The following is a 66,415-nucleotide window of genomic DNA, read 5'->3' as shown; positions in this document are numbered from 1 at the left end:
GAAGGTGTTGAAGGAGTCGTCCCCCCCGCCAATGGTCTTGTCGCTGGGCATCTGCCCGTCGGGCTGGATGCCGTGCTCCAGGCAGTACAGCTCCCAGCACGCATTGCCGATCTGCACACCCGCTTGGCCCACGTGGATGGAGATGCACTCGCGCTGCGGGGCGCAGGAGAGGTGTTTGGGGGGCTCATTCGGTTTGCCCCCTGCTGCAGCCCACCCGAGGGAGCTGGGTGCAGGGCTTTTACCCGTTTTTTAGCCCTGACTCATGGCAGCACCGCGGCGCCACCGGTGCCGGTTCCACGGCTCGGGGCAGGGCGAGAGAAAACTCCGAAGATTTTGGGAGCGCGGCCCCGATGCTAGCGGGAGCCTCCCTCGGGTCCCATCCGGCTTCCCCCCCGGCAGAGCAGGGCGAAACGTGGGGGCTGCCCCCACGCGTGACTCCCCGCCCCCCGTGGGGAGTGCTCCCAGCACCAGGGAGCCCGCACCCCACAGGGGGGCTCTCGGGGTGGGCTCCCCCCTACCTGGGGAGCCCCAGGGTGCGCAGTCTCGGGAGGGGGGAGCAGACCCAGAACCCACACGGGGCGCCCCAAAACCGAGGGGACGGGAGCCCCGGGACAGCCCACGGGGACCGAGCCCCTCCGGGGGTCCCTGCCCCAGCCTCCCCCTCCCCGCACCCGGCCCCGCGCCTCCCACGGCCCCCGTGCCCCTGCACCCACGCGGGACACGCGAGTCCCCGGCCCCCCCACGGGACCCGGCCCCATGCGCTACCGGGAGGCACGCGGGGGCCCGCAGCCCACGGAGCCCGACCCCACTCGGGGCACGGGGGGGGGGGGTCCCGGCCCCGGCCCCCCCTCCTCACCATGGTCGCTCACTAGCCGGTCGCCTGGGAGCCACGGTGAGAAGATCGCGGGGGGGGCCCCGCGGGGCCGCGCGTTATATGGAGGGGGCGGGGCCTCGGTGGGCAGGGCACGGGGAGGGCGGGGCCACGCCCACCACGCCCCTCCAGGCCCCGCCCCTCCAGGCCCCGCCCCGCCCCCGGTTCGAAAGTCGGGGGAGGCGCGGGTGGGGAATTTGGGGGGGATTTGAGGGGCTCTCTTTGCTGAGAGCACAGGTATATTCGCCTTTTTTCAGGAAAGATCCTGAAACGGGGTGAAAGCAGCAATACAGACAATTTTACCTGGGGGTCACTGATTTATTTGGGTGAATTCTATAAAAGATTTTGGATTAACTCCAACCTCTGGAGGAGGCGTTACTGTTCCCATACGGGGATGATCTTTTACTGTCAGGACAGGAGAAAACATTAACAAGCTATTAAACTTTCTGGGAAAACGGAGCTTGAAAGTATTGGATAATAAATTAAAATTCGTAGAAAGAGAAGTCAAGCATTTCGGGCATCTAGAAGAATAAATAAATCCAGAGAGGATTCAGGGAATTGTTGAGCTACCCATACCCAAAACTGAAAAGAACTAAAAAGTTTTAAGAGAAAGAGGTTTTTAAGGAATTAGGAGTCACAAAGTCCAAAAGAAAATAGATACTCCCTGATGGGAAAGAAACGTTGAATAAAGTGCTAATGAGGCAACTATTAACTGTTTTACATCAAGAGGGTCATTGGGGAATTCAGGCAATGTGTGATGCTGTGCTATGGCAATACCTATGTGTAGGACTATATACACTCTGGCTGAACAAATTTGCAGAGTTATGTAGTATGTCAAAAGGCAAATAGGAAAATTATCTGCAATCAGCCCAAAGGGGGTGAGAACCAGGAATTCAACGCTTCCAAAATGTACAGGTAGATTTTACAGAACTCCTTAGAGCAGGCAGATTTAAACACTTATTAGTCTTGGTGGATCATTTGTCAGGGTGGGTGGAAGCTTTCCCTTCAGTGTGAACACAGTAGCTAAAGTAATTCTAGAACAAATAACTCCCAGGTATGGAGCTGTTGAAAATATTGACTCTGATCAAGGAAATCACTTTATGTCAGAAATATTGCAAGGGCTAATGTGGACTCTAAGAATTAAGTGGAAATTTTATGCTCCTGGTCATCCTTCCTCTTCTAGAAGGGTGGAGAGGATCAGAAAGTAAAGAAGCAGTTGACTAAGTTCTGGAAACTCAGCTTCCCCAAACAAAGTGCTTACCTTTGGCACTTCTCCGAATTCAAACTGCACCAAGAAAAGATGTGGGAGTTTCACCACATGAAATATTTGGATTGCTGTACCTGGACAAAGGGAACGAAGTACCTCAATTTGAGACAAAAGATGCTTTTCTTAATAACTGTTTTCTTAAGGATTACTCGGGCTGTCATCCTCTTTGTCATCTCTCAGGACCTGTGGATCATTAGCTCAAACCCCACCTTCGGAAGCCTTGATCCATCCATTCCGAGCAGGAGATTGGGTTCTGATATGGACACGGAGAGAATCAATGCTGCAACCTGAGTGGGACGGACTGTTCCAAGTGCTCCTGATTAATGAGGTGGCAGAAAGAATGTCAGAGAAAGGGCGGACTCCTTATACCTGGGTAAAAGCATCAGATAACCCCGATACCTGAAAGACTGCCTTACCAAATACTTTTAAGGTTAAAATTGCTAAAACTAACCTTTAACTTCTCTCTAACAAACTCTGTTTGTCTTCCGAAGCCAGGTCCAAACTGATATATTTTCTCATTGCATTTCAAAGTTGATCCAAAAATTCCTTAGGGGTTTCTTTCGGACCTTGTTGGATACTATACAGGGTTGAATGACTTTTAGCTTTCAGAATCAGTTCTCAATTCCCAATTTAATCAGATTTTGGTATTTGTGTAACCGTTTATAATTTCTGGGGTGATTAGGGTCTCAGTGGGGGTCGATCAGGGTAATGCAATAGTCTACAGTTCTCTTAGTGGTCCCATTGGCAATCTGAGCTCATACATGAACTCAGGCTGTCTTAAGAATTAGCTGCTTTTCTGTTTCCATCATCTCCCCCAACATTAGATTAATGTCTCCCCAGTCTGGACCCTGATTTTTTTTGTCTCCATTATGTCCACCACTGGTTACAATACTTAATTAAGGTCTCATGATTAACATTTCCTCCAGGTGGCCCACCAATGTCCTTCCAATGGGCCAAGATATAACCCAGAGGGATCTTTTTATCGATAGCACTCAAAATTCTTCCCATTATGATGTCTTTTCTCAATCTCTTACACTTCATCCCTCTCTGGCCATATTCCTCGTGGCATAGTGGAGTCGCGGTGCTGCATCTCACTCACAGCACAGTCACACAATCACACAAAGAGGCCCCTTACACTTATTCATACTAGAATATATCACTTAGAACAATAATCAAATTTGTGTGTATCATGAATCATGAACCAATAACCATTTGCCTCAGATCTTTATCAACCCTTATAAGTCTAATGCTAACACACAGTACTGGACTTCTACAACAGATGACAATACTTAGGGCAATGCCACACACAGCTCCTGCTGTTGTAGCCAGGAGAACCCAAATTACTGTTCCACAGCCCTTATTCTGCTACTCCCTTATTTCACAGATTTCATATGAAATCTTATTTCATAGATATTTCATAAATTCCACAGAACATGCCATATACCACGTACCCTGCTACTACCTTATGGGAATTCCCTACCCAGGGGGAGCACCAGCATCCCCCTCTACCTGGCGTAGGACATCTCCTCACGACTTACAGGTATCCCCTCATTTTCCAACATACCCCATCCATCTGTGATGGTCCTTGTCTGTCCCTGGGGTGATCTGAATGAGCAGGGGAGTCCTCCCGAGAACTCCCGGGGGTGCCCAGAGGAGTCCCGTCCTCAGCAGGTCCCGCAGCCGGACAGAGAGGGTCCCACCTGGGGGGGTGCCAAATTAATTTGGGGGGATAACTCCCCCCAGCTTGCGCACCACGGGTTACGGGCAGCGTGCTTATGAGTGGGACAAATACAGATTCATCCCAGTAAGGCTTTTGCATATTCATGAGTTATCCGAAGACTCATTACCATAAGATCCCGCCCCCTATTCGCATGCGTACTGGTGTCCTTGGGTGGTGGTCCGGGGTGCTCTGGTGGTCTTTTGATGAAGGCCAGGAGTCTTCCTCGCTGCTGAACTTCTGATCCTTCCTTTTTCAGACTTGGGCAGCCACACCAGTTCTTGCTGGTCCTTTACCTGCGCGGACAGCCTTTTTTGGGGTCGTTATCATGCAACTGGGCTGCCTGAGACCTCGGAGGAGGTCTTCCATCCTTGACCTTGTTCCCTGGCCCACCCCCGCCCCCGTGGGAAGCCCCTCGGGGCCCCCCCCGCGCCGCCTCCCGGCAGCCGCCGCCTTTGTTCCGCCGCCAGCCCCCCGGGGCGCTCCCTCCGGGGCCGTTCCCGTGGGGCGGGGTGGGCGGGGGGGGCACACAACGCTTCCACCCCCCCCGCCCTGCCCTACAGCACCCCGGCGTCTGGCCCTGGGCTGGGGCGGGCGCGGTTCGGGGTCAAATTCCCAGGGACCGGGGACGCGGCAGCCCCTGTGCCCCCCCCCCGCCCACCGTGCTGGGGTTTACAGCGGGGTCACCGCCTCGTGCCCCCCCCCCCCTTCTACCCCAAGGGAGGGTCCTGAGAGCAGCGGGACCCTGCCAGACCCCCACATCCCCCCGGGACACCCTGTGCTGCCCCACCCCAAGGCTGTGCGCGGCCCCCTCTTCTCAGTGCCATGCACTGGGTGCCCCCTGTCCCCCCCGTTGCCCCCCCCCCCCCATTTTTGGTGCTGTCTCACGCATGGGGCCGGAGCACCCAGTGCCCCCCATGCTGCCCACCCCTCGAAACCAGCGCCACCGGAGCCCCCTGAGATGGGAACCCCCCCCCCCATGGGGATGTGCCAGCTGCGGCATCACCACCCTGGCTCCCCCCCCCGGTTCCCTCTGACCCCCCCCGGTTCCCCCCTCGGCTCCCCCCCCGCAGCCACCTCCCCGTGCCTTTATCCCAGGCTTTGCCGCAATGCGGTGCCGCGGCTGCAGCCCCCTCCCCACGCCCAGCAGACGCAGCCCCCGCCGCCACCGCTGCAGCCCTGCAGCCCCCCCCTCGTCTCCTGACCCCCCCCCGAGCTCTGCCCCCCCTGCCCCTTTCACCCCCCCCACCCCCCCAGTGTCCTTTCTGTTGTGGCTCCCTTGGGGGCTTTGTAGTGCCAGCACTGCTGGGGGGGGGGGGCACGGAGCACCTTGGTTGTGGGGACACACTGTGCCCCCCCCCATGGGGATGGGGTTCCCAGCAGCTCCGGGGGGGGGGCCCACACCCAGCTCTTTGAAGGGGGGGGGGCAGGCTGGGTGCTCCCACCCCCGCCATGCCCCCACCACCCCAGGGCCCCATCCTGCACCCAGGCGAGGAGCAGCCCCGTCCGTCCGTCTGAGCGAACCCGTCACATCGATGCTCAGGGGACAGACAGACGGACAGACAGAGCCGGGGGGGGGCGGCTGGCAGCACGGGGGGGGGGGGCACACAGAGCTGGAAACCTCAGCTGGCCCCGAGCCAGCGCCGGCTTCTCAGCTCCGGGCTGTACTGGGGGGGGGGAGCGGGGCTGGGTGCTGAGGGGGGGCTGGCTCATGGGGTCCCCATGGAGACACCCAGATGTGGAGGGGGGGTCCGGGGGGGTCTCATGGCCTCTGTGCTCGGTCATTCCTGGGCTGCAAACACGGCGGGGGCCCAGCAACCGTCACCAGGAGCTGCCACGTTGCTACCAACAGTCAACAGAGCACAGGCGGATGGGAAGCAGCCGGGGGGGGCGGCTGGGACCTGGGGGGGGGCCCTGAGAACTGGGGAGGGGGGCTGGGAGCTGGGGGACAGCAGTGAGAGGGGCCAGCCCCCCCCTTACCCCTCAATCAGTGCACATAGGGCTGGGCGTCGGGCCCAGGGCTGGTGGCCCCCCCATGCCATGGGGGGGGGGGGTAAAGGAATGGTATCACCCCCCCCTCACTGCAGCAAAGGGGGGGGCAGGCAGTGTGTGTGGGGGGGTCAGGGATGGGGTCACCCCCTCCCCTGCAGCAAAACACTGGGGGATTTGGGGTCCCGACCCCGCCAGGCACCCCCAGCCCTGCAAGGTGATGGATGTGGGGAGGGGGATGTGGGGGGGGGGGGGTCCCAAGCGGGGGGTCCCAGCCCGTGTCCTAGCACCCCCGCTCTCCTAGCAACCCCGCCACCAGGGCCAGTTGCCTGGCAGCAGTCGGCGCGGAGACGAGTGGCCTCCCATACCTAATGATGGGAAGGGTCTGGGAGGGGGACATCCCCCCCCCCCCCCCGGCACCCTTCGCCCTTCACCTTGCATCGCCTGGGGGGGGGTCGAGCCACCCAGCGCCCCGCTGAGCCCCCCCCTGCCCACGGCTTGGAGGCATTGAAGGGGAGCCACCCCCAAAAAAAAAAAAACCAGCCTGGAGCTGTTGGGGGGCTCAGGACCACGTTTCCCATGGGGGGGGGGACAGGACCACCCCCATGGAGCACCAAACACCCATGCACAGCCCGGGGGGAGCCCAATCTTTGGAAGGGGGGGGCACAGCCTGGCTGCCTTTGTTCCAGTGGGCGATGCCCAAATCGCGGCTCCTCTTTGTCTGCAGCCCCATATTATCGGGGAGGGGGCAGGGGGGGGAGCCCCAGCCCCTCCCTGCTCCCTGCCCTGGTTTAGCAGCACCCCAAAAAATTTGGGGGGGAGAGGGGGGGCAGAGCATGGGGCAGGAGGGTGGCGGGGACGTGGGAACATGGACCTGGAGCTGCCCAAAAATCCGCGTAATGCGGGAAATGCAGAGAAAAAATGTGATTTCTCAGCGCGGGGGGGGGCGATGCTGGCAGCTCCACCTGCAGCAGCTGGGGGCAGCCCTGGGGGACGACCCCCGGCACCCCCCCCGTACCCCACCCCATAGGGACCGCTGGGGTTGGGTGGGGGGGACAGTGGCACGGCGGGGGGGGCTCGGGGGGGCGAGCGGCCGATGTCCCAGCTGTGCCCCCCCCCCCACCAGCTGCCGCAGAGCAGCTGCCACTTGGTGCCGGGGCCATTCCCGGGGCAGAGTCTGGGAACGGTCCCAGGACCCCCCCCCCCTCGGTGGGCCCCCCCCGGGGGTGGCACACAAAGAGGCGGCTGGGAGGGAGCGGGGACGGGCACGGGGCCACGGCGGCACCGGGGGCCGGGACGTGGCTGGGAACCGGGGCACTGGGACACGGCCGGGAATGGGGACGGGGACAGGGACGGGATGGGGACAGGGACACCCCAGGGCTGGGGATAGGGACACGGCCAGGGTTGGGGACAGGGATGTGACTGGGGATGGGGACAGGGACACGGCCGGGGATGGGGACAGGGACATGGATGGGGACAGGGACACCCCAGGGCTGGGGACAAAGCCGTGGCTGGGGCCACCCCCATAGCTGGGCACCAGGGCCCGGGGACACCCGGCTGGTGGCACCGCACCGGGGACATGACCAGGACCAGGGCACGGCGGAAAATGCCCCCCCCCGGGGCAGGGCCGGGGCACGGCAGGACAGGACCAGGACCAGGAGGGGGGGGGGGGCAGCGTCGCGACGAGCCGTGCTGCCCCCTCCTTGTCCCCCCCCCTCCATCCCCGTACCCGCCGCAGCCCCCGGCCCCCCCCCCCCCCCCCCCCGCCCCGCCCGGCTTTGTCTGCGGCTCCGGGGGGGGGGCATTGCCTCATCCCCGCGCCTCCAATGGCCGCCATCGCCACCTCCCCCCCCCGCCCCGCCCCGGTCCCCCCCCCTCGTCCCGTCCCGGCCCTATAAAGCCCCGCTCCCAGCCACCGGCTCCGCCGCGCCTCTTACATCGACCGCCTCAGCGTCGTGCTGTGAGAAAGCCCCGGAGCCGAGCAGCCGCCATGGTGAGCGCGGGGGGGGGGGGGGGCACCGGACCGAGGTGGGGGGGGGGACACCGGAGCCAGGATCGGGATCGGCCCGGGCCGTGCGCGCCCCCGCCGGGGACCCCCGAGCCGCCGCCTTTGTTCCCGTTCCCCCCCTTCCGAAGCCGGCGGAGCTGCCGAGCCCGTAATGAGGCCCCCCCCCGGCAGGATGAGGCCCCCCCGGCAGGATGAGGCCCCCCCCGGCCGGTGCTGAGCCCGCTCGGGGCGCGGTCCCCGTTAAACGGGGCAGGATCGGGGCCCTTTGTCCGGTGCTGAGCCCGCTCTGGGTGCGGCTCCCGGTGAACGGGGCGGGATGGGACCCCCCCGGATCCCGTTAAATAGGACAGGATGAGCCCCCCCCCCCCCCCCGGTGCTGAGCTCGCACTGGGCGTGGCTGCGGTTAAATGAGGCAGGATGGGACCCCCGGGGCCCGTTAAAGGGAGCAGAAGGGGGCTCCCGGTGCTGAGCCCCCCCCCCGGGTGTGGCTCGTGGCGGATGGGTCTCAATAGGAGCCCCCCTGGCTGGGGCTGAGCCCCCCCCCGGTCCAACAGGGCAGGATCGGGCCCTCGGTGCTGAGCCCCCTCTGGGTGTGGCCCCTCTTAAATTAGGCAGGATCGGGCCCTTGGTGCGGAGCCCTCAGCCTGTGCTGGGTGTGGTCCTGGTTGCAGGGGTAGGATGAGCCCCGCCGGGTGCTGAGCACCATGTCCCACACTGGATGTGGCACTGGGGGCAGGATGGGGTCCCCAGTCCAGCCCTGGGCGTGTCCCTGGCTCAATGAGGACCCCCCGGGGCAGGATGAGCCCCTGGTGCTGAGCCCTCAGCCCACATGGGCTGTTGCAGTGTCCCCATGGGGTGGGGAGTGCAGGATGTGACCCTGGGGGCTCCCATCTCCCGCTGGGTGTGGTCACGGCCCCACAGGGCAGGACGGTGCTGAGTCCCCCCCCCCACACTGGGTGTGGCCCTGGTGCTGAGCCCCCTGCAGCCCCCAGAACAATAGGATGGGGCTGGGCAGGATCCGGCCCCATCCTGGCATGGGCAGCTCAGCACCAGCCCCTCCGGGGGGCAGCATCCCAGGGGGGCATGGAATGGGGCTGCAGCTGGAGGGGGGGAATGGGACATGGGTGGGGTGTAGGAGGGGGGCTCAGCCAGGCCATGGGGGGTGACGCAGCACCACGAATGTCCCCGCAGCGCGAGTGCATCTCCATCCACGTGGGCCAAGCGGGCGTGCAGATCGGCAATGCGTGCTGGGAGCTGTACTGCCTGGAGCACGGCATCCAGCCCGACGGGCAGATGCCCAGCGACAAGACCATCGGCGGGGGGGACGACTCCTTCAACACCTTCTTCAGCGAGACGGGGGCCGGCAAGCACGTGCCCCGGGCCGTCTTCGTGGACCTGGAGCCCACGGTGATCGGTGAGCAAAGGGAGCCGGGGTGGGGGGCGGTGGGTGCCGAGGGGGTGCCCGGTGCTAACGGGGTGCGTGGTGCTGTCCCGCAGACGAGGTGCGCACGGGGACGTACCGGCAGCTCTTCCACCCCGAGCAGCTGATCACGGGCAAGGAGGATGCGGCCAACAACTACGCGCGGGGGCACTACACCATCGGCAAGGAGATCATCGACCTGGTGCTCGACCGCATCCGCAAGCTGGTATGGCCGGGGGGGGCTGCACGGGGGGCGCCGGTGGGTGGTGAGATGAGGACAAAGGCTCCGGTTCTGGGTCTCACCCCTTCCTGCAGGACTAGCCAGGCTGTGTTTAGACTTAATATATTAATTAATGGTAATCCTGCTCTGCAGCGGCTGCCATTGGCTGGTGGCGGGATGCGGCGCAGCTGGGGCGTTGGAGCTGCTCCACAGCGCCGCGTCCCCAGGCGCCCGGCGGTGCTGAGCTCTGCAATTCCTTCTTTGTTCCTCCTCGGCTCTGGCTGCGGCCGCATCCAGCTGCACTCAGCGGCGTTGGGAGCCCCAGAGGCTGCGTGGGGGTGGCAGCAGAGCCATGGGCTGAGTGCCCCCCCACCCCCCAAAAACCCTCTGGGGGCAGAGGGGCTTCCCCAGGGGATTTTTGCTCCAAAGGTTTCCAACAGCAGGAGTCAGGCTCACCCTGGCCTGGTGGCTTGTGTTCTGCTTCTGGAAATCCCCCAAATGTCATTGTGAGAGAACATAAGAGAGGAAGGAGCAAGCTCTGCTGCTGCCCAACTTAATCATGCCCCCCCCCCCCCCCCCCCGTTTCTCCCTCCAGGCTGACCAGTGCACGGGGCTGCAGGGCTTCCTGGTCTTCCACAGCTTCGGGGGTGGCACCGGCTCCGGCTTCACCTCCCTGCTCATGGAGCGCCTCTCGGTCGACTACGGCAAGAAGTCCAAGCTGGAGTTCTCCATCTACCCGGCCCCGCAGGTCTCCACGGCCGTGGTGGAGCCCTACAACTCCATCCTCACCACCCACACCACGCTGGAGCACTCCGACTGCGCCTTCATGGTGGACAACGAGGCCATCTACGACATCTGCCGCAGGAACCTGGACATCGAGCGCCCCACCTACACCAACCTCAACCGGTTGATAGGCCAGATCGTGTCGTCCATCACGGCCTCCCTGCGCTTCGACGGGGCCCTGAATGTTGACCTGACCGAGTTCCAGACCAACCTGGTGCCGTACCCGCGTATCCACTTCCCCCTGGCCACCTACGCCCCCGTCATCTCGGCCGAGAAGGCTTACCACGAGCAGCTCTCGGTGGCCGAGATCACCAACGCCTGCTTTGAGCCGGCCAACCAGATGGTGAAGTGCGACCCGCGGCACGGCAAGTACATGGCGTGCTGCCTGCTGTACCGCGGGGACGTGGTGCCCAAGGACGTCAACGCCGCCATCGCCACCATCAAGACCAAGCGCACCATCCAGTTCGTGGACTGGTGCCCGACGGGTTTCAAGGTGGGCATCAACTACCAGCCTCCCACGGTGGTGCCCGGGGGGGACCTGGCCAAGGTGCAGCGTGCTGTCTGCATGCTGAGCAACACCACGGCCATCGCCGAGGCCTGGGCCCGCCTGGACCACAAGTTCGACCTGATGTATGCCAAGCGTGCCTTCGTGCACTGGTACGTGGGGGAGGGCATGGAGGAGGGGGAGTTCTCGGAGGCCAGGGAGGACATGGCCGCCCTGGAGAAGGATTACGAGGAGGTGGGGGTGGACTCGGTGGAAGGGGAGGGAGAGGAGGAAGGGGAGGAGTATTAAACCTTCACAACGGTGCTGCTCGTACAGGGAACAAACGTAATTGAAGACCCCCCCAGTGGGTCTGTAGCAGTGGGTGCACTGCTGTCTGTGCTGTTAAATGGTCTGTGAAATGGAAAAGTCTGTTATGGACCCACCCGTCCTCTCCCGTGGGTCTGAATAAAAAGCATTCCCTGTCCTTGGGTCTGTGTCTGGTGTCTTTCCTCCGTGCCGCGGTGCCCTGCTCTGCGCGGAGCCATTTCCCTCTGTGCTAGGGGCTACCCCAAGCCCCCTGCCCCTGGGGATGCTCCTGGAGGCAGGCTGAGCCCAGCACCCTGCAGCCAGCCCCAGCTCCCCCCTTTTGGGGCTCAGCCCCAGGAGGCAGCTCAGCGTCCCCTGCTGCTCACCGACCTCTCCCCACCATGAGATGGGGAAGGGAGAAGTGCCCGAGCTCCGGGCTGGAGACAAAGCCAGGTCACAGTGTAATCACGGTGTAAAGCAGGAGCTGTGGGGGTGAGCGGAGCAGAACAAGGAGCTCATTCAGTGCTTCCCAGCAGTGGGTGGCCACTTCCAGGCAGGCAGAGCTCAACGTGCCTGGCTTGGGAGGATGAACACAGCCCCACGCATCCCCTTCCTCCCCCTCCTTCCCCCTGCTTTTGTGGCTGAGCAGGAGGTAGCGTGGGATGGGATATCCCCCTGGGCTGTGGGGTCAGAACCCAGCTCTGTCCCCTTTTACTGGGTCTGACTGGGACAGAGCTCACCCCCCCCAATGGTGCTGTGCTCTTGGAGTGAGAACAGCATTGGTGCAGCCCCCACGGTCCCCCAAATCCCCCAAATTGGTGCAGTGGCAAGGCCCTGACCCAACCCCCCCCAAAGAGCTGCTCCCCACTGTGCGTCCCACAGCAATACAAGGTGGGCAAGGAGAAGGGGGACTACTCACAGAAATATGTGTACCCCCCCCAAGCACTGCTGCTGGGGCCCTGCTTCCCAAGCCATGGCTGAAAATCACTCCCTGAGGGGAAGCACAGAAGAATTTTCTCCTTTTGCTTCTGCGGGGCCTCTGCTTGCTTCTCCTTTCATTAAACTGCTCCTTGATCCAAGCTCTGAGTTTCTCTTTTTATTTTTTTTTTTACATTGTATTTTCCTCCCCTGCCCTTTGAGGAGGAGTGAGAAAAGCCTGGTGGAGCTCAGCTGCCCGGGGTGTCTGGAGCCATGTGAGCAGCAGCAGAGTCCTTGAGGCCGTGAGCACAGCGCCAGCCCTGCGTTATCGCTGCTGCTTCCAGCAAAAATCCCACGCACAGCATCCGAGCGGCCTCTGCGAAGCAAAGGGACGTGGCACCCCCTGTGGGAAATGCTCCGTATCCAATAACAGGCTCAGGCAAGGATCCCAGCAAAGCAGCACTTTTATTTGCGATTGCAATGCCAGGCATCCCACAGGCAGGAGCACACCCGCTAGTTCCATAGCACGGTTTATGTATTTTCTCTCTCAACAACTGGGACCCTTCCCTAGGTCCCCATTGACTGCGTAGTCCAGGTTCACAACCTATCCGGTGCGTCACAAATAATACATGGCTTTCAGTTGCTACCTATTATTTTTCAAGTTTTTCATGACTTTTTTTTTTTTTTTTTTTTTTTTTTTTTTTTTTTTTTTTTTTGCTTTGTATAGTGGCCATATTTCTTCCCTTATCTGACTTGACACCGTGATTTTTGCTTAATTGCACTAAGGAGCGTGGTTATTGTCTGCGTTTTACAAGGTTGTCTGGGAAGCTTTCTTACCACTGCAAGCATATCTCAACGCCACATTGCTTCCTCCTATACAATGTAATATCTCTTCGCAAAACCCACAAAACCACTCTTTCTTACATCTGGTCATATATATCCTAATCAATGCTTTTCCGTTGAATATCAATCTATAAATTGGCTCCTCTCACCCCCCTCCTCCCCCACATCATGCAAATCCAGGAAGCAGCTTGTCTTTACATTGTGCATTCCCACGAAGCAGCAGCAAACTCCTATAACTTTCCTAGCAGCAGGCTGAATTCTGAGAAGAGCTAAAGGTAAACATTTTGTCCAGGGAAGTTTAGTCTCTAAAACCAGTTTTGACAGCTGTTTCTTTAACGTCTGATTAATTCGTTCCACTTTCCCAGAGGAGGAAGGATGCCATGGATTATGAAACTCCCATTTTATGCCCACAGTTCTCATTAATCCTTGTAGAATAGATGAAGTAAAACGACTTCCTTGATTTGAATCTATATTCTCAACAATCCCATATCTAGGGATTATTTTTTCCGGACTATCTTTATCACCACACTAGCTGTTGCTGATACTGAAGGAAAAGCTTCCACCCATCCTGACAAACGGTCAATTAACGCTAGCAAGTACTTAAGTCTACCCACTTGAGGTAATTCAGTAAAATCTACTTGGATGCTCTGAAAAGGTCAAAGTCCTGGCTCCCGTCCACACAGAGGTTGTTTCCACAGAACCTTCTTATTCACTCGTTGGCATGTTATACAACTATTACAGACCTGCTTAGCTGCGTATACATTCCTACACATACATATTTTCTTAATACAGTCACACATCGCCTGGACTCCCCAGTGGCTTCCTTGATGTAGAACAGCTAAAATGTCCCTCGTTATTTGTTTATTTACCATTTCTCTGCCATCAGGGAGAGCTCACCGTCCTTCTGCTTCCTTTGTTCCTAGCTCCTTGAAGGCTTTGATTTCTTTTTCACTGAATATTTGGTTTTCAGGTGGAGGTTTTATTTCAGGTAAAAGAAGCAGCTTCATTTCTACTTCTAATTGCAAGGCTGATTCTTTAGCATTTTCATCTGCAATTCTGTTTCCCCATTCAACTAGGGAGTTTATTTTTTGATGTCTTCTCACATGCACCACAGCAATCTCTTCTGGTAGTACTAGATTTTCCAAAATTTTTCTAATTAATTCTTCATGGACCAATTCCTTTCCCTTGCTATTTATTAAACCCCTTCCTTCCCAAATTTTTCCAAATGTATGTACCACCCCATATGTATGTACCACCCTGTTTCTGGGCTTTCCCATTCAAATGCAAAAATATCCCAACTTTCAGGATCCAGTGGGCATGCCCAAAAGGCATCGTTTAAATCCATAACACTGAACCACTCGTGCTCATAAAGAACTTTACTCATCAGAGTGTAAGAGTTAGGAACCACAGGGTGGCGTTTTTGTGTTATCTCATTAACCTTTCTCGGGTCTTGCACTAGGTACAAACCATCCGGCTTTTGTACTGGTAGGACTGGAGGGTTATACGTGTATATGGAGAGCTCCATTCTCATCCCCCTCACCGGCTGAAGTCCCGGCTCCACCTGCAGCTCTGCTCCTGGCTCCAGTCCTGGCTCCCAGCTCCATCACCCTGCCCCGTTCCCATCCCCACTCCCACTGCTGTTCCCAGCCCTGTTCCTGTCCCCAGCCCCAACCCTGACCCCATCCCTCCCCATCCCCTCTCCCAGCATGGTCGTGAGGCTGTGGATGTGGTCTACCTTGACTTCAGTAAGGCTTTTGACACTTTCCTACAACATTCTCCTCAAGAAACTGGCTGCTCTTGGCTTGGACTGGCGCACGCTTCGTTGGGTTAAAAACTGGCTGGGTAGCCGGGCCCAAAGAGTTTGGTGAATGGAATCAAAGTTGTGGTAAATGGAGTCAAATCCAGCTGGAAGCCAGTCAATAGAGGAGTCCACCAGGACTCAGTCCTGGGACCGGTCCTCTTTAATATCTTTATCGATGATCTGGATGAGGGCATCGAGTGCACCCTCAGTAAGTTCGCAGATGACACCAAGTTAGGTGCGTGTGTCGATCTGCTCGAGGGTAGAAAGGCTCTGCAGGAGGATCTGGATAGGCTGCACCGATGGGCTGAGGTCAACTGCATGAAGTTTAACAAGGCCAAGTGCCGGGTCCTGCACCTGGGGCTCAATAACCCCAAGCAGAGCTACAGGCTGGGAGAGGAATGGTTGGAAAGCTGCCAGGCAGAGAAGGACCTGGGAGTGATGGTGGATAGTCGGCTGAATATGAGCCAGCAGTGTGCTCAGGTGGCCAAGAAGGCCAACGGCATCCTGGCTTGTATCAGGAACAGCGTGACCAGCAGGGCTAGGGAGGTGATCGTCCCCCTGTACTCGGCTCTGGTGAGGCTGCAGGGTGACAGGAGGATGCCCCAAGATGTCCCCCACACACCACAGCCCCCCCCCAGGACCCCCTCCCCAGCACAGGCACTGCGTGACCATCACAGGGGGGGACAACGCAGCCCTGCCTGCCAGGGGGGCAGCACCCAAGGGCCCCCACGGGGGCTGTCCTGGAGAGCAGGGACTCCCAGCACCCACAGAGACCCCACAGCAACGTGCAGCACAGAAGAGTTTATTAGCAGCGTGGCGGTGCCCATGGGGGCAGCCCCCAGCCCCAGGGGGGTGGACGTGGTCACAGCTGCCCCGGGTGCTTGCAGGGGCCCTGGTGGGGGGACAGGGGGACCAGGCCGTGCTGGGCCACACAGCCCCAAAGGCTCCTGAGCACCTCTGTCACGCCAGGAAGGTCCTGCAAGTCCTGCCACAGCAGCTGCAGCAGCAGGAGCACACGCTGCGGGGGGAAAGCCTGAGTGAACAGCTCTGCGTGGGACACCCCCGGCATGGGGGGGGCACCCCCCGAAACGAGGGGACGATCCCAGGATGCCCCCCACCTCCCTGCCCCACGCAGTCCCCTCCACCTCCCCAGGGAATGTCCCCCTGCCCCGCTCCCCCTCTGACCCCAGGTCTCCCTCACCTCCCTCCCCCCAAAAAGCCATCCCACCTGAGCCTTGGGCAGAGCCAGCACCGCATTCGCTATCACCTTGGGGTCCTGCTGGCCCTTTTCCCCCCCGAGGAGCTGCACCACAGCCTTGTCCTGGGAGGAGGATCCCCCCCAGTTAAGCTCCATCCTCCACACCTCCCCACACCTCCGCAGGGACCACCCCCCCCCGGGACTTCCCCACCTGAGCTGTGCTGGAGCCTGGCGAGGTGCTGGGCAGAGCCTGCACTGGCCCCTCGGGGTCCTGCTGGCCCTCGTCCTCCCTGAAGAGCTGCACCACGATGTTCTCCTGCAGGGGAGGATGCCAAAAATCAAGGCAGACGTTGGGGGGGTGGGGGTGGGGGCACTGCCACAAGTCCCAGCCTCAAAAGAGGGGGACCCCAAAGGGCTCAGCACTCACCCAGGGTGGGGCCTCCTCCTTGCTGTCAGCAGCATCGGTGCTGGGGCCACGCTGGGGAGTCAGGGCCAGTCTCCATTTCAGGGGGCGCTGCGGGGTGACGCTGCCATCAGCAGGGGAGGGAGGGAGGGGGGCAGGCTTAGACCCCCAACCCCCTGGCTTGTCGCCCACCTGGTGGGTGCCCGACACGCAGCTGCGGGGGGTGAGGCGCGGCGTGCGGAAGAAGCGCTCTTTGGACACCTCGAGGCGCTGCAGGGCGAGATGGTGGTGGGGGGATTTTGGGGCGTGGGGCTCAGCACCGGTGCCTGCCCCTTAACAACCCCCTCCCCCCCCCAATACAAACCATGGCCTTGGTGAGGGGCACACGGCGAGCCAAGCCAACATTGGATGGTCCAGATGCTCTGAGGGGCTCAGCATCTGCAGGCAGGGGGGTCCTGAGCCTCGGCACAGCCCCCCCAAGCAGCGTGGGGGCGGGGGGGGGAACAGGGGGCATACCTGGGGTGCTGCTTTCACTCGAGAGGAGGTCTGGGAATAGGGATGTGCTCTCCTGGGTAAGGAGGGAAGCTGGCGGTGCAGCCTGGGTCCCCCCCATAGTTTGTGTGGGCCCCTGTGCCCCCCGAGCAGCTCCTGCAGTGCCCCTGGCCAAGGGGACACGGGCAGGCACTCTGCGAGCCAGGCAGGGTTTGCCCCCAGCGGCTCCCCCCACCTCACTCAGCTGCTCGCTGGGCAGGACAGGGGCCAGCACAGCCGGGGGGGTCTCTGTGGGGAGGGAGAGGCAGAGTTATGGGGTGGGGGGGCAGCACCCAAACAGCTGGGGCCTGCAGGGGGTGGGGTGGGGGGCACCCACCTGCCTTTGCCGCTGCAGGGGGCTGCTGGTCTGTGTGTTTTTTGAGGCTGCAGAGGCGGGAGGGGATTTAGGGGTAGGGTTAGGAACCCCCCCCCCAAAAAAAAAACAACAAAAAAACAGCGGGGGAGGGGGTGGCTGGGGGGCATTGTCCTGTGCATGGCTCGATCGTGGCAGGAACCGAGCACCCCCGGGACAGCCCCAAAGCCGGACCCGGTCCCGGGAGGGGCGTCCCGGCACCGGCCTCTCCCCTTCCTCCTCCTCCTCCTCCCCACCCCGGGGGGCTCCCCCCTCCCTCCCCTCACCTGCGGGACCGGGCCCCGGCCGCCTCCTTCGGGGCTTCACCGCGGGGCCCGAGACCCGGGGCGGCGGCGGCGGCAGGGAGGGCGCGGGGGAGCGGGGGGGCCCCGGGAACCCGAAGGGAGAAACCGGAGGCGCGGTCGAGGAGGCGCTGGAGGGGCCGCGAGGCCTGCGGGGAGCGGGACGCGGAGCGGCGGCGGCTCCGGGCGGCGGCCCCGGGGGCGCTCCCTTGGGTGCGGAGGGAGCCGAGGCGCAGCGGGACGCGTCCGGCCAGAGAGGCCCTGCCGGCGCCGCCGGGCCCAGCCTTGGGCCGCGCTCCCGGTACCACTCCCGGTCCTCTGAGGATCGCGGCCAGCGCCGCCGGGTCCGCCTGGAACGGGGGAGTCCCGCGGGGCTCCGCGGCCGGGCTCCCTCCGCCGCCGGCGAGGCCGCGAGACGCCATGGGGGCTCCGCGCCCTGCGCCCGGCCCTGCCGGGACCCCCTCTGCGGGCCCCGCTCCGCGCGCCGCCGGTTTACAAACTAACGGCGGCGGGGATTGGTCCCCGCGCGGAGCGGGGCGGGCCAATAGGAGGCTTCGCGACGGAAGCGGCGCGGTCGGGATTGGTCAGCGCCGCTCAAGCACCGCCCCCTATCAGCTGTCCCGGCAGGGAGTGGCCGACCATAGAGAGGAGGCGGCGGCACAGCGCCCCCCTGCGGACGGGGGGAGAGCGGCGGGCGCGGGAGGGGTCGGGGGTCCCGGTCCCGGTCCCACAGAATCACAAAATCACAGAATTACAGAATTACAGAATTACAGAATTTCTAGGTTTGAAGAGACCTCAAGATCATAGAGTCCAACCTCTGACCTAACGCTAACAGTCCCCACTAAACCATTTCCCTAAGCTCTACATCTAAGCGTCTTTTGAACACTTCCAGGGATGGTGACTCCACCACTTCCCTGGGCAGCCTGTTCCAGTGCCTCACAACCCTTTCAGTGAAGAAGTTCTTCCTAACATCCAACCTAAAACTCCCCTGGCTCAACTTAAGCCCATTCCCCCTCGTCCTGTCACCAGGCACGTGGGAGAACAGGCCAACCCCCACCTCGCTACAGCCTCCCTTGCGGTACCCATAGAGAGCGATAAGGTCGCCCCTGAGCCTCCTCTTCTCCAGGCTGAACAAGCCCAGCTCCCTCAGCCGCTCCTCATAAGCCTTGTTCTCCAGACCCCTCACCAGCTTCGTTGCCCTTCTCTGCACCCGCTCGAGCACCTCCATGTCCTTCTTGTAGCGAGGGGCCCAAAACTGAACACAGTACTCGAGGTGCGGCCTCACCAGAGCCGAGTACAGGGGGACGATCACCTCCCTAGCCCTGCTGGTCACGCTGTTCCTGATACAAGCCAGGATGCCGCTGGCCTTCTTGGCCACCTGAGCACACTGCTGGCTCATATTCAGCCAACTATCCACCATCACTCCCAGGTCCTTCTCTGCCTGGCAGCTCTCCAACCATTCCTCTCCCAGCCTGTAGCTCTGCTTGGGGTTATTGTGCCCCAGGTGCAGGACCCGGCATTTGGCCTTGTTGAACTTCATGCAGTTGACCTCAGCCCATCGGTGCAGCCTATCCAGATCCTCCTGCAGAGCTTTCCTACCCTCAAGCAGATCGACACACGCACCTAACTTGGTGTCATCTGCGAACTTACTGAGGGTGCACTCGATGCCCTCGTCCAGATCATCGATGAAGATATTAAAGAGGACCGGCCCCAGCACCGAGCCCTGGGGGACGCCACTAGTGACTGGCCTCCAACTGGACTTGGCTCCATTCACCACGACTCTTTGGGCCCGGCTATCCAGCCAGTTTCTAACCCAATGAAGCGTGCGCCAGTCCAAGCCAAGAGCAGCCAGTTTCTTGAGGAGAATGCTGTGGGAGACGGTGTCAAAAGCCTTGCTGAAGTCCAGGTAGACCACATCCACAGCCTTTCCCTCATCCACCCAGCGCGTCACTCTGTCATAGAAGGAGATCAGGTTCGTCAGGCATGACCTGCCTTTCATAAAGCCATGCTGACTGGGCCTGATCGCCTGCTTCCCCTGCAAGTGTTGCGTGATGACTCTCAGGAGGATCTGCTCCATGAGCTTCCCTGGCACTGAGGTCAAACTGACAGGCCTGTAGTTTCCCGGGTCTGCCCTCCGGCCCTTCTTGTAGATGGGCGTCACGTTTGCTAGCCGCCAGTCGATTGGGACCTCCCCTGATAGCCAGGACTGCTGATAAATGATGGATAGTGGCTTGGCCAGCTCCTCTGCCAGTTCCCTCAGTACCCTTGGGTGGATCCCATCCGGCCCCATCGACTTGTGCACATCTAAGTGCCGTAGCAGGTCACCAACCAGTTCTTCATGGATAATGAGGGCCACATCCTGCTCCCCATCCCCTTCCACCAGCTCAGGGTACTGAGTATCCAGAGAACATCCGGTATTGCCGCTAAAGACTGAGGCAAAGAAGGCATTGAGCACCTCCGCCTTTTCCTCATCTCTTGTAACTAAGTTTCCCCCCGCATCCAGTAGAGGATGGAGATTCTCTTTAGTCCTCCTTTTTGTGTTGATGTATTTATAGAAACGTTTTTTGTTATCTTTAACGGCAGTAGCCAGATTGAGCTCCAGATGAGCTTTGGCCTTCCTAATTTTGTCCCTGCACAGCCTCGCTACTTCTTTAAAGTCCTCCTTAGTGGCCTGCCCACTTTTCCAAAGCTTATAAACCCTCTTTTTCCTCCTAAGATCAAGCCACAATTCTCTGTTGAGCCAGGCCGGTCTTCTTCCCCGCCAGCTCGTCTTTGGGCACGTGGGGACAGACCGTTCCTGCGCCATTAAGACTTCCCTCTTGAAGAGCGCCCAGCCTTCCTGGACCCCTCTGCCCTTCAGAACCACCTCCCAAGGGACTCCATCAACCAGTGTCCTGAGCAGCTCAAAGTCAGCCCTCCGAAAGTCCAATACAGAGGTTTTACTGGTCCCCTTCCTGGCCTCGCCAAGAATAGTGAACTCCACCATTGCGTGGTCACTCTGCCCAAGACAGCTCCCGACGATCACGTCCTCCACCAGTCCTTCTCTGTTTGTGAAGAGAAGGTCTAGCGGGGCACCACCCCTGGTAGGTTCACTAACCAGCTGCGTCAGGAAGCTATCTTCCACGCTCTCCAGAAACCTCCTAGACTGCTTTCTCAGGGCTGTGTTGTGCTTCCAGGATATGTCAGGGAAGTTGAAGTCCCCCACGAGTACAAGAGCTGATGATTTTGCAACCTCTGTCAGCTGCCTGTAGAATTCCTCATCCGTCTCCTCATCCTGGTTCGGCGGTCTATAGCAGACCCCGACCAGGACACTAGCCTTGTTGTCCCTGCCGATCCTAACCCAAAGGGACTCAACCTTGTCATTCCCAACCTCGAGTTCTACAACCTCGAAAGACTCTCTAATATAGAGAGCCACACCACCACCCCTTCTATGCTGCCTGTCCCTTCTATAGAGCTTATAGCCAGGCATTGCAGCACTCCAGTCATGAGACTGGTCCCACCACATCTCCGTGATGGCAACCAAGTTGTAGCCTGCCTGCCGCACGATGGCTTCCAGCTCCTCCTGTTTGTTACCCATGCTGCGTGCATTGGTGTAGATGCACTTCAGCTGGGCCATTGCCTTATCCTCCGGTCTTGCCATTGTTCCCCCTAGCACAGCCCCAACAATCCTAGCCTCAGCCCCATCCCCCTTCCTACCTAGTTTAAAGCCCTCTCAATGAGCCCTGCCAGTTCCTGGCCCAGGATCCTTTTTCCCCTAAAAGATAGGGACCCGTCTGCGGCCATCAGGCCAGGTGCTGAGTAAAGTGCCCCATGATCAAAAAACCCAAGATTTCTGCGTTGGCACCAGCCCCGGAGCCACGTGTTTAACAGGTGGGCTTTCCGTGTCCTCTCTGAACTCCTCCCTGCCACCATAGGGATGGACGAAAACACCACCTGCACTCCCGCTCCATCCACTAACCGACCCAGTCCCCTAAAGTCCCTTTTGATAGCCTTGAGGCTTCTCTCTTCGATGTTATCACTGCCCGCCTGGACTATCAAAAGGGGGTAATAGTCAGAGGGGCGTACCAGGTTAGGAAGCTTCCTGGCAACGTCCCTGACCCTGGCCCCAGGGAGGCAGCAGACTTCCCTACGGGTAGGGTCAGGCCGACAAATAGGGCCCTCTGTTCCCCTAAGAATCAAGTCACCAACAACAATAACCCTCCTGTCTTTCTTGGTGGAGGCAGTCCTGAGGCGCGGAGTTGATCTCCTCGCCCCAGGCATCCTCCTGGGAACATTTGCTACCTCTTCCTCACACACCGGCCTCTCAATCTCTAGGGCCTCAAACCTGTTGTGTAAGGGCACCTGGGAAGGTGGGGCCAGAAGGGGAGAGCATCGCCTGCGATGTCGAGCAGGGACCTGTTTCCATTCCTCCTCAGCTCCCAGATCCCCTCCCTCTGCCCGACAGGGACAGGGCGGGGGGTCCGCCCCCATTTGAGGAGTCTCACCTCGGTACCTCCCCTTGAGGCAATGCAGGGAGTTACTCCAGAAGTCTATCTCCCGCTCACACTCCCTGATGGCCCTCAACCTCTCCACCTCCTCCTTGAGCTCCGCCACCATGCGGACCAGATCATCCACCTGCTCGCACCTCACGCACGCAGTTTCTCTGCCTCCCGCCGATGGCAGCAACAGGCTCAGACACTCCTTGCATCCGGTGACCTGAACTGCGGCATTTTTTAACGGGTAGTCGGTCTGCGTGTGTACCGACTTTCTGGAGAGCGCGCCGTGCCTGGTGGCGACCATTATCGCCTAGTTACGGCTGTTGTTAAGGAGGTGTTGTTTGTGTGTAGGGGGAGCGCTCTGCCCTTCCTGCGCGCCCTGCCTGCGCGAACTGCCGCGCTAACTGCCGCGCCACTCCCTTCTGACGCGCCACGCCCTGTTTGCCCGCCCTGTTCGCCGCGCTCCCTAGGGGCAGCTTTTGAACGGCTGGGGAGGGGGCGCTGCTGGCTCCGCCTTCGCCTCGTCAGCCTCCCTCACGAGGGCTGCCGGGTCCTGGCGGCTCCCTCAAGTAGGCTCGATGCCGGAAAAAATTAGCCCTGCCTGGCCCGATCCCCCGCTCCGCTGCAGAACGCGTCTGCCCCGGAGCCGATCGCCTCGGCAAATCTCCCCCCACAGTTTGCAGAATCACAGAGTTGTAGGGGTTGGAAGGGACCTCGAGAGCTCATCGGGACCAACCCCCCTGCCAAAGCAGCTCCCTACAGCAGGCTGCCCACGTAGGCCTCCAGACGGGCCTTGAATATCTCCAGAGAAGGAGACCCCACAGCCTCCCTGGGCAGCCTGTCCCAGCGCTCCGGCAGCCTCTCTGTGAAGAATTTCTTTCGCCTGTTGGTGCGGAACTGCCTGGGCTCCATTTTGTGGCCACCTCCATTTTGAGGGTGATGAAGGCTCTGCACCCCCACGAAGGGAGGAAGGCTTGTAGCTCCTGGGCCTTCCTCTTTCCCTTTTTAAACACTGGGGCTAGATTTTCCCTCCTGCAGTCAGTGGGAACTCCTTAAACGCACTTCCACAACTTCTCAGGTATGAGGGACAGTGGCTTAGCAAGTCCACCGGTTCCCTCAGGACCCGTGGATGTACGTTGAAGACATCATCGTGTGGGGCAACCCAGGAGAGGATGCTTTTGAGAAAGGTGTAGTGGGTTTACGTGGCAAGGTTTTGGTAGCAGGGGGCCATAGGGGTGGTTTCTGTGAGAAAGATCTAGAAGATGCCCCATGTTTGGGAAGGGCCCCATTGTTTTCCAGAGCTGAGCCAGTAAGTGATGTTGTTTTGCGCCTCTGTGAGAGCATATTTATGCTTATTTATGCTTAATTATGCTCTCACAGAGCATAATTAAGCTCTCATTGCTTTCTACAACCTCCTCAGGAGGTTGTAGAAAGCAATGAGGTGGCCTCTTGGCCTTCTCTTCTCCAGCCTCGACAACCCAGGTGCCCTCAGCCTCTCCTCACAGGACAAAGCTTTCACCAGCTTTGTTGCCCTCCTCTGGATGCTTTCAAGGACGTTCACATCCCTTTTATATCGTGGAGCCCAGAAGTGCACACAACACTCAAGGTGAGGCTGCACACACAGTAAATACAGCAAGATAATTAACAGCTGGCTTTACTGGGTTGAATGCACTCCAGAACAACGTAAGGGGCAAGGAAGGGGGATGCTGGGGACAGTGGCGTGGCCTGACAAGGGAGGTCCTGGGGTCTGGGGGCCCTCCCGTGCTGAGTTTTCGCCTCCTTCCCAGCCACACAGTTTGGGCAGGTCCTTGTGCACCTGGACACCACACAGCAGGATTTAGCTGGTGTTCTCAAGGACAACACCGTGCTGCTGGCAGAGGCGAGTCTCAGCAGCATGTGCTGGGGTGGGAGGGGTCCCCATCCTGTCCCCCCTCCTCACTCCCTTCCCCACTGACCCCCCTTCAGGTCCAGAAGACGATGAAGGAAAACCTGGCCATTGCAGGGGACAACCTTGCTGACATAGAAGCCCGCATCAAGCGGCTGCAAAAGTGAGAGCACCCTGGAGCACCTCCCTGAGCATCTGCATCCCCCCCCAGCGTCATGGTCCCCTGGGAATCTCTCCCTCTGCCTGCAAGTAGCTGTCCCTGTTTGTGTGTACCTGGCCGTGCTCCCCTGCACAGAACGGGGCTGTGGAGGGGCCCTTCCCAGCCCTCCATTAGCACCCAGGGGTGGGTCACTGCCCCCCATACCTGTGGTCACGCTGAGGTCTGTTTGATGCCCTCTGCTAGCCCCACACACTGGTAAGCTGCCAAGCAGACATTCAGCAGGCGTATTTGGCTTTGCTCCATCACTGTTTTCAGCAATAAATATATTGCTGCTTCTCTCTTACAAGGGAAGTGCGTGATTCCTTTTGCAACACAGGGAGAAGCACAGATTTCTGAGCTGGGATTCTTGTTGTTGTTTCATATTGCTCACTGTGGGGTGCATCAAACACCCAGCAGGCCACCAACTGCTCGGCAGCATCATGCAGTCAGCACCGGCCATGCAGAATGTCTGCCCTGCCCTTCCCCGCTAATAAAAGACTGCGGATTATTGGTAGGGTTATTGATAAAGGGCTGCGGTTTATTGGTAGGGTTAGAAGAGAAAGGGTCGTGGTGGATGGCTTCCAAGGGCAGATGCCAGCCCTGGAGGAAGGACCCAGTGGAGGATGTCCCTCTTCAGCAGGACCAGGATGAGGAAGGCGAGCTGCAGGCCGGCAAAGGACACCAGAAATCTCCTGCAGAACAGAAGAAGGTTCAGACAGAGCCAGCGATAAATTTGTCCCAGCTCTTTCCAACCATCCTCTTTAAGCGCTGCCATGGGACCCTGTGCCGTGCTGGGAGCAACAGATACTGCTCAGGAGTGGGGTGAGGAACCTGCCTATCCCTCTTGGCTCTGTGGTACTTTGAGGGCCAGGGGAGGCTGAAATCCACACCCCGCCTGCTTCCCCAACCCAGGAAACAAAGAAATGCTGAAGCAGTTCATCCTGGAGAAGTCAAAAGCTGCCTAACGCCTTGGGAGCCACGACCTCCGAGAGCAACTCACCGCAGCCAAGTAGTGATTCTGTGCCTCCTTGATGCCAACTGTTCATCCTACAGGACAAGGCAAAGCAGGGCCACGTGTTGGGGCACGCAAAACAGGGAAGGCATTGGGGGCGCTCAGACCCCCTCCCTCGTTCCCACTGAGGTGAATGGCCCCATGTCCTCTGGGGCCGAGTCCAGACCGCCCCCCCCCCAGCCCCACAGCAGGGGTATCTCTCCTACCAGCTGCGCAGCCACGATCTCCTGCATCAAAGTCTTGGGCAGCTTGGCCGCCTGCTTCCTCTTCCCCCTGTTACAGACACCACAGAGTTTCTGGGCTGCGAGAAGAGACCTCGGCCAGCATTAGGACTTCCCCCTTGACTGAGGTGGCCAGGAGGGGCTCAGGGTGCTGCCCAGCCTCTGCTGGAGCAGGGACGAGGCATCTCATCGTCCCAGCACCGCATAAACCTACACTCCCTCCCTGCATCCTCTGCCTCCTCCCTGCCCCAGGCCTTGGGGGTGGGGGGGTCTCTGACAAGAGGCTGGGAGCTGCTCACAGTCGTGCAGCATTGCTAAAAGGAGTCAAGAGTTGCTCAGAGATGCTTGGAGCTGCTTAGGAGAAGGCAAAAGGCTCCCCAGAGCAGCTGTGAGGAGCTGAAAGGAGCCCCCAAACTGTGACACAGGTGCCTGGATGCTGTGCAGATCCTCCCCGCTGTCTACCCCTGGTCGGGGTCAGGGCCCTGTCCCCACTCACGTGGCAGTTTGTGTTTCAAGAGCCTCCTTTCTCTCCCGGAGGTGCTTAATCTCCTCCCTCAGCGCCTGGAGAAACAAAGGACCAGGTTGTGAGTCCACCCTACACCTGCTTGGAGGGGGCTTCCCCCCCCACAAACACGTTGATCTCCCCTCCCTCCTGCCCTCAGGACCTTGTTGATCTCGGCGCTTTCAGCAACAGCCTTTTCCAGCTCTGCACGCCTCCGTTCGCACTGCAAAGCAACCGGGACACATGGCATGGAGTCACGGTGGGAAAGGGAATCCCCAGCCTATCCCCAGGGCTCTGCAAGGCCAGGCCAGAACCAGGGCGGCAAGCGCTAAGGCGTTCTGGGGATCGCAGCACTCCCCAGCAGCTCTGCCGTGCCCCTGTTGGATTTCTGCCGTTGGGTTACAGACCTTGAAGAACTCCTCCAGCGCCGCTTCCAAATCAGCCCTTGCCTGACGGAGCTGTGCCAACACCTCTGCCATGTTCTGGCCGCACTCCTGCGCACGCTCCAGGGACCCCTTCACACCCTCTGCCTCCATGGCTTCACCTGCACGTCACAAGCCAGCACAGCGTGAGGAGCATGGCCATGGGCTCAGACTGCAGCACCAGCAGCTCCCTATCCTTCGAGTCCTGCATCTCCGTCAGCTCTTAATTGCGGGCCTACATGTGCTCCAAGACCCCTTCATGACCCCCCCCCAGTGCCTGCACCTGCACAGCGTGCACAGGGCTCCTCGACCCGTGGGCCTCCGTGAGGCCACCTCCAGTGTCAGCATCCCACCCTGTGACGTTACCAGTGCCCACAGCCCCTGGGACCCCTTTCCTTTGCCCCCCTGCCAGCCTCAGCTGCCCCACGCAGCTCTCCCTCGTGGCCCCAAGACAGCTGGGGGGGCTCCTGCCCGCCCCTCACTGCTTGCAGCCTCACACGCAGCCCTGTTCACCCCCTCGCCCGCCTGCGGGCTGTACGGGCTCCGGGGAGGTCACTCTGCCCTCACCCTCTTCTCCCAGTTTGGCGGCCTCACCCTGCGTGGCAGCCGTGGTGTGGCTTGTCAGAAGCACCCCCAAAAGCCAGACACAGCAGAAAACCTCAGCAAGCAGCCCTCCCTATACTCTCTGAGGCAGCCGTATCACAATGACACACCATGGTGACACAATGGTGACATAGCCACTGCTGCCCACTGGGACATGGCTGGCACTGAGACCATGGGGGACAATGAGACAGGGCGGTCACAGAGATCACGGGGGACAGTGCAAGTGCTTTGCACAAGTCCATGAAGATGATGTCCGTTGCTCTTTCCCCACCCACCAAAGCTGTAACCCCATCATAGATTCTTGTTGTGCGCCTGCGCGGGGGCTCCGTCTGCACTGGTTCCCAAGCCCTCACCTCCCTCCTCTGCACCCCTTGTGCTGAGGCTGTTGGGGCGTATTTGGGGCTAGCACATGCCATATAAGGGCATATGACGTCATCCCTCCTTTATGACGTCACAGCCAGACACAGTATATAAGGCGGCTGTGGTGGAGCTCGGCTGCCCACTCGAGTGGAACCACGACAGCTTTGAGAAGGCAGAGCTGCGGACTAACCCACAGGATCTCTCCTTGCTGGGCAGCCCCTCTGAGGTCATCAGGGACGCCACCTTACAATTACAGCTGTTGCTTCTTGTGATGTCACAGCTGGCTGTCCTGTATTAAACCCTGCACTGACGAGGTGTGCAGCGGCACCAACCAGAGAGGCTTCCAGAACCAGCCGGAGCCCAGAAAGGATCTTCTTGGGTCTTGGGAGGGGAGCAGACTTTTCCATATGCCTGGCCAGTGTGCTGGTGCTGCGGAGATGCCAGCCAGGCTGGGCAGGTAGGTGCAGGAGAGCCCAGAAAGCTGGGAGGGGAAAGTGAGAAGCCCTGCATGCTGTCTGGATTCCTTCAGCCAGGAAACCCAGCAACCCTCTTTTGTGGGCACAGCCCTGCTCCTTCTCTGGGGAGAGATGAATGGGGCCAGGCTGCTTTCCCCCTGTCACGCCAGAGTTCTTAAGCCACCTTTGCATACCGTGGGTGGTGTGCCACTAGCCAGATCTTACCAAAGGCCCGCGGGCCCTCAGGGGTTCAGCTGTATTGAGCAGAGGAAACTGGTGACAAGCTAGCTCCTCAACAGATGCCTGGAAAATGTGTGTCCCAAAAGTGGGCTGTGATAACCACAGTCTTCCCTCTCCTTTAGAAGAAGCGTCACTCACCAGAAAGGCAGGAGGATTCTCAAGCTCCTTCTTCTTCTGCTTCCAGTCCTTTTTGGTGAGTATTCCTTGACCAAAAATCATCTTTGCAGAGCTAGGGAGAGAGACTGTCCTTGTACACCATTGACAAGCCCATTTCTGTGATGCAGTGAATGCCACCGATGTCCCTTACAGGCAGGCTCCTGCCTGCCTAAGGCTTTGTATGGCTGCTGGCAGTGACAGGCTTGCAGCCAGTAAAATTCCCTAAGTATAGCTATATAGCTTTGCTTTTTGACCCTGTGAGTAGAATCAACCGTGGTCTCTGTGCATGTTCTCCAGGCACTAGACCACACCACTGGTCTCGTCAGCAGGTCTGTCGGAGCAGGGCTCCTCCATTTTCTAAATTTTCTAAATTCCATTTTCTGGGCCTGGTGTATGACCAGGAGGTTGGGGTGGAAGCCTCTCTCTGCAGTTGCAGCTGTCCCAGCCAAACCCCTCCGTGGGTGTGAAAGAAGAAAATGGGGCTACAGGGATCATTAGCAGTCTAAGAAAATAACTCTCTCTTGATGATGTGACCCACAGCTGGTGACTACTGCTGGACACTGTGGGGAAAAGAAGCATTGCAAGTAAGTCTTGGTGTGGGAAAGCCAATGCCTGCAAAGGCCACGGATCTGCCCTGCTGTGTCCATGTGGAAAATGAGGAGTTTGGTCAAAGGCTCATCACTGCTGAGACAGAGAGTGGGTGGTGGGCAATTGTGTTGGTCAGTCCATCTTGGCACCTGGATGGGCTTCAATGTGCAGACGGATCTTCCCAAGTGACCTGTGCAGGGACAGGATGAAGAGAGGAGCACTTTGGCAGAAGAGGCGTTTGCTCCCTCTGTACTGCTGGGAGAGGCTGGGTGGGATAGGAAAGCAAATGGGAATGCAGACGGTGCTCTGCTGAGCATGGCTAGTTAAAGAGCCCGACTATTGGGTTGGGATCTCTCAAAACTGCCTCAAAGCAGGGGAAAATTTTGCCAGCTGTTACTGGGGCATTCTCCTTTGGGAAGCCCTGGCAGTGCTCCTCGTGCTTTCTCCAGTGGAGTGTCTTTATCTTCCAGACAACGTTAGCGGTGCCTGAAGCAGAGCACAAGTCTACCGGGTAAGAGTGCTTTCTTGACATGGAAGTTTTCCTGGGGATTTGGCTCAGCCAGCTGTGTGCTATTTTTGCACTCCCTTGCCTTGTTTTCAGGGCTCCCAACCTTTACCTAGGGTAGTGGAAAGGAGCCTTTTGTAAACCAGAGTAAGGGAAAAGGGGCTGAGGGGGTTGGGGAAGGGGGGAGGTAGATGGCCCATGGGAACCCTTTCCTCCGATGGGCAGCTGCTGGACAAGATCTGCTTTCCCTTTGCCTCCAGGACCTCACTGGTTTGGCGTGACCAGAAGAGGCAGGAGCTCCAGGAGAAGGAAGCCCATGTGTCTGCTGTAGTGGAACAGTTTGTGCAGGCAGTGAGCAAGGTTCTGGAAGATAATCACATCCAAGGGGAGAAGAGAGAGGTAAAGGTGCTGGGGGCGAGTCAGAGAGCTCAGTGCCCTCTGAGGGGTTCCTCCTGCTGGTTCCTCTAGGCCCTTTTCGGTGGTAGCTCTGTCCTTGTGCTGCCTGCCCCACACCTGACTGCCAGGGCTCAGTTTTGCTTGCACTCTGAGCAGCACTGTGAACTTCTCCCTGGGCTGGGTGTCCAGCCAGGCACCTGCTGGGCTTGGCTCAGCTTTGGAGGCCCTTCCTAGAAACTTGCAGGTCAGTCCCATCCTCCGGCCCAGCTGGAAGGGGGCCTCTGCATGCAGCAGCTGGCTCAGGGCATGACTCCATCTCCAGGCTGGTCTGCAGAGTACACAGGGTGGGGAACATGGCTCTCAGGCAGAACCTGAAGGCGGTCTGTGCTTTGGCTCTGGACACTGGTGGCCTTTTCCAGGCTTCACGTGGTTCATCTGGGAATGCTCACAGTCTGGCACCTTTTCTGACAGGTCTTGCCTTGGGTTTTCTGACACGGAGCCCTTCCTTAGCTCTCTGCTAGGAGTCTGCTCATGCAGAACTGCTGTGTGTTTGTGCTCACTGCTGTATCTCCATTCCTTTTTTTTATTATTATTATTTTTCCCCAGAACATTCTGCACTTCACAAGGAACGCATTTGAAAAGGCGCTTAAAATCTACACCTGGATGCCTGACTGGGCCCTGAAATCCTTAGGTATGTAGACAGAGTTCAGCTTGTGTCTGACTCTCCCCAAAGCAACAAGCTCTGCATTCAGCGTGAGAAACACATCATAATTCACTGCTTCTGCTAATCTCCTGCCTGTCCTGGTGAACTTCTTCCCATATTCATTTCAGGTGCCACAATTGATGTGCAGAGGACTTCCAAGAGTTATGGCGGGAAAGACGCAAAGAAGTGGTGGATTTTTCCACTCTTTTCTTTTGCAAAATATCCAGAGACCATATTGCAGGTATTGCAAGAGAAATTGTGACAGCTGGTTTACTTTCTTGCTTTCTGGTTGGGAGACCATGCGTTTCTAGCGTGGGTGGGAGTTCTGTGAGTGTGCTGAGCCATGGAAGCTGCAAGAGATGTTCTCTATTCCCCCCAGCACTGATCTGGTCAACCAAATCAGCCTGAAGAATGACTGAAATGGCCCTCACAGGTCCAGCTCAGTTTTTGAAGGGTGATGGAGTGCCATACATGTACATTAGGAACACCACCCTGCCTCTGCCTTTCAGAAAGCCTCTCAGGCCTCTGCCTTTGAGAAAGCAGAACTGGATTGCGAAAGGCAATTGAGCCTAGGCACTCTCAAAACTTGTGCATCTTCACCTTCTGTTCATAGCCTAGCGTTTACCTGTGAGCTGAACTGCGACCTATAGAGAAGGCAAGGTCTGTGGCTCCTTGCTGAACAGCCAGATCTGTTGGCCCTCTGACTGCCTTGCCACTGACGGTCACTGGCTTTCTCGTTGCAGCCCAGTATCTCCCCAGGCGACTGCTGGGCCTTCCAAGGATCTCAGGGACACGTCGTCATTCGGTTGCCGGTGAAAATCTGGCCAGCAGCTTTTACCATCTGGCATATCTCCAGGACAGTCTCTCCTTCCGGAGAAGTCAGCAGCGCCCCCAGAGAGTTTGCTGTCTCTGTAAGTCTCTGCCTGGCACTTCTTTTTGGGAGGCCCTGGCCGCAAGGAAAAGCAGCGCCAGAAAGCGTGGTGTGTTCCCTCAGGTATCTGAGGATTGGTTGCTGCAGAGCACCGCATCCTATCGAGGGGCACTGGAGACACTTGAGCATTGTTAGACACGCCTGGAACCTTCTTCTGTGGTTCACAGACAAGGATCTGGGAGCAATTGCTCCAAGTGCCCTGACTTGGGTTCACTCTCACTTGCACTAGAATACTGCTAGAGCCAAGGAAGGTGGGAAAGGGTTCCCAGCTTTGGCCTCAGCATATTCTTTTACTGATGGCCTGCTTGAGACTGACCTGCCCCCATCATCTCTTGTCTTTGAGGGAGTGGATGAGGACAAAATGGAAACGCTCCTTGGGCTATTCACCTACAACGTGGATGGAATGATTGCTCAGACCTTCCATGTGCAGGTATGGCAAGTGCGTGTGGGCAGGATGGCAGGGAGGAAGGACGGGTTGTCTGCTAGTCTCTGGAAGAGAGGGTTCAGATGATCACCCAAGCCACCCTCTGCTCTCCCATGTGGCTGCCTCCTGCTGGCAGGATGAGGTGGTTAGCCCACCTTTGGAAGTGCTTTCCTTTTCTTTCTGGTAAAGCAGAAAAAGCAGCAGTGGGAAGGGGCTCTGGAAGGGAATTAGTCCCCTTTAGGGCGAGGAGGAAGAACTGGGGGTGGGAGGGGAGATTGCAGACATCTGTCTCCATCAGCAAGACTGTCCCAGTGTCCCAAGGCAGCATAGGCAGCAGAGCAACTTGGGTTTCCATAGCTCCCCTCAGCAAGCCTCTGAGGCCAGGGCTTTGCTGTCTAGGCACAGAGGGTGCCTCTATGGCCCTGGTGAGAAAGGGCCTTCTGATTTCCCTTGCTTCCTCCTCTGTCGGGGCTGCCATTTGGTCTGCAGCAAGGGGAGTGCTGGCAAAGAGAGCTACATGGTTGTGCTGCAGTTCTTCCCACCTGAGTAATGATGCTTCCCCTTGTTTTCTTTACAGAAGAAGCCTCCCAAAACGTTCCGCCATATCAGATTGGAGGTGCGAAGCAACTGGGGAAACCCAGAATACACCTGCATCTATCGAGTGCAGGTTCATGGGTGGATAGAAAAGCCACAAGAATTTCTTAAACACGAATAATAACGTTAGAAAGACGTGGCAGCTCAGTTTCATGTGTTTCAGCCAACCCTGAGGGTGGTCCCTGAAGCAGTGCACTGGGTTTACGTGACAAGGCGTTGGTAGCCGGAGGGGGCTGCAGGGGTATTCTGAGTTTTAAACTGGGTGTCGCTGCCATTCTGCAGCCACCCCCTGACAGTATAAAAGCAGTCCCTAGGGAGGGCCATGACCCAGGAATGCTGCAAACAGGACGCCCAAATGGGATAGGCTTGGCAGTTAGCACAGGCAGTTTGCGTGGGGCTGGGAGGAGCATGGGGAGTATCCTCTCCTCCCTTTCCCACCTCCCTTTCTCTTCCTCCCCTCTCCTCTGGGAACTCTGCCTCTTACAACTTAGAATTTTAGCAAGGAAGCTACCACAGGGAGTTCTAGCGAGCCTGCTAGTTTGCCGTGGTTGGACCCCAGCAGAAGGCTGTTGTCGAGAAAAATGAATGGAGACCCAGACAGAGGTCCCACGCAAACATGTGAGTGCACAGGGCTCGGGCTGCCAGAGTGCCAGATACAGGATGCATCTCGGGATGCGAGTGCCAGAGCCTGGCCCTTGCAGTGCAGGGCAGCAGAGACAACTCCTGCATCAGATGCGACCAGGTGAATGATTTACTCAGCCTTGTGGCTGACCTGAAGGAAGAGGTGGGGAGGCTGAGGAGCGTTAGGGAGAGTGAGACGGAGATAGATTGGTGGAGCCCGTCCCTAGCAGCCCTGAGGCTTAGGCAGCCAGCAGAGGCTCCGTGAGAAGCACGTCACCCCCTACTGCCTTGTGAGCAGCTAATAGGAGGGGACCAGCAGGCAGACAGAGCTCCTGCCACAGAGAACCCCCTCTCGTCTCTTCTCCTCTTCTCTTCTCCCCCTAACAATGATGGTGATGAACTGGGGGACAGGGGGCAATGGCAAAACACTGAGGTCAGTATTACAAACGTAACAGGTACACCAGCCCGGTGGTTCCCCTACGTCCCCAGCTGCCCCTGCAGAACAGGTACGCTGCTCTGCGAGGACAACTGGACAATGGTGAAGGTGATGGCTCTTCCTACGTGGAGGTGTCACCAAAGTCTAATCAGACTACCCCTTGCATTAAAACCTCCTCCTTAAAAAGGAGGTTTTTGTTGTTTCAGGTAGGCAGTGATGAAATAGGAAGGCCTTCTCTAAGGACTATGAAGAAGGACTTCAGAGCCTTGGGGAGACTGGCCAAGGGTTCGGGAGCGCAAGTCGTGTTCTCCTCTACCCCTCCAGTTAGAGGAAGAAATGAGGGACTGGACGTAATGAGCTATCAGATTAAGACTTGGCTTCGAGTCTGGTATCACTGGCAGGGGGTTGGGTTTTTTGACCTTGGCTCAATTTACATGAGACCAGGCCTGCTGAGAACAGACAGGAATAGCTTATTCCACCATCAGAAAAGGGTTTTAGGATGAGATTTGGCTTTTTTCAGTTGGTATGAAGGGGGGTGGGGGTGGAACCGGGGTCACTAGAATGGAGCCTGAATGTAACATGCCAGTTCTTGTGGGTGAGGAATGTGCTAGCAAGACATTGCAGTCTTGTGTTGAGATGGCGAAGATGCTAAAACTTATCTGAATTAATATTTAGCTACATATATGGTAAAATATCCTAATTATCGGGGATGTAAATTGAAACCTAAAAATATCCTAATTACTTGGGATGTAGATGAGAACCTTATGAGAAGCAGATGTAAAAAGATATCGCTCAAGGCCAATGGATGAGGGAAGGACGAACAACTTGTTGGCAGGAAACAAGGCAAAGATAAACAAAAAACTTCTAAATACTGTCCAACAGAAGGTCAAAGTCCAGAAAGGCAGAACATTTAACCTCCTCTTCTTCGTTGCCTTCATCCTGAAAGCCCCCTGCCCACGACCACCAGGCTACATTGCACAGGCACAACCAGAAGGAGTTAAGGGCGAGGAGTATGGAAATGAGCACTTGGAAGAGATCTGCCTTTTGGGGAAAATAATGAATATGTATTAGAGCTCATGTAACATGTAACAGTATTCATGTATAATGTTGTGAGAAACGACCGGGCAGGTGTGCACCTTTTTGAGGGAAGCTATTCCCAGTGCGCCCAGTGCACCGCAATAAAGTATGCCTACTTTACAACACCATGGTTGTGGAGTCTTTTCTGCGTGTCAGTGTCTTGGTGAAGGAGGAGGATGGCATAACATTCTGCAGGAAGGACACAAGGGTTGGTTAACTATAGAAACACCCAAGTATGGTCAAGAGGGTATTAGGGCTTTTCCGTCCCAAAAGGTGGCATTTACAGCAATGCACGCAGTATGGGTAACAACCAGGAGGAGCTGGAGGCCACTGTGCTAGAGGAAACTTTGATGTAGTTGCCATCACAGAAACCTGGCTCTCTGATTCTAGGCTTTTGTAGTAGGTTTACGTGGCAAGGTTTTGGTAGCAGGAGGCCATAGGGGTGGTTTCTGTGAGAAAGATCTAGAAGCTGCCCCATGTTTGGGAAGGGCCCCATTGTTTTCCAGAGCTGAGCCAGTAAGTGATGTTGTTTTGCGCCTCTGTGAGAGCATATTTATGCTCTCACAGAGCATAATTAAGCTCTCATTGCTTTCTACAACCTCCTCAGGAGGTTGTAGAAAGCAATGAGGTGGCCTCTTGGCCTTCTCTTCTCCAGCCTCGACAACCCAGGTGCCCTCAGCCTCTCCTCACAGGACAAAGCTTTCACCAGCTTTGTTGCCCTCCTCTGGATGCTTTCAAGGACGTTCACATCCCTTTTATATCGTGGAGCCCAGAAGTGCACACAACACTCAAGGTGAGGCTGCACACACAGTAAATACAGCAAGATAATTAGTTATTAATTAATTAATTAATTAAATGCAGCAAGATAATTAACAGCTGGCTTTACTGGGTTGAATGCACTCCAGAACAACGTAAGGGGCAAGGAAGGGGGATGCTGGGGACAGTGGCGTGGCCTGACAAGGGAGGTCCTGGGGTCTGGGGGCCCTCCCGTGCTGAGTTTTCGCCTCCTTCCCAGCCACACAGTTTGGGCAGGTCCTTGTGCACCTGGACACCACACAGCAGGATTTAGCTGGTGTTCTCAAGGACAACACCGTGCTGCTGGCAGAGGCGAGTCTCAGCAGCATGTGCTGGGGTGGGAGGGGTCCCCATCCTGTCCCCCCTGCTCACTCCCTTCCCCACTGACCCCCCTGCAGGTCCAGAAGACGATGAAGGAAAACCTGGCCATTGCAGGGGACAACCTTGCTGACATAGAAGCCCGCATCAAGCGGCTGCAAAAGTGAGAGCACCCTGGAGCACCTCCCTGAGCATCTGCATCCCCCCCCAGCGTCATGGTCCCCTGGGAATCTCTCCCTCTGCCTGCAAGTAGCTGTCCCTGTTTGTGTGTACCTGGCCGTGCTCCCCTGCACAGAACGGGGCTGTGGAGGGGCCCTTCCCAGCCCTCCAATAGCACCCAGGGGTGGGTCACTGCCCCCCATACCTGTGGTCACGCTGAGGTCTGTTTGATGCCCTCTGCTAGCCCCACACACTGGTAAGCTGCCAAGCAGACATTCAGCAGGCGTATTTGGCTTTGCTCCATCACTGTTTTCAGCAACAAATATATTGCTGCTTCTCTCTTACAAGGGAAGTGCGTGATTCCTTTTGCAACACAGGGAGAAGCACAGATTTCTGAGCTGGGATTCTTCTTGTTGTTTCATATTGCTCACTGTGGGGTGCATCAAACACCCAGCAGGCCACCAACTGCTCGGCAGCATCATGCAGTCAGCACCGGCCATGCAGAATGTCTGCCCTGCCCTTCCCCGCTAATAAAAGACTGCGGATTATTGGTAGGGTTATTGATAAAGGGCTGTGGTTTATTGGTAGGGTTAGAAGAGAAAGGGTCGTGGTGGATGGCTTCCAAGGGCAGATGCCAGCCCTGGAGGAAGGACCCAGTGGAGGATGTCCCTCTTCAGCAGGACCAGGATGAGGAAGGCGAGCTGCAGGCCGGCAAAGGACACCAGAAATCTCCTGCAGAACAGAAGAAGGTTCAGACAGAGCCAGCGATAAATTTGTCCCAGCTCTTCCCAGCCATCCTCTTTAAGCGCTGCCATGGGACCCTGTGCCGTGCTGGGAGCAACAGATACTGCTCAGGAGTGGGGTGAGGAACCTGCCTATCCCTCTTGGCTCTGTGGTACTTTGAGGGCCAGGGGAGGCTGAAATCCACACCCCGCCTGCTTCCCCAACCCAGGAAACAAAGAAATGCTGAAGCAGTTCATCCTGGAGAAGTCAAAAGCTGCCTAACGCCTTGGGAGCCACGACCTCCGAGAGCAACTCACCGCAGCCAAGTAGTGATTCTGTGCCTCCTTGATGCCAACTGTTCATCCTACAGGACAAGGCAAAGCAGGGCCACGTGTTGGGGCACGCAAAACAGGGAAGGCATTGGGGGCGCTCAGACCCCCTCCCTCGTTCCCACTGAGGTGAATGGCCCCATGTCCTCTGGGGCCGAGTCCAGACCGCCCCCCCCCCAGCCCCACAGCAGGGGTATCTCTCCTACCAGCTGCGCAGCCACGATCTCCTGCATCAAAGTCTTGGGCAGCTTGGCCGCCTGCTTCCTCTTCCCCCTGTTACAGACACCACAGAGTTTCTGGGCTGCGAGAAGAGACCTCGGCCAGCATTAGGACTTCCCCCTTGACTGAGGTGGCCAGGAGGGGCTCAGGGTGCTGCCCAGCCTCTGCTGGAGCAGGGACGAGGCATCTCATCGTCCCAGCACCGCATAAACCTACACTCCCTCCCTGCATCCTCTGCCTCCTCCCTGCCCCAGGCCTTGGGGGTGGGGGGGTCTCTGACAAGAGGCTGGGAGCTGCTCACAGTCGTGCAGCATTGCTAAAAGGAGTCAAGAGTTGCTCAGAGATGCTTGGAGCTGCTTAGGAGAAGGCAAAAGGCTCCCCAGAGCAGCTGTGAGGAGCTGAAAGGAGCCCCCAAACTGTGACACAGGTGCCTGGATGCTGTGCAGATCCTCCCCGCTGTCTACCCCTGGTCGGGGTCAGGGCCCTGTCCCCACTCACGTGGCAGTTTGTGTTTCAAGAGCCTCCTTTCTCTCCCGGAGGTGCTTAATCTCCTCCCTCAGCGCCTGGAGAAACAAAGGACCAGGTTGTGAGTCCACCCTACACCTGCTTGGAGGGGGCTTCCCCCCCCACAAACACGTTGATCTCCCCTCCCTCCTGCCCTCAGGACCTTGTTGATCTCGGCGCTTTCAGCAACAGCCTTTTCCAGCTCTGCACGCCTCCGTTCGCACTGCAAAGCAACCGGGACACATGGCATGGAGTCACGGTGGGAAAGGGAATCCCCAGCCTATCCCCAGGGCTCTGCAAGGCCAGGCCAGAACCAGGGCGGCAAGCGCTAAGGCGTTCTGGGGATCGCAGCACTCCCCAGCAGCTCTGCCGTGCCCCTGTTGGATTTCTGCCGTTGGGTTACAGACCTTGAAGAACTCCTCCAGCGCCGCTTCCAAATCAGCCCTTGCCTGACGGAGCTGTGCCAACACCTCTGCCATGTTCTGGCCGCACTCCTGCGCACGCTCCAGGGACCCCTTCACACCCTCTGCCTCCATGGCTTCACCTGCACGTCACAAGCCAGCACAGCGTGAGGAGCATGGCCATGGGCTCAGACTGCAGCACCAGCAGCTCCCTATCCTTCGAGTCCTGCATCTCCGTCAGCTCTTAATTGCGGGCCTACATGTGCTCCAAGACCCCTTCATGACCCCCCCCCAGTGCCTGCACCTGCACAGCGTGCACAGGGCTCCTCGACCCGTGGGCCTCCGTGAGGCCACCTCCAGTGTCAGCATCCCACCCTGTGACGTTACCAGTGCCCACAGCCCCTGGGACCCCTTTCCTTTGCCCCCCTGCCAGCCTCAGCTGCCCCACGCAGCTCTCCCTCGTGGCCCCAAGACAGCTGGGGGGGCTCCTGCCCGCCCCTCACTGCTTGCAGCCTCACACGCAGCCCTGTTCACCCCCTCGCCCGCCTGCGGGCTGTACGGGCTCCGGGGAGGTCACTCTGCCCTCACCCTCTTCTCCCAGTTTGGCGGCCTCACCCTGCGTGGCAGCCGTGGTGTGGCTTGTCAGAAGCACCCCCAAAAGCCAGACACAGCAGAAAACCTCAGCAAGCAGCCCTCCCTATACTCTCTGAGGCAGCCGTATACCAATGACACACCATGGTGACACAATGGTGACATAGCCACTGCTGCCCACTGGGACATGGCTGGCACTGAGACCATGGGGGACAATGGGACATGGCGGTCACAGAGATCACGGGGGACAGTGCAAGTGCTTTGCACAAGTCCATGAAGATGATGTCCGTTGCTCTTTCCCCACCCACCAAAGCTGTAACCCCATCATAGAAGGCCACCAGATTTGTCAGGCACGATCTGCCCCGAGTGAAGCCATGTTGTCTGTCACCAACCACCTCCTTATTTCCTATGGCCCTTAGCAACAGCTTCTCAGGTATGACGGCCAGCGGGTGGTGAAGGCTCTGCAGCCCCACAAAGGGAGGAAGGCCGTGGGGGGAGCTTTGCTCCCCTTTAACAGGGAGGAGGACAACTCCTCCGTTGACACTCGTGTGTGCCCCCACTCTTATACGACCTCATTTCCCCTCACCAGTTCCACTCCTATGTCCATTATACCCCCACTGTCACTCACATGTGCCCCCCAACATGCAGCCCCATGTCCTCCACCCTGAGCTGCTCCCCCCGCATCTCCCCCCACACTTTGCAGAATCACACAGTTGTAGGGGTTGGAAGGGACCTCGAGAGCTCATCGGGACCAACCCCCCTGCCAAAGCAGCTCCCTACAGCAGGCTGCCCAGGTAGGCCTCCAGACGGGCCTTGAATATCTCCAGAGAAGGAGACCCCACAGCCTCCCTGGGCAGCCTGTCCCAGTGCTCCGGCACCCTCTCTGTGAAGAATTTCTTTCGCCTGTTGGTGCGGAACTGCCTGGGCTCCATTTTGTGGCCGTTGCCTCTTGTCCTGTCCCCACAGGCCTCTGAGAAGAGGTTGGCCAAATCCCTGTCTCCCACGCTTCACATATTTAAGCACATTGATGAGATCCCCCCTCAGTCTTCTCTTCCCAAGGCTGAACAGCCCCAGGTCTCTCAGCCTCTCCTCCTAGGGAAGATGCTCCAGGCCCCGTATCACCTTCGTGGACCCTTCCCAGGAGATCCCGGTCTGTTTTGTACCGGGGAGCCCAGAGCTGGACCCAGGACTCACGAACTGCATTCAGTCCTCAGCACGGGATACACTACAGTTCTCCCTGACTGTGTGCTCCAGGTGCCCCCAGCCCCATGTGTCCCCTTAGCTCTGTGTTGTTCCCCCCCAGCACCCCCCACATCATGCCCCCAGCACAGAACCTTCCAGAGCGGCCCTGCACACCCAGCCCTGCCCTGCCTCAGCTCTTCCTTGCACCTCAGGGTGATGAAGGCTCTGCACCCCCACGAAGGGAGGAAGGCTTGTAGCTCCCGGGCCTTCCTCTTTCCCTTTTTAAACATTGGGGCTCGATTTTCCCTCCTGCAGTCAGTGGGAACTCCTTAAACGCACTTCCACAACTTCTCAGGTATGAGGGACAGTGGCTTAGCAAGTCCACCGGTTCCCTCAGGACCCGTGGATGTACGTTGAAGACATCATCGTGTGGGGCAACCCAGGAGAGGATGCTTTTGAGAAAGGTGTAGTGGGTTTACGTGGCAAGGTTTTGGTAGCAGGGGGCCATAGGGGTGGTTTCTGTGAGAAAGATCTAGAAGCTGCCCCATGTTTGGGAAGGGCCCCATTGTTTTCCAGAGCTGAGCCAATAAGCAATGTTGTTTGCGCCTCTGTGAGAGCATATTTAAGACAGGGAAAAAAACGCTGCGCCACACAGCAGCTGGGAGGGAGAGAGCAGTGAGAAACGGCCTTGCAGGCACCAAGGTCAGTGTAGAAGGAGGAGGAGAGGTGCTCCAGATGCCGGAGCAGAAGTCCCCTGTGGCCTGTGGTGAGGACCATGGTGAAGCAGGATGTCTCCCTGCAGCCCATGGAGTACCACGGTGGAGCAGGGTTCCATGCTGCAGCCCGTGGAGGAGACCACGGTGGAGCAGGTGGCCCTGCACCGACGGAGGCTGCCGCCTGTGGAAGACCCCTGCCGGAGCAGATTCCGGGCCGGACCTGTAGCCCGTGGAGAGGAGCCCACGCAGGAGCAGGTGACCTGGCAGGAGCTGCTGCCCGTAGGGGAGCCAGGTTGGAGCAGTTTTCTCCTGAGGGATGGACCCCGTGGTACGGACCCATATCTGGAGCAGTTCTGGAAGACCTGCTGCCTGTGGGAAGCCCACGCCAGATCAGTTCATCAAGGACTGCATCCCGTGGGTGGGACCCCACAGCACAGGGGACGAGAGTGACCGAGAAGGAGCGGCAGAGAAGAAGTGCTGTAAACTGACCATAACCCCCATTCTCCCGTTCCCTTGCGCCGCGCGGGGGGAGGAGGTGGAAGAGCGTGGATGGGGGAAAAAAGGAGGAACGTTGCACCCCCATGCTGCGTCTCGAACCCGTGACCTCAGATTTCTCTTCACATCGCGAGGTCAGGGTTATGCGGGAATGGGGGTTATAGGGGAAGGTGCTTTTGGTTTGCTTTTTCCTTTGTTTTCTCACTTCTCTCGCTTGTTAGTAATAGGCAATAAATCTTACTATCTCCTTATGCCGAGTCTGTTTTGCCCGTTACAATAATTATTGCGTGATTTTCTCGTCCTTATCTCAACCCTTGAGCCCCTTTTCACATATTTTCTCCCCGTTCCTCTTTGAGGAGGGGGAGTGAGAGAGAGGCTGTGGTGGAGCTCGGCTGCCCGTTCGAGTGGAACCACGACAAAGGGGTAGTCTGATTAGACTTTGGTGACACCTCCACATAGGAAGAGCCATCACCTTCACCATTGTCCAGTTGTCCTCGCAGAGCAGCGTACCTGTTCTGCAGGGGCAGCTGGGGACGTAGGGGAACCACCGGGCTGGTGTACCTGTTACGTTTGTAATACTGACCTCAGTGTTTTGCCATTGCCCCCTGTCCCCCAGTTCATCACCATCATTGTTAGGGGGAGAAGAGAAGAGGAGAAGAGACGAGAGGGGGTTCTCTGTGGCAGGAGCTCTGTCTGCCTGCTGGTCCCCTCCTATTAGCTGCTCACAAGGCAGTAGGGGGTGACGTGCTTCTCACGGAGCCTCTGCTGGCTGCCTAAGCCTCAGGGCTGCTAGGGACGGGCTCCACCAATCTATCTCCGTCTCACTCTCCCTAACGCTCCTCAGCCTCCCCACCTCTTCCTTCAGGTCAGCCACAAGGCTGAGTAAATCATTCACCTGGTCGCATCTGATGCAGGAGTTGTCTCTGCTGCCCTGCACTGCAAGGGCCAGGCTCTGGCACTCGCATCCCGAGATGCATCCTGTATCTGGCACTCTGGCAGCCCGAGCCCTGTGCACTCACATGTTTGCGTGGGACCTCTGTCTGGGTCTCCATTCATTTTTCTCGACAACAGCCTTCTGCTGGGGTCCAACCACGGCAAACTAGCAGGCTCGCTAGAACTCCCTGTGGTAGCTTCCTTGCTAAAATTCTAAGTTGTAAGAGGCAGAGTTCCCAGAGGAGAGGGGAGGAAGAGAAAGGGAGGTGGGAAAGGGAGGAGAGGATACTCCCCATGCTCCTCCCAGCCCCACGCAAACTGCCTGTGCTAACTGCCAAGCCTATCCCATTTGGGCGTCCTGTTTGCAGCATTCCTGGGTCATGGCCCTCCCTAGGGACTGCTTTTATACTGTCAGGGGGTGGCTGCAGAATGGCAGCGACACCCAGTTTAAAACTCAGAATACCCCTGCAGCCCCCTCCGGCTACCAACGCCTTGTCACGTAAACCCAGTGCACTGCTTCAGGGACCACCCTCAGGGTTGGCTGAAACACATGAAACTGAGCTGCCACGTCTTTCTAACGTTATTATTCGTGTTTAAGAAATTCTTGTGGCTTTTCTATCCACCCATGAACCTGCACTTGATAGATGCAGGTGTATTCTGGGTTTCCCCAGTTGCTTCGCACCTCCAATCTGATATGGCGGAACGTTTTGGGAGGCTTCTTCTGTAAAGAAAACAAGGGGAAGCATCATTACTCAGGTGGGAAGAACTGCAGCACAACCATGTAGCTCTCTTTGCCAGCACTCCCCTTGCTGCAGACCAAATGGCAGCCCCGACAGAGGAGGAAGCAAGGGAAATCAGAAGGCCCTTTCTCACCAGGGCCATAGAGGCACCCTCTGTGCCTAGACAGCAAAGCCCTGGCCTCAGAGGCTTGCTGAGGGGAGCTATGGAAACCCAAGTTGCTCTGCTGCCTATGCTGCCTTGGGACACTGGGACAGTCTTGCTGATGGAGACAGATGTCTGCAATCTCCCCTCCCACCCCCAGTTCTTCCTCCTCGCCCTAAAGGGGACTAATTCCCTTCCAGAGCCCCTTCCCACTGCTGCTTTTTCTGCTTTACCAGAAAGAAAAGGAAAGCACTTCCAAAGGTGGGCTAACCACCTCATCCTGCCAGCAGGAGGCAGCCACATGGGAGAGCAGAGGGTGGCTTGGGTGATCATCTGAACCCTCTCTTCCAGAGACTAGCAGACAACCCGTCCTTCCTCCCTGCCATCCTGCCCACACGCACTTGCCATACCTGCACATGGAAGGTCTGAGCAATCATTCCATCCACGTTGTAGGTGAATAGCCCAAGGAGCGTTTCCATTTTGTCCTCATCCACTCCCTCAAAGACAAGAGATGATGGGGGCAGGTCAGTCTCAAGCAGGCCATCAGTAAAAGAATATGCTGAGGCCAAAGCTGGGAACCCTTTCCCACCTTCCTTGGCTCTAGCAGTATTCTAGTGCAAGTGAGAGTGAACCCAAGTCAGGGCACTTGGAGCAATTGCTCCCAGATCCTTGTCTGTGAACCACAGAAGAAGGTTCCAGGCGTGTCTAACAATGCTCAAGTGTCTCCAGTGCCCCTCGATAGGATGCGGTGCTCTGCAGCAACCAATCCTCAGATACCTGAGGGAACACACCACGCTTTCTGGCGCTGCTTTTCCTTGCGGCCAGGGCCTCCCAAAAAGAAGTGCCAGGCAGAGACTTACAGAGACAGCAAACTCTCTGGGGGCGCTGCTGACTTCTCCGGAAGGAGAGACTGTCCTGGAGATATGCCAGATGGTAAAAGCTGCTGGCCAGATTTTCACCGGCAACCGAATGACGACGTGTCCCTGAGATCCTTGGAAGGCCCAGCAGTCGCCTGGGGAGATACTGGGCTGCAACGAGAAAGCCAGTGACCGTCAGTGGCAAGGCAGTCAGAGGGCCAACAGATCTGGCTGTTCAGCAAGGAGCCACAGACCTTGCCTTCTCTATAGGTCGCAGTTCAGCTCACAGGTAAACGCTAGGCTATGAACAGAAGGTGAAGATGCACAAGTTTTGAGAGTGCCTAGGCTCAATTGCCTTTCGCAATCCAGTTCTGCTTTCTCAAAGGCAGAGGCCTGAGAGGCTTTCTGAAAGGCAGAGGCAGGGTGGTGTTCCTAATGTACATGTATGGCACTCCATCACCCTTCAAAAACTGAGCTGGACCTGTGAGGGCCATTTCAGTCATTCTTCAGGCTGATTTGGTTGACCAGATCAGTGCTGGGGGGAATAGAGAACATCTCTTGCAGCTTCCATGGCTCAGCACACTCACAGAACTCCCACCCACGCTAGAAACGCATGGTCTCCCAACCAGAAAGCAAGAAAGTAAACCAGCTGTCACAATTTCTCTTGCAATACCTGCAATATGGTCTCTGGATATTTTGCAAAAGAAAAGAGTGGAAAAATCCACCACTTCTTTGCGTCTTTCCCGCCATAACTCTTGGAAGTCCTCTGCACATCAATTGTGGCACCTGAAATGAATATGGGAAGAAGTTCACCAGGACAGGCAGGAGATTAGCAGAAGCAGTGAATTATGATGTGTTTCTCACGCTGAATGCAGAGCTTGTTGCTTTGGGGAGAGTCAGACACAAGCTGAACTCTGTCTACATACCTAAGGATTTCAGGGCCCAGTCAGGCATCCAGGTGTAGATTTTAAGCGCCTTTTCAAATGCGTTCCTTGTGAAGTGCAGAATGTTCTGGGGAAAAATAATAATAATAAAAAAAAGGAATGGAGATACAGCAGTGAGCACAAACACACAGCAGTTCTGCATGAGCAGACTCCTAGCAGAGAGCTAAGGAAGGGCTCCGTGTCAGAAAACCCAAGGCAAGACCTGTCAGAAAAGGTGCCAGACTGTGAGCATTCCCAGATGAACCACGTGAAGCCTGGAAAAGGCCACCAGTGTCCAGAGCCAAAGCACAGACCGCCTTCAGGTTCTGCCTGAGAGCCATGTTCCCCACCCTGTGTACTCTGCAGACCAGCCTGGAGATGGAGTCATGCCCTGAGCCAGCTGCTGCATGCAGAGGCCCCCTTCCAGCTGGGCCGGAGGATGGGACTGACCTGCAAGTTTCTAGGAAGGGCCTCCAAAGCTGAGCCAAGCCCAGCAGGTGCCTGGCTGGACACCCAGCCCAGGGAGAAGTTCACAGTGCTGCTCAGAGTGCAAGCAAAACTGAGCCCTGGCAGTCAGGTGTGGGGCAGGCAGCACAAGGACAGAGCTACCACCGAAAAGGGCCTAGAGGAACCAGCAGGAGGAACCCCTCAGAGGGCACTGAGCTCTCTGACTCGCCCCCAGCACCTTTACCTCTCTCTTCTCCCCTTGGATGTGATTATCTTCCAGAACCTTGCTCACTGCCTGCACAAACTGTTCCACTACAGCAGACACATGGGCTTCCTTCTCCTGGAGCTCCTGCCTCTTCTGGTCACGCCAAACCAGTGAGGTCCTGGAGGCAAAGGGAAAGCAGATCTTGTCCAGCAGCTGCCCATCGGAGGAAAGGGTTCCCATGGGCCATCTACCTCCCCCCTTCCCCAACCCCCTCAGCCCCTTTTCCCTTACTCTGGTTTACAAAAGGCTCCTTTCCACTACCCTAGGTAAAGGTTGGGAGCCCTGAAAACAAGGCAAGGGAGTGCAAAAATAGCACACAGCTGGCTGAGCCAAATCCCCAGGAAAACTTCCATGTCAAGAAAGCACTCTTACCCGGTAGACTTGTGCTCTGCTTCAGGCACCGCTAACGTTGTCTGGAAGATAAAGACACTCCACTGGAGAAAGCACGAGGAGCACTGCCAGGGCTTCCCAAAGGAGAATGCCCCAGTAACAGCTGGCAAAATTTTCCCCTGCTTTGAGGCAGTTTTGAGAGATCCCAACCCAATAGTCGGGCTCTTTAACTAGCCATGCTCAGCAGAGCACCGTCTGCATTCCCATTTGCTTTCCTATCCCACCCAGCCTCTCCCAGCAGTACAGAGGGAGCAAACGCCTCTTCTGCCAAAGTGCTCCTCTCTTCATCCTGTCCCTGCACAGGTCACTTGGGAAGATCCGTCTGCACATTGAAGCCCATCCAGGTGCCAAGATGGACTGACCAACACAATTGCCCACCACCCACTCTCTGTCTCAGCAGTGATGAGCCTTTGACCAAACTCCTCATTTTCCACATGGACACAGCAGGGCAGATCCGTGGCCTTTGCAGGCATTGGCTTTCCCACACCAAGACTTACTTGCAATGCTTCTTTTCCCCACAGTGTCCAGCAGTAGTCACCAGCTGTGGGTCACATCATCAAGAGAGAGTTATTTTCTTAGACTGCTAATGATCCCTGTAGCCCCATTTTCTTCTTTCACACCCACGGAGGGGTTTGGCTGGGACAGCTGCAACTGCAGAGAGAGGCTTCCACCCCAACCTCCTGGTCATACACCAGGCCCAGAAAATGGAATTTAGAAAATTTAGAAAATGGAGGAGCCCTGCTCCGACAGACCTGCTGACGAGACCAGTGGTGTGGTCTAGTGCCTGGAGAACATGCACAGAGACCACGGTTGATTCTACTCACAGGGTCAAAAAGCAAAGCTATATAGCTATACTTAGGGAATTTTACTGGCTGCAAGCCTGTCACTGCCAGCAGCCATACAAAGCCTTAGGCAGGCAGGAGCCTGCCTGTAAGGGACATCGGTGGCATTCACTGCATCACAGAAATGGGCTTGTCAATGGTGTACAAGGACAGTCTCTCTCCCTAGCTCTGCAAAGATGATTTTTGGTCAAGGAATACTCACCAAAAAGGACTGGAAGCAGAAGAAGAAGGAGCTTGAGAATCCTCCTGCCTTTCTGGTGAGTGACGCTTCTTCTAAAGGAGAGGGAAGACTGTGGTTATCACAGCCCACTTTTGGGACACACATTTTCCAGGCATCTGTTGAGGAGCTAGCTTGTCACCAGTTTCCTCTGCTCAATACAGCTGAACCCCTGAGGGCCCGCGGGCCTTTGGTAAGATCTGGCTAGTGGCACACCACCCACGGTATGCAAAGGTGGCTTAAGAACTCTGGCGTGACAGGGGGGAAAGCAGCCTGGCCCCATTCATCTCTCCCCAGAGAAGGAGCAGGGCTGTGCCCACAAAAGAGGGTTGCTGGGTTTCCTGGCTGAAGGAATCCAGACAGCATGCAGGGCTTCTCACTTTCCCCTCCCAGCTTTCTGGGCTCTCCTGCACCTACCTGCCCAGCCTGGCTGGCATCTCCGCAGCACCAGCACACTGGCCAGGCATATGGAAAAGTCTGCTCCCCTCCCAAGACCCAAGAAGATCCTTTCTGGGCTCCGGCTGGTTCTGGAAGCCTCTCTGGTTGGTGCCGCTGCACACCTCGTCAGTGCAGGGTTTAATACAGGACAGCCAGCTGTGACATCACAAGAAGCAACAGCTGTAATTGTAAGGTGGCGTCCCTGATGACCTCAGAGGGGCTGCCCAGCAAGGAGAGATCCTGTGGGTTAGTCCGCAGCTCTGCCTTCTCAAAGCTGTCGTGGTTCCACTCGAGTGGGCAGCCGAGCTCCACCACAGCCGCCTTATATACTGTGTCTGGCTGTGACGTCATAAAGGAGGGATGACGTCATATGCCCTTATATGGCATGTGCTAGCCCCAAATACGCCCCAACAGCCTCAGCACAAGGGGTGCAGAGGAGGGAGGTGAGGGCTTGGGAACCAGTGCAGACGGAGCCCCCGCGCAGGCGCACAACAAGAATCTATGATGGGGTTACAGCTTTGGTGGGTGGGGAAAGAGCAACGGACATCATCTTCATGGACTTGTGCAAAGCACTTGCACTGTCCCCCGTGATCTCTGTGACCGCCCTGTCTCATTGTCCCCCATGGTCTCAGTGCCAGCCATGTCCCAGTGGGCAGCAGTGGCTATGTCACCATTGTGTCACCATGGTGTGTCATTGTGATACGGCTGCCTCAGAGAGTATAGGGAGGGCTGCTTGCTGAGGTTTTCTGCTGTGTCTGGCTTTTGGGGGTGCTTCTGACAAGCCACACCACGGCTGCCACGCAGGGTGAGGCCGCCAAACTGGGAGAAGAGGGTGAGGGCAGAGTGACCTCCCCGGAGCCCGTACAGCCCGCAGGCGGGCGAGGGGGTGAACAGGGCTGCGTGTGAGGCTGCAAGCAGTGAGGGGCGGGCAGGAGCCCCCCCAGCTGTCTTGGGGCCACGAGGGAGAGCTGCGTGGGGCAGCTGAGGCTGGCAGGGGGGCAAAGGAAAGGGGTCCCAGGGGCTGTGGGCACTGGTAACGTCACAGGGTGGGATGCTGACACTGGAGGTGGCCTCACGGAGGCCCACGGGTCGAGCAGCCCTGTGCACGCTGTGCAGGTGCAGGCACTGGGGGGGGGTCATGAAGGGGTCTTGGAGCACATGTAGGCCCGCAATTAAGAGCTGACGGAGATGCAGGACTCGAAGGATAGGGAGCTGCTGGTGCTGCAGTCTGAGCCCATGGCCATGCTCCTCACGCTGTGCTGGCTTGTGACGTGCAGGTGAAGCCATGGAGGCAGAGGGTGTGAAGGGGTCCCTGGAGCGTGCGCAGGAGTGCGGCCAGAACATGGCAGAGGTGTTGGCACAGCTCCGTCAGGCAAGGGCTGATTTGGAAGCGGCGCTGGAGGAGTTCTTCAAGGTCTGTAACCCAACGGCAGAAATCCAACAGGGGCACGGCAGAGCTGCTGGGGAGTGCTGCGATCCCCAGAACGCCTTAGCGCTTGCCGCCCTGGTTCTGGCCTGGCCTTGCAGAGCCCTGGGGATAGGCTGGGGATTCCCTTTCCCACCGTGACTCCATGCCATGTGTCCCGGTTGCTTTGCAGTGCGAACGGAGGCGTGCAGAGCTGGAAAAGGCTGTTGCTGAAAGCGCCGAGATCAACAAGGTCCTGAGGGCAGGAGGGAGGGGAGATCAACGTGTTTGTGGGGGGGGAAGCCCCCTCCAAGCAGGTGTAGGGTGGACTCACAACCTGGTCCTTTGTTTCTCCAGGCGCTGAGGGAGGAGATTAAGCACCTCCGGGAGAGAAAGGAGGCTCTTGAAACACAAACTGCCACGTGAGTGGGGACAGGGCCCTGACCCCGACCAGGGGTAGACAGCGGGGAGGATCTGCACAGCATCCAGGCACCTGTGTCACAGTTTGGGGGCTCCTTTCAGCTCCTCACAGCTGCTCTGGGGAGCCTTTTGCCTTCTCCTAAGCAGCTCCAAGCATCTCTGAGCAACTCTTGACTCCTTTTAGCAATGCTGCACGACTGTGAGCAGCTCCCAGCCTCTTGTCAGAGACCCCCCCACCCCCAAGGCCTGGGGCAGGGAGGAGGCAGAGGATGCAGGGAGGGAGTGTAGGTTTATGCGGTGCTGGGACGATGAGATGCCTCGTCCCTGCTCCAGCAGAGGCTGGGCAGCACCCTGAGCCCCTCCTGGCCACCTCAGTCAAGGGGGAAGTCCTAATGCTGGCCGAGGTCTCTTCTCGCAGCCCAGAAACTCTGTGGTGTCTGTAACAGGGGGAAGAGGAAGCAGGCGGCCAAGCTGCCCAAGACTTTGATGCAGGAGATCGTGGCTGCGCAGCTGGTAGGAGAGATACCCCTGCTGTGGGGCTGGGGGGGGGCGGTCTGGACTCGGCCCCAGAGGACATGGGGCCATTCACCTCAGTGGGAACGAGGGAGGGGGTCTGAGCGCCCCCAATGCCTTCCCTGTTTTGCGTGCCCCAACACGTGGCCCTGCTTTGCCTTGTCCTGTAGGATGAACAGTTGGCATCAAGGAGGCACAGAATCACTACTTGGCTGCGGTGAGTTGCTCTCGGAGGTCGTGGCTCCCAAGGCGTTAGGCAGCTTTTGACTTCTCCAGGATGAACTGCTTCAGCATTTCTTTGTTTCCTGGGTTGGGGAAGCAGGCGGGGTGTGGATTTCAGCCTCCCCTGGCCCTCAAAGTACCACAGAGCCAAGAGGGATAGGCAGGTTCCTCACCCCACTCCTGAGCAGTATCTGTTGCTCCCAGCACGGCACAGGGTCCCATGGCAGCGCTTAAAGAGGATGGCTGGGAAGAGCTGGGACAAATTTATCGCTGGCTCTGTCTGAACCTTCTTCTGTTCTGCAGGAGATTTCTGGTGTCCTTTGCCGGCCTGCAGCTCGCCTTCCTCATCCTGGTCCTGCTGAAGAGGGACATCCTCCACTGGGTCCTTCCTCCAGGGCTGGCATCTGCCCTTGGAAGCCATCCACCACGACCCTTTCTCTTCTAACCCTACCAATAAACCACAGCCCTTTATCAATAACCCTACCAATAATCCGCAGTCTTTTATTAGCGGGGAAGGGCAGGGCAGACATTCTGCATGGCCGGTGCTGACTGCATGATGCTGCCGAGCAGTTGGTGGCCTGCTGGGTGTTTGATGCACCCCACAGTGAGCAATATGAAACAACAAGAAGAATCCCAGCTCAGAAATCTGTGCTTCTCCCTGTGTTGCAAAAGGAATCACGCACTTCCCTTGTAAGAGAGAAGCAGCAATATATTTGTTGCTGAAAACAGTGATGGAGCAAAGCCAAATACGCCTGCTGAATGTCTGCTTGGCAGCTTACCAGTGTGTGGGGCTAGCAGAGGGCATCAAACAGACCTCAGCGTGACCACAGGTATGGGGGGCAGTGACCCACCCCTGGGTGCTATTGGAGGGCTGGGAAGGGCCCCTCCACAGCCCCGTTCTGTGCAGGGGAGCACGGCCAGGTACACACAAACAGGGACAGCTACTTGCAGGCAGAGGGAGAGATTCCCAGGGGACCATGACGCTGGGGGGGGATGCAGATGCTCAGGGAGGTGCTCCAGGGTGCTCTCACTTTTGCAGCCGCTTGATGCGGGCTTCTATGTCAGCAAGGTTGTCCCCTGCAATGGCCAGGTTTTCCTTCATCGTCTTCTGGACCTGCAGGGGGGTCAGTGGGGAAGGGAGTGAGCAGGGGGGACAGGATGGGGACCCCTCCCACCCCAGCACATGCTGCTGAGACTCGCCTCTGCCAGCAGCACGGTGTTGTCCTTGAGAACACCAGCTAAATCCTGCTGTGTGGTGTCCAGGTGCACAAGGACCTGCCCAAACTGTGTGGCTGGGAAGGAGGCGAAAACTCAGCACGGGAGGGCCCCCAGACCCCAGGACCTCCCTTGTCAGGCCACGCCACTGTCCCCAGCATCCCCCTTCCTTGCCCCTTACGTTGTTCTGGAGTGCATTCAACCCAGTAAAGCCAGCTGTTAATTATCTTGCTGCATTTAATTAATTAATTAATTAATAACTAATTATCTTGCTGTATTTACTGTGTGTGCAGCCTCACCTTGAGTGTTGTGTGCACTTCTGGGCTCCACGATATAAAAGGGATGTGAACGTCCTTGAAAGCATCCAGAGGAGGGCAACAAAGCTGGTGAAAGCTTTGTCCTGTGAGGAGAGGCTGAGGGCACCTGGGTTGTCGAGGCTGGAGAAGAGAAGGCCAAGAGGCCACCTCATTGCTTTCTACAACCTCCTGAGGAGGTTGTAGAAAGCAATGAGAGCTTAATTATGCTCTGTGAGAGCATAAATATGCTCTCACAGAGGCGCAAAACAACATCACTTACTGGCTCAGCTCTGGAAAACAATGGGGCCCTTCCCAAACATGGGGCAGCTTCTAGATCTTTCTCACAGAAACCACCCCTATGGCCTCCTGCTACCAAAACCTTGCCACGTAAACCTACTACAAAAGCCTAGAATCAGAGAGCCAGGTTTCTGTGATGGCAACTACATCAAAGTTTCCTCTAGCACAGTGGCCTCCAGCTCCTCCTGGTTGTTACCCATACTGCGTGCATTGCTGTAAATGCCACCTTTTGGGACGGAAAAGCCCTAATACCCTCTTGACCATACTTGGGTGTTTCTATAGTTAACCAACCCTTGTGTCCTTCCTGCAGAATGTTATGCCATCCTCCTCCTTCACCAAGACACTGACACGCAGAAAAGACTCCACAACCATGGTGTTGTAAAGTAGGCATACTTTATTGCGGTGCACTGGGCGCACTGGGAATAGCTTCCCTCAAAAAGGTGCACACCTGCCCGGTCGTTTCTCACAACATTATACATGAATACTGTTACATGTTACATGAGCTCTAATACATATTCATTATTTTCCCCAAAAAGGCAGATCTCTTCCAAGTGCTCATTTCCATACTCCTCGCCCTTAACTCCTTCTGGTTGTGCCTGTGCAATGTAGCCTGGTGGTCGTGGGCAGGGGGCTTTCAGGATGAAGGCAACGAAGAAGAGGAGGTTAAATGTTCTGCCTTTCTGGACTTTGACCTTCTGTTGGACAGTATTTAGAAGTTTTTTGTTTATCTTTGCCTTGTTTCCTGCCAACAAGTTGTTCGTCCTTCCCTCATCCATTGGCCTTGAGCGATATCTTTTTACATCTGCTTCTCATAAGGTTCTCATCTACATCCCAAGTAATTAGGATATTTTTAGGTTTCAATTTACATCCCCGATAATTAGGATATTTTACCATATATGTAGCTAAATATTAATTCAGATAAGTTTTAGCATCTTCGCCATCTCAACACAAGACTGCAATGTCTTGCTAGCACATTCCTCACCCACAAGAACTGGCATGTTACATTCAGGCTCCATTCTAGTGACCCCGGTTCCACCCCACCCCCCTTCATACCAACTGAAAAAAGCCAAATCTCATCCTAAAACCCTTTTCTGATGGTGGAATAAGCTATTCCTGTCTGTTCTCAGCAGGCCTGGTCTCATGTAAATTGAGCCAAGGTCAAAAAACCCAACCCCCTGCCAGTGATACCAGACTCGAAGCCAAGTCTTAATCTGATAGCTCATTACGTCCAGTCCCTCATTTCTTCCTCTAACTGGAGGGGTAGAGGAGAACACGACTTGCGCTCCCGAACCCTTGGCCAGTCTCCCCAAGGCTCTGAAGTCCTTCTTCATAGTCCTTAGAGAAGGCCTTCCTATTTCATCACTGCCTACCTGAAACAACAAAAACCTCCTTTTTAAGGAGGAGGTTTTAATGCAAGGGGTAGTCTGATTAGACTTTGGTGACACCTCCACGTAGGAAGAGCCATCACCTTCACCATTGTCCAGTTGTCCTCGCAGAGCAGCGTACCTGTTCTGCAGGGGCAGCTGGGGACGTAGGGGAACCACCGGGCTGGTGTACCTGTTACGTTTGTAATACTGACCTCAGTGTTTTGCCATTGCCCCCTGTCCCCCAGTTCATCACCATCATTGTTAGGGGGAGAAGAGAAGAGGAGAAGAGACGAGAGGGGGTTCTCTGTGGCAGGAGCTCTGTCTGCCTGCTGGTCCCCTCCTATTAGCTGCTCACAAGGCAGTAGGGGGTGACGTGCTTCTCACGGAGCCTCTGCTGGCTGCCTAAGCCTCAGGGCTGCTAGGGACGGGCTCCACCAATCTATCTCCGTCTCACTCTCCCTAACGCTCCTCAGCCTCCCCACCTCTTCCTTCAGGTCAGCCACAAGGCTGAGTAAATCATTCACCTGGTCGCATCTGATGCAGGAGTTGTCTCTGCTGCCCTGCACTGCAAGGGCCAGGCTCTGGCACTCGCATCCCGAGATGCATCCTGTATCTGGCACTCTGGCAGCCCGAGCCCTGTGCACTCACATGTTTGCGTGGGACCTCTGTCTGGGTCTCCATTCATTTTTCTCGACAACAGCCTTCTGCTGGGGTCCAACCACGGCAAACTAGCAGGCTCGCTAGAACTCCCTGTGGTAGCTTCCTTGCTAAAATTCTAAGTTGTAAGAGGCAGAGTTCCCAGAGGAGAGGGGAGGAAGAGAAAGGGAGGTGGGAAAGGGAGGAGAGGATACTCCCCATGCTCCTCCCAGCCCCACGCAAACTGCCTGTGCTAACTGCCAAGCCTATCCCATTTGGGCGTCCTGTTTGCAGCATTCCTGGGTCATGGCCCTCCCTAGGGACTGCTTTTATACTGTCAGGGGGTGGCTGCAGAATGGCAGCGACACCCAGTTTAAAACTCAGAATACCCCTGCAGCCCCCTCCGGCTACCAACGCCTTGTCACGTAAACCCAGTGCACTGCTTCAGGGACCACCCTCAGGGTTGGCTGAAACACATGAAACTGAGCTGCCACGTCTTTCTAACGTTATTATTCGTGTTTAAGAAATTCTTGTGGCTTTTCTATCCACCCATGAACCTGCACTCGATAGATGCAGGTGTATTCTGGGTTTCCCCAGTTGCTTCGCACCTCCAATCTGATATGGCGGAACGTTTTGGGAGGCTTCTTCTGTAAAGAAAACAAGGGGAAGCATCATTACTCAGGTGGGAAGAACTGCAGCACAACCATGTAGCTCTCTTTGCCAGCACTCCCCTTGCTGCAGACCAAATGGCAGCCCCGACAGAGGAGGAAGCAAGGGAAATCAGAAGGCCCTTTCTCACCAGGGCCATAGAGGCACCCTCTGTGCCTAGACAGCAAAGCCCTGGCCTCAGAGGCTTGCTGAGGGGAGCTATGGAAACCCAAGTTGCTCTGCTGCCTATGCTGCCTTGGGACACTGGGACAGTCTTGCTGATGGAGACAGATGTCTGCAATCTCCCCTCCCACCCCCAGTTCTTCCTCCTCGCCCTAAAGGGGACTAATTCCCTTCCAGAGCCCCTTCCCACTGCTGCTTTTTCTGCTTTACCAGAAAGAAAAGGAAAGCACTTCCAAAGGTGGGCTAACCACCTCATCCTGCCAGCAGGAGGCAGCCACATGGGAGAGCAGAGGGTGGCTTGGGTGATCATCTGAACCCTCTCTTCCAGAGACTAGCAGACAACCCGTCCTTCCTCCCTGCCATCCTGCCCACACGCACTTGCCATACCTGCACATGGAAGGTCTGAGCAATCATTCCATCCACGTTGTAGGTGAATAGCCCAAGGAGCGTTTCCATTTTGTCCTCATCCACTCCCTCAAAGACAAGAGATGATGGGGGCAGGTCAGTCTCAAGCAGGCCATCAGTAAAAGAATATGCTGAGGCCAAAGCTGGGAACCCTTTCCCACCTTCCTTGGCTCTAGCAGTATTCTAGTGCAAGTGAGAGTGAACCCAAGTCAGGGCACTTGGAGCAATTGCTCCCAGATCCTTGTCTGTGAACCACAGAAGAAGGTTCCAGGCGTGTCTAACAATGCTCAAGTGTCTCCAGTGCCCCTCGATAGGATGCGGTGCTCTGCAGCAACCAATCCTCAGATACCTGAGGGAACACACCACGCTTTCTGGCGCTGCTTTTCCTTGCGGCCAGGGCCTCCCAAAAAGAAGTGCCAGGCAGAGACTTACAGAGACAGCAAACTCTCTGGGGGCGCTGCTGACTTCTCCGGAAGGAGAGACTGTCCTGGAGATATGCCAGATGGTAAAAGCTGCTGGCCAGATTTTCACCGGCAACCGAATGACGACGTGTCCCTGAGATCCTTGGAAGGCCCAGCAGTCGCCTGGGGAGATACTGGGCTGCAACGAGAAAGCCAGTGACCGTCAGTGGCAAGGCAGTCAGAGGGCCAACAGATCTGGCTGTTCAGCAAGGAGCCACAGACCTTGCCTTCTCTATAGGTCGCAGTTCAGCTCACAGGTAAACGCTAGGCTATGAACAGAAGGTGAAGATGCACAAGTTTTGAGAGTGCCTAGGCTCAATTGCCTTTCGCAATCCAGTTCTGCTTTCTCAAAGGCAGAGGCCTGAGAGGCTTTCTGAAAGGCAGAGGCAGGGTGGTGTTCCTAATGTACATGTATGGCACTCCATCACCCTTCAAAAACTGAGCTGGACCTGTGAGGGCCATTTCAGTCATTCTTCAGGCTGATTTGGTTGACCAGATCAGTGCTGGGGGGAATAGAGAACATCTCTTGCAGCTTCCATGGCTCAGCACACTCACAGAACTCCCACCCACGCTAGAAACGCATGGTCTCCCAACCAGAAAGCAAGAAAGTAAACCAGCTGTCACAATTTCTCTTGCAATACCTGCAATATAGTCTCTGGATATTTTGCAAAAGAAAAGAGTGGAAAAATCCACCACTTCTTTGCGTCTTTCCCACCATAACTCTTGGAAGTCCTCTGCACATCAATTGTGGCACCTGAAATGAATATGGGAAGAAGTTCACCAGGACAGGCAGGAGATTAGCAGAAGCAGTGAATTATGATGTGTTTCTCACGCTGAATGCAGAGCTTGTTGCTTTGGGGAGAGTCAGACACAAGCTGAACTCTGTCTACATACCTAAGGATTTCAGGGCCCAGTCAGGCATCCAGGTGTAGATTTTAAGCGCCTTTTCAAATGCGTTCCTTGTGAAGTGCAGAATGTTCTGGGGAAAAATAATAATAAAAAAAAAAAGGAATGGAGATACAGCAGTGAGCACAAACACACAGCAGTTCTGCATGAGCAGACTCCTAGCAGAGAGCTAAGGAAGGGCTCCGTGTCAGAAAACCCAAGGCAAGACCTGTCAGAAAAGGTGCCAGACTGTGAGCATTCCCAGATGAACCACGTGAAGCCTGGAAAAGGCCACCAGTGTCCAGAGCCAAAGCACAGACCGCCTTCAGGTTCTGCCTGAGAGCCATGTTCCCCACCCTGTGTACTCTGCAGACCAGCCTGGAGATGGAGTCATGCCCTGAGCCAGCTGCTGCATGCAGAGGCCCCCTTCCAGCTGGGCCGGAGGATGGGACTGACCTGCAAGTTTCTAGGAAGGGCCTCCAAAGCTGAGCCAAGCCCAGCAGGTGCCTGGCTGGACACCCAGCCCAGGGAGAAGTTCACAGTGCTGCTCAGAGTGCAAGCAAAACTGAGCCCTGGCAGTCAGGTGTGGGGCAGGCAGCACAAGGACAGAGCTACCACCGAAAAGGGCCTAGAGGAACCAGCAGGAGGAACCCCTCAGAGGGCACTGAGCTCTCTGACTCGCCCCCAGCACCTTTACCTCTCTCTTCTCCCCTTGGATGTGATTATCTTCCAGAACCTTGCTCACTGCCTGCACAAACTGTTCCACTACAGCAGACACATGGGCTTCCTTCTCCTGGAGCTCCTGCCTCTTCTGGTCACGCCAAACCAGTGAGGTCCTGGAGGCAAAGGGAAAGCAGATCTTGTCCAGCAGCTGCCCATCGGAGGAAAGGGTTCCCATGGGCCATCTACCTCCCCCCTTCCCCAACCCCCTCAGCCCCTTTTCCCTTACTCTGGTTTACAAAAGGCTCCTTTCCACTACCCTAGGTAAAGGTTGGGAGCCCTGAAAACAAGGCAAGGGAGTGCAAAAATAGCACACAGCTGGCTGAGCCAAATCCCCAGGAAAACTTCCATGTCAAGAAAGCACTCTTACCCGGTAGACTTGTGCTCTGCTTCAGGCACCGCTAACGTTGTCTGGAAGATAAAGACACTCCACTGGAGAAAGCACGAGGAGCACTGCCAGGGCTTCCCAAAGGAGAATGCCCCAGTAACAGCTGGCAAAATTTTCCCCTGCTTTGAGGCAGTTTTGAGAGATCCCAACCCAATAGTCGGGCTCTTTAACTAGCCATGCTCAGCAGAGCACCGTCTGCATTCCCATTTGCTTTCCTATCCCACCCAGCCTCTCCCAGCAGTACAGAGGGAGCAAACGCCTCTTCTGCCAAAGTGCTCCTCTCTTCATCCTGTCCCTGCACAGGTCACTTGGGAAGATCCGTCTGCACATTGAAGCCCATCCAGGTGCCAAGATGGACTGACCAACACAATTGCCCACCACCCACTCTCTGTCTCAGCAGTGATGAGCCTTTGACCAAACTCCTCATTTTCCACATGGACACAGCAGGGCAGATCCGTGGCCTTTGCAGGCATTGGCTTTCCCACACCAAGACTTACTTGCAATGCTTCTTTTCCCCACAGTGTCCAGCAGTAGTCACCAGCTGTGGGTCACATCATCAAGAGAGAGTTATTTTCTTAGACTGCTAATGATCCCTGTAGCCCCATTTTCTTCTTTCACACCCACGGAGGGGTTTGGCTGGGACAGCTGCAACTGCAGAGAGAGGCTTCCACCCCAACCTCCTGGTCATACACCAGGCCCAGAAAATGGAATTTAGAAAATTTAGAAAATGGAGGAGCCCTGCTCCGACAGACCTGCTGACGAGACCAGTGGTGTGGTCTAGTGCCTGGAGAACATGCACAGAGACCACGGTTGATTCTACTCACAGGGTCAAAAAGCAAAGCTATAAAGCTATACTTAGGGAATTTTACTGGCTGCAAGCCTGTCACTGCCAGCAGCCATACAAAGCCTTAGGCAGGCAGGAGCCTGCCTGTAAGGGACATCGGTGGCATTCACTGCATCACAGAAATGGGCTTGTCAATGGTGTACAAGGACAGTCTCTCTCCCTAGCTCTGCAAAGATGATTTTTGGTCAAGGAATACTCACCAAAAAGGACTGGAAGCAGAAGAAGAAGGAGCTTGAGAATCCTCCTGCCTTTCTGGTGAGTGACGCTTCTTCTAAAGGAGAGGGAAGACTGTGGTTATCACAGCCCACTTTTGGGACACACATTTTCCAGGCATCTGTTGAGGAGCTAGCTTGTCACCAGTTTCCTCTGCTCAATACAGCTGAACCCCTGAGGGCCCGCGGGCCTTTGGTAAGATCTGGCTAGTGGCACACCACCCACGGTATGCAAAGGTGGCTTAAGAACTCTGGCGTGACAGGGGGAAAGCAGCCTGGCCCCATTCATCTCTCCCCAGAGAAGGAGCAGGGCTGTGCCCACAAAAGAGGGTTGCTGGGTTTCCTGGCTGAAGGAATCCAGACAGCATGCAGGGCTTCTCACTTTCCCCTCCCAGCTTTCTGGGCTCTCCTGCACCTACCTGCCCAGCCTGGCTGGCATCTCCGCAGCACCAGCACACTGGCCAGGCATATGGAAAAGTCTGCTCCCCTCCCAAGACCCAAGAAGATCCTTTCTGGGCTCCAGCTGGTTCTGGAAGCCTCTCTGGTTGGTGCCGCTGCACACCTCGTCAGTGCAGGGTTTAATACAGGACACCCAATTTAAAACTCAGAACACCCCTGCAGCCCCCTCCGGCTACCAACGCCTTGTCACGTAAACCCAGTGCACTGCTTCAGGGACCACCCTCAGGGTTGGCTGAAACACATGAAACTGAGCTGCCACATCTTTCTAACGTTATTATTCGTGTTTAAGAAATTCTTGTGGCTTTTCTATCCACCCATGAACCTGCACTCGATAGATGCAGGTGTATTCTGGGTTTCCCCAGTTGCTTCGCACCTCCAATCTGATATGGCGGAACGTTTTGGGAGGCTTCTTCTGTAAAGAAAACAAGGGGAAGCATCATTACTCAGGTGGGAAGAACTGCAGCACAACCATGTAGCTCTCTTTGCCAGCACTCCCCTTGCTGCAGACCAAATGGCAGCCCCGACAGAGGAGGAAGCAAGGGAAATCAGAAGGCCCTTTCTCACCAGGGCCATAGAGGCACCCTCTGTGCCTAGACAGCAAAGCCCTGGCCTCAGAGGCTTGCTGAGGGGAGCTATGGAAACCCAAGTTGCTCTCTGGTTGGTGCCGCTGCACACCTCGTCAGTGCAGGGTTTAATACAGGACAGCCAGCTGTGACATCACAAGAAGCAACAGCTGTAATTGTAAGGTGGCGTCCCTGATGACCTCAGAGGGGCTGCCCAGCAAGGAGAGATCCTGTGGGTTAGGCCCCAGCTCTGCCTTCTCAAAGCCTAGAATCAGGGCGGCCTCCCTAGTGTCTCTACTCCATCACCCTTCAAAAACTGAGCTGGAGCTGTGAGGACCAGTTCAGTCCTGACTCGTTCCTACCGTCTTCTTTAAACCCTTCTATAGGCTCTATACCATGCTGGGAACAGCAACCCCTGCTCAGGATTGGGGTGAGGGGCCTGAGCATCTCTCTTGGCTCTGTTGTGCCTTTCCCCAGGTTCCCACAATCCACACCCCATCTGCACCCCCAGCCCAGGAAACAAGGAAATAGCGAACCATTTCATGCCAGAGAAGTCAAAAGTTATTACTGCCCAGTGCAGACCCTTCCAACTCAGGATATTCTATGATTCTATGATTCTATGATTCCCTCACAAGGTCCCACAGCAGGGGTGTCTCTGATCAGCTGCACAACCATGATCTCCTGCAGTGAAGACGTGGACAACCCGGCTGTCTGCGCTTCTTCCCCCTGCTGCAGACTTCCCGGGGCTCAGGGTGCTGCCCAGATGGACTTGGGGTCTCTGACAAGAGGCTGGGAGCTGCTCACAGTCGTGCAGCATTTTTTCGGGGAGTTAAGAGTTGCTTTGAGCTTCTTAAGCAAAGGCAAAGGGCTCTCTGGAGCAGCCTTGAGGAGCAAAAAGGAGCCCCCAAACTGTCTCCCAGTGGCAGAGGGCTGCCTCTACCTTTCCAGGGTGCTGTTTGTTGTCACAGTTTCTTGTTTTGTGCATCTTGAGGGTACCTCAGGACATCTCAGGATCTCAGCTGTTCTTCTCAAAGATGCCCTTCAAGGATGCCCAGGGTTCCCAGGCTAGCAGCTCCCAAGCTAGCAGACATCTTTGCTCTGTCAGTATTTTTCCCTTAATAACCTGGTTGCCTTTATGGTGGCTCCCTTCAGGAGTGAGGTGAGGCTGAGCAGCCTGTAGTCCCTGGGTCCTTCTTCTTGACCTTCATAAAAACACGAGCAACATCTGCTTGCCTCCAGTCCACTGGCATTTCTCCCACTCGCCATGTTCAATCACAGATTACCAAGAGTGGTCTCACAGTGACATCTGAGAACTCCTTCAGCACTTGCGTCTGCATCCCATTGAGGCCCATGGACTTAGAAATGCCTGGTTTGCTTTATATTCCTTGACCTGATCCTCTTCCACTGAGGGTAAATCTTCCTTGCTCCAGCCCTTCCCCTTGTCTCTGGGCTGTGGGATTGCTGAAGGCTGGTCTTGCTGGCAAATATTAAGGCAAAGAAGGTGTTCAGCACCTCAGCCTTCTCCCTGCGCTGTGTCACTGGGTCCCCTGTGTCCTTCAGCAGCGGGCTCACATTTTCGCTTGTCTTCCTTCTGCCGCCGATGCACTTAGAGAAGCCCTTCTTGTTGTCTTTGACATCCCCAGCCAGACTCAAATCCATTTGGGCTTTAGCTTTCCTGGCATCATCCCTGGATGCTCAGATGATGCCTCTGCATGCTTCCCATGTTAACCATCGTCTCTTCTACCCTCTGCGTATTTGCTTTTTGTGTTTGAGTTTGGCCAGGAGCTCCTTGTTCATCCCTGCAGGCCTCCTGCTGATTTTGTCTGACTTCCTCTTTGTTGGAATGCATTGCTCCTGAGCCTGGGGGAGGTGATCCTTGAATATGAATGAGTTTTCTTGGTCCCTTTTCTCTCTGGGACCTTATCCCGGATCTGCAAGCAGATCTTAGAAGAGGCCAAAGTCTGCTCTCCTCAAGTCCAGGGTTGTGATCTTGCTTTTCACCCCCAGGACCGTGAACTCCACCATTTCACGGTCACTGCAGCCAAGGCTGCCTCTGACCTGTGCACGAAGAGACGGCAGCTCCTTACAGACATTTTTCTTAGGGAGAAAGAGTTCTCCATTCCCATGTGATAGCAATCAGGCAGTGAATGCAGGAGAGAAAGCATGGCTGAGTAAGGACCTTCTGGTCAAACTACAGTGTGAGCAGAAAATCCATCGTGAAAGATGTCCCAGCCCATTGCAGGGGCTTTGGAACCAGATGATCTTTCAAGGTGCCTTCCAGGCAAACCATTCCGTGATTCCCAGCAAGCCGCTCGGTGCTGGTGAGCATGAGGTCCAGCCCAACACCTCTCCTTGTGGGTTCACCTTTCCTTGTGGGCTCTCCCTAACCCTTGGGTGAGGAAGCTGCCGTCAGCGCACCCCAGGACCCTCCTGGATTGCTGATGTCTTGCAGTGTGATCCCTCCAGCAGACAGATGGGGCTTGAAGTCCCCTGGGAGGACCGGACCCTGCAAACATGAAGTTTCTCCTACCTATCTGTAGAGGGACTCAGCTACTTGCTTTTTCTGGTCAATTCCTTTTCTTGCACAAGCACAGGGGAACTGGGTAGAGAAGCCTCAGATTTATTTAGAAGAGATGTCAGTAGGGCAGCACGCCCTCACTGACCAGAGACAGGGTGTCTTCAAGGAAGTACACCAGGTCAGTGTAGGTGTCTTCTGGCAGCACATGAAGCAGCAGGTGGTAGAAGAACTCCTGGTCATAACAGGAGGCGTAGAGCACCGCAACTCCCAGCATGAAAGGGACAGCCAGCTCCAAGCACACGAAGATAAGGCAGAATGTCCTGTGGGGCAGAAAAAGGGCTGGAAAAAGGGCAGGCTGGACACATCCCGCACCCATGCCAGAGGGGACTGTTCTGGGAGTCCCACTGGCTGCCCCTCCAGACATTTCTCATTGCTCGCTTGGACGTGAGACACCTTGGCATTGGGCAAACACGCCGCAGCAGGCGTCCTGCAGGGGAACCTGGGTGCGGGCTCGCGGGCACAGGGCACCTGAGGGGACACTCACCACAGCCAGGAAATGGCACCTCTTCTCGCCAGCTCCTCCCTCTTCTGTAGGGTAACACAAGATAGGGACACTTGTCAGGCCCCACTGCACAGTCCGGGCTGATGCCCAAGTGCAGGAGTTGCCTGCAGGAGCGCAGCCTGGGCCTGGACCAAGCGCTCCATGGACCCCTGTCCCCAGGGAGCCCCATGCTGGCAGGGGCAGGGGCAGGGGTTGACATGGGCTCTCCCCCTTACCAGTTCTGCTTCCAGCACCTCCATCATCACACTCCCTTGTGTCACGGCCTGCACTTCCGTCTGCTGCTGCTGCCTGCAGGTAACAGGGTTTTTGGTTGGGTGAGTGCAGAACTCCAGCACCACGGGGGCTCCCCAGCAGAATGTGCACACCCCCAGACTGGGATTGGGCTCCTCTGTCATGCCAGGTGCTGATCAGAACGGGCTCCCACACTCCATCCCTGGTTGCCCGTCTCCAGCCCTGGCGGTCCCATTGCTCCACTGGGTGCTGTGGAGAACCCCCTGGGTACAAGTGGCTTGGACTGGCGTACACTTCATTGGGTTAAAAACTGGCTGGGTAGCCGGGCCCAAAGAGTTGTGGTGAATGGAGTCAAATCCAGCTGCCTGGCGGAGAAGGACCTGGGAGTATTGGTGGATAGTCGGCTGAATATGAGCCAGCAGTGTGCTCAGGTGGTCAAGAAGGCCAACGGCATCCTGGCTTATATAAGAAGCAGTGTGGCCAGCAGGTCTAGGGAAGTGATCGTCCCCCTGTACTCGGCTCTGGTGAGGCCGCACCTCGAGTACTGTGTTCAGTTTTGGGCCCCTCACTACAGGAAGCACATGGAGGTGCTTGAGAGAGTCCAGAGAAGGGCAGCGAAGCTTGGGATGAAGGGGAATGGGCTAAAGTTGCACCAGGGGATGTTTAGGTTGGATATTAGGAAGAACTTCTTTACTGAGAGGGTTGTTGGACATTGGAATGGGCTGCCCAGGGAAGTGGTGGAGTCCCCATCCCTGGAGGTCTTTAAAAGACGTTTAGATATTGAACTTAGTGATATGGTTTAGTGGAGGACTGGTTAGTGTTAGGTCAGAGGTTGGACTGGGTGATCTTGGAGGTCTCTTCCAACCTAGACAATTCTGTGATTCTGTGAAGTGTGGGGCAAGGGAGGGGAAGGGGCAGTCCCCACTCACCCGGAATGTTCTATTTCTTTCTCCTCTATATCCTCCCGTAGACATCTTAATTCCTGACGCAGCACCTGGGAGACAGAACTGTTGACTCCCTGTCCCCACTCCAGCCCTCCCCCACATCACCCACCCTGTGCCAGCGGGCACCCCACGGTTCCCCTTGGCCCCTGCACGCTACCTTTCTCTGTTCCTCCTCCTCCTGCAGCTGCTCTTCCAGCTTGGCAATGTGCTGCAAAACAACAGGCACAGTATTCTGGACAATCGTGCTGGGACCCAGGGACCCTCACTGCTCTCCAGCTTTGGGGCCATGCCATCTAGCTCCCCCACTGCCCCAAGGCACAGGGAGAGCTGTCGACTCACAGACAGGCACAGGGAAATGATGCCCCCCCCCTTCCCTCTCCACCACATTCTGGCACAAATGTCTGGCCCAGCTACACCGCTGCCTGAGGCCGCTGGGCTGCACAGAAGCAGCGCTGGCACCCCCCTCTCTGACCCTCGAAGGAAGGGCCAACTTCTGCCCTCTGCCTTGCACCCCACCTTCAGGCTTTCAGATGTCTCTTCTTTCACTTTCAGCTCAAGTTCCTGTGGAAGAGGAAAAGCAGAGGAGCAGCCATCAGGGCACTGGGGCACTGCTGAGAGATCTCTGCCTAGCTGGAGATCCTTGCCAGTGTCCCCTCCTGGCGACCATCCCTCCAGCTGCTGGAGCTCCAGACCCACAGGAAGGGCACTCATAGGATCACAGAACCATAGAAGGGCTTGGGTTGGAAGGGCCCTTAAAGATCATCAAATTCCAGGCCCCCTGCCATGAGGAGGGACACCTTCCACTAGACGAGGTTGCTCCAAGCCCCATCCAACGTGGCCTTAAACACTTCCAGGGATGGGGCATCCACAGCTTCTCTGAGCAGCCTGTTCCAGTGCCTCACCACCCTCTGAGTAAAGAATTTCTTCCTTGTATCTCATCTAAATCTACCCTCTTTTAGTTTAAAGCCATTACTCCTTGTCAAGTATCACCGTGCTCCCCAGCTTTCTTCAGCTTTAGGTATTGGAAGGTTATTAAAGGTCTCTGTGGAGCTTTCTCCTCTCCAGGCTGAAGAGTCCCAGTTCTCTCAGCCTGTCTTTGTAGCAGAGGTGCTCCAGCCCCTTGATCATCTTTGTGGTGCTCTGCCGGACTCGTTCTAATACTTCCATGTCCTTCTGCTTCTGGGGGCCCCAAAGCTGAACACAGTGCTCCAGATGGGGTCTCAGGAGAGCAGAGACTGCTCTGCTGCCATATGCCACAGGGGATGCATGGACCCAGCACTGCCCCCCTTCCCTCTCCCCCCTTCTCTGTTAGGATGAGCCACATTGTTCCTTATATCTTGGTCTTTGTGACTGTCTTTTTTCCCTGCTCCAGCATGTGCTTCTGTGAGAGGGAAGGGGAAGAGGAGTAGCCATCAGGGCACTGAGGCACTCCTGTGAGCTCTCCACCTGGCAAGATATCCTTGCCATTCGCCTTGAATTTGTGATTAATAAGATCATCGCCACCAGCCACCTCTTCCTACCTCAAGCCTTCTGTGACTCTGTGAGTCTGAGGGTCTGTGAACTCACCTTCACAGGTGCCACCAACTCCTGCAGCTGGGCCACACAACGTTTCTGCAAAGAGGAGCGGCAGAGAGGCACTTAGCCCCTGACACTGCCCTAGCTGTCACAGCTGAGGGACACAGACAAAGGAGGGGACACCAACCTCTCTGCTGAGCTCCATCAGGTGCTCCTGGAGCTCGCAGGGCCTGTCCAGCATTTCTTGGCTCCCTGGATTGCCATGAGAATCTCTGCCGCCTGCAGGAATGAGGGTCCATCAGATTCCCCGTGCACAGACAGACACCCGCCTCCCACGGGACACCATGGCCCTCTGCCCCCTGCCAGCTCCTCTGCCAGCCGCGTGCTCTCAGCCTGCAGCGCCAGCAGCTCCCTATCCTTCGAGTCCTGCATCTCCGTCAGCTCTTAATTGCTCCAACAGCTCTACATGTGCTCCAAGACCCCTTCATGACCCCCCCCCCCAGTGCCTGCACCTGCACAGCGTGCACAGGGCTGCTCGACCCGTGGGCCTCCATGAGGCCACCTCCAGTGTCAGCATTCCACCCTGTGACGTTACCAGTGCCCACAGCCCCTGGGACCCCTTTCCTTTGCCCCCCTGCCAGCCTCAGCTGCCCCACGCAGCTCTCCCTCATGGCCCCAAGACAGCTGGGGGGGCTCCTGCCCGCCCCTCACTGCTTGCAGCCTCACACGCAGCCCTGTTCACCCCCTCGCCCGCCTGCGGGCTGTACGGGCTCCGGGGAGGTAACTCTGCCCTCACCCTCTTCTCCCAGTTTGGCAGCCTCACCCTGCGTGGCAGCCATGGTGTGGCTTGTCAGAAGCACCCCCAAAAGCCAGACAGCAGATAACCTCAGCAAGCAGCCCTCCCTATACTCTCTGAGGCAGCCGTATCACAATGACATACCACAGTGACACCATGGTGACATGGCCACTGCTGCCCACTGGGACATGGCTGGCACTGCTCTGGGGCTTGTGCCAAAAGCTGGCACAGGATCCAACCGTGGACAGCTGGGAAACACAGCACAAGGACAGGGAGCTGCCCTCCTTTGGGCCCATGCTGGTATTTTTAATCTCCTTCTCACACTGGGGAGCCAATATGGATTGGGAATGTCACTTCTTTTGACCGGCTAGCTCTGTTGTGCTGACTGAAAATTGTCGGCTGAATATGAGCCAGCAGTGTGCTCAGGTGGCCAAGAAGGCCAACGGCATCCTGGCTTGCATAAGAAACAGTGTGACCAGCAGGGCTAGGGAGGTGATCGTCCCCCTGTACTGTGTTCTGTTTTGGGCCACTCTCTTTCTTGATCCACCCCACCTCTTCCGTCACTTCCAGAGATCTTTTCTTTATCAGGCAGCGGGTCTCCTGCTGAAGGGCACTGCATTGCCCGCAGTTTGTCCAGCTCCTGCCCGTGCTCCTTCTGCTGCACAGGGCTCCTGGGGCGTTGCGCTGGGCCCCGACGGGATGAGGAGTGACCAGACACCATGGGTCCCTGGCCAACACCACCCTGGCTCATCGTTGAAAGAATTGCAAATCGGTGAACAAAGAATTACAAATTGGTGAACAGTCACCAAACGCTGCCAGCAAAAGCTACCAGCAATCGCACGGCCTGGGCCTGAGAGGGACAGCAG

The 66,415-nt window shown here is 56.7% G+C and overlaps 6 protein-coding genes across 7 annotated transcripts in view; 2 read left to right on the top strand and 4 right to left on the bottom strand.

Annotated features, from left to right (window-relative positions):
• Window positions 1–11,470, bottom strand: part of LOC116500025 (tubulin alpha-1C chain-like) — a 13,900-nt gene extending 2,430 nt beyond the window's left edge. The window contains exons 1-2 of one of the 2 annotated variants that reach the window (XM_032204923.1): window positions 11,466–11,470; window positions 1–153 (exon numbers count right to left, since the gene is read on the bottom strand). The exon at window positions 1–153 is cut by the window's left edge and continues 70 nt beyond it. In XM_032204923.1, coding sequence (XP_032060814.1) covers window positions 1–153; window positions 11,466–11,468 — 156 coding nt within the window. In that variant the 5' untranslated portion in view covers window positions 11,469–11,470. Of the gene's footprint in view, window positions 154–856; window positions 898–11,465 lie in introns of those variants that run through there. The other variant, XM_032204922.1, reaches the window with a different exon arrangement.
• TUBA1A (tubulin alpha 1a) lies at window positions 7,762–11,243 on the top strand. Its single transcript, XM_032204921.1, has 4 exons — window positions 7,762–7,837; window positions 9,044–9,266; window positions 9,350–9,498; window positions 10,088–11,243. Exons 1-4 carry the CDS (start codon window positions 7,835–7,837, stop codon window positions 11,066–11,068), a joined length of 1,356 nt encoding a protein of 451 aa, XP_032060812.1. The 5' UTR covers window positions 7,762–7,834; the 3' UTR covers window positions 11,069–11,243.
• Window positions 11,471–15,413: 3,943 nt separating the features above from the next.
• Window positions 15,414–17,452, bottom strand: LOC116500028. The gene is made up of 9 exons (XM_032204927.1): window positions 17,399–17,452; window positions 17,097–17,143; window positions 16,745–17,008; window positions 16,593–16,666; window positions 16,421–16,498; window positions 16,253–16,339; window positions 16,037–16,141; window positions 15,856–15,948; window positions 15,414–15,645 (listed from the first exon to the last, which is right to left on the bottom strand). Exons 3-9 carry the CDS (start codon window positions 16,839–16,841, stop codon window positions 15,490–15,492), a joined length of 690 nt encoding a protein of 229 aa, XP_032060818.1. The 5' UTR covers window positions 16,842–17,008; window positions 17,097–17,143; window positions 17,399–17,452; the 3' UTR covers window positions 15,414–15,489.
• A 5,565-nt stretch (window positions 17,453–23,017) lies between these two features.
• Window positions 23,018–32,205, top strand: LOC116499858 (SUN domain-containing protein 3-like). The gene is made up of 8 exons (XM_032204709.1): window positions 23,018–23,080; window positions 23,854–23,936; window positions 29,297–29,435; window positions 30,039–30,123; window positions 30,264–30,376; window positions 30,879–31,046; window positions 31,410–31,496; window positions 32,068–32,205. The coding sequence occupies exons 1-8, from the start codon at window positions 23,018–23,020 to the stop codon at window positions 32,203–32,205; spliced, it is 876 nt and encodes a 291-aa protein (XP_032060600.1).
• A 9,961-nt stretch (window positions 32,206–42,166) lies between these two features.
• Window positions 42,167–51,988, bottom strand: LOC116499857 (SUN domain-containing protein 3-like). Its single transcript, XM_032204708.1, has 8 exons — window positions 51,725–51,988; window positions 50,436–50,518; window positions 44,937–45,075; window positions 44,249–44,333; window positions 43,996–44,108; window positions 43,326–43,493; window positions 42,876–42,962; window positions 42,167–42,304 (listed from the first exon to the last, which is right to left on the bottom strand). Exons 1-8 carry the CDS (start codon window positions 51,986–51,988, stop codon window positions 42,167–42,169), a joined length of 1,077 nt encoding a protein of 358 aa, XP_032060599.1.
• A 1,736-nt stretch (window positions 51,989–53,724) lies between these two features.
• On the bottom strand, window positions 53,725–56,695 carry LOC116499856 (SUN domain-containing protein 2-like). Its single transcript, XM_032204707.1, has 6 exons — window positions 56,495–56,695; window positions 55,807–55,891; window positions 55,554–55,666; window positions 54,884–55,051; window positions 54,434–54,520; window positions 53,725–53,862 (listed from the first exon to the last, which is right to left on the bottom strand). Exons 1-6 carry the CDS (start codon window positions 56,693–56,695, stop codon window positions 53,725–53,727), a joined length of 792 nt encoding a protein of 263 aa, XP_032060598.1.
• Window positions 56,696–66,415: the final 9,720 nt, after the last annotated feature.

The sequence above is a fragment of the Aythya fuligula genome, chromosome 29 (assembly GCF_009819795.1).
Source record: "Aythya fuligula isolate bAytFul2 chromosome 29, bAytFul2.pri, whole genome shotgun sequence".
Lineage (NCBI taxonomy): Eukaryota > Metazoa > Chordata > Aves > Anseriformes > Anatidae > Aythya > Aythya fuligula.
The sequence above is the reverse complement of the archived record's forward strand: the minus strand, read 5'-3'. Positions and strand labels throughout refer to the sequence as shown.

Bases quoted from the DNA above. Each gene is read 5' to 3' on its own strand.
- TUBA1A (XM_032204921.1), top strand. The intron at 9,267-9,349 runs GTGAGCAAAGGG...GCTGTCCCGCAG, and splicing joins CCTGGAGCCCACGGTGATCG to ACGAGGTGCGCACGGGGACG. The intron at 9,499-10,087 runs GTATGGCCGGGG...TTCTCCCTCCAG, and splicing joins TCGACCGCATCCGCAAGCTG to GCTGACCAGTGCACGGGGCT.
- LOC116500028 (XM_032204927.1), bottom strand. From the start codon at position 16,841: ATGGGGGGGACCCAGGCTGCACCGCCAGCTTCCCTCCTTACCCAGGAG. The intron at 16,499-16,592 runs GTTTGTATTGGG...CTCGCCCTGCAG, and splicing joins TGCCCCTCACCAAGGCCATG to CGCCTCGAGGTGTCCAAAGA. The intron at 15,949-16,036 runs GTGGGGAAGTCC...TCCTCCTCCCAG, and splicing joins CAGGCTCCAGCACAGCTCAG to GACAAGGCTGTGGTGCAGCT.
- LOC116499858 (XM_032204709.1), top strand. From the start codon at position 23,018: ATGTACGTTGAAGACATCATCGTGTGGGGCAACCCAGGAGAGGATGCT. The intron at 29,436-30,038 runs GTAAAGGTGCTG...ATTTTTCCCCAG, and splicing joins TCCAAGGGGAGAAGAGAGAG to AACATTCTGCACTTCACAAG. The intron at 30,377-30,878 runs GTATTGCAAGAG...TTCTCGTTGCAG, and splicing joins ATCCAGAGACCATATTGCAG to CCCAGTATCTCCCCAGGCGA.
- LOC116499857 (XM_032204708.1), bottom strand. From the start codon at position 51,988: ATGGATGAGGGAAGGACGAACAACTTGTTGGCAGGAAACAAGGCAAAG. The intron at 43,494-43,995 runs GTATTGCAAGAG...TTCTCGTTGCAG, and splicing joins ATCCAGAGACCATATTGCAG to CCCAGTATCTCCCCAGGCGA. The intron at 42,305-42,875 runs GTATGGCAAGTG...TTTTCTTTACAG, and splicing joins CTCAGACCTTCCATGTGCAG to AAGAAGCCTCCCAAAACGTT.
- LOC116499856 (XM_032204707.1), bottom strand. From the start codon at position 56,695: ATGGGAACCCTTTCCTCCGATGGGCAGCTGCTGGACAAGATCTGCTTT. The intron at 55,892-56,494 runs GTAAAGGTGCTG...ATTTTTCCCCAG, and splicing joins TCCAAGGGGAGAAGAGAGAG to AACATTCTGCACTTCACAAG. The intron at 54,521-54,883 runs GTAAGTCTCTGC...CTTGTCTTTGAG, and splicing joins CCAGAGAGTTTGCTGTCTCT to GGAGTGGATGAGGACAAAAT.